Genomic DNA, 72,089 nt, shown 5'->3' with positions numbered 1-72,089 from the left:
AGCAATGCTATGAGTGGGATTATTTATGAGGATATATTTGAATTATTATGTTTTTTGGAAGGTAGAGAATATGAGAGGAGGAAAAATGATAGATGCTTCTTCATATTTAACTTTATAGGGAAATGAGCCAAACAATGAGGACTCAAAGTAGTTTATCTCAGCTTTCTTAGAGTTGGAAGTCGACACTTCAAAAAAATAGATTATAGGAGTTGTAGTAATAAGGGTCATATCTTTCCAAACCCTTTTGGATATGATTTGTTCAGGTTTGAATACACGACGATTTTTCTTTTGAGAAGTGTTAGAACGAGTATGAGGCATTTTGAAAGCCATGTTGATGAAACACAAAATTAAACAATGGAGTTGCCAAGGTGAGAAATTGTCAACCCATGCCCCCTTTTTCCCTCCTAGCCAAGGGGTGTAAAAGTATCGTACCCAAGGAAAATATTATGATTCGTCCCCAACAGCAACTTCAGAAGATGTGGTAGCTCCTAGAGACAACCCTCGGGTTGAGGAAGGGTTAGTGCGTATGACATCTTAGTGCCTCTTGAAGATAATTCATTACTTCTCAAGATATAATTGTAAATTGATTTGAAATATAGTTCAATTACCTTTCATATAGGTAGATTTAAATATACACATCAATAATATAGACCATTCCTGAGAATAAATGTTTAGGTCTTCTAGCCTACACATAGTAAATACAATTTAATAATTTGTTGCAGTAAAGATGGGAAGGAAAAATATATGGAAGGAACTCAGTACAAAGGTATGGAAAAACCCAAAATCCTATGTAGTAAATCCCAGTACATTCACGAAATAACAACGATTTTTTTTTTTTAAATTGTGGAGCACATTTTAAGGGTTCCAACTCAATATTTCACAGGTACTTTCTGCTACAATATAACATAGTAAATATGCAATATCATAGGTATTGTCTGCTACAACCTAACATAAGTAAATATATGATTTATGAGTCAATCAAGTGGCTACATATTACACAATTTCTGATGAAGAAAAACATATATGAAGTGGCATAAAAGGGATGGATACATACTACATGTTCCGATGCTTGGAATGACTAGAAAAATATTCATTGGTATTCAAGAATGAAATATATGTGACAAGTCCAAAGTAGTGAAATTTAAAAAACAATTACTACCTTAGGAAAAAGAATTTGAACCAAAACTTAGAGCCTCTATCTGAAAAAAGAATTCAAAATCACTAAAAAGACAGAATTATGAACCCCTGTAAATAGAATTTGGGAACCTTTGTAATGAGTTTTTCCTCCCTCTTTATAGGCAGAACCAAAATGTGAACGATTACAAATATCTTCGAATCCACACTTATTTGAACTACAAAACTGTCTGAGTGTGACATTAGCCTAGTTGACATAATGGTCTACATAACAAACTCAATTCTTTTCTTGAAAATGAAAAAATTAACAAAACATGAAAAATATGTGTCATGATTGACACAACAAAATATCTCAACTACTAATTCCTTTGTCGCTTTCTCTCTCTAACTATTTAATTTTCCCTTTTGGAGTTGGCCTTGATCAGGGGTGATGGCATTAAAGGTGCTTAGTAACTTAACTGTCATCCATACTCTTTGTATTTCGATATCAGAGCCTAATACATCTCTTAACATTACCATAGTGCAACTTTGGGGCCACAACATACTGTAACTTTACATTAAAATGACATCACGAACTCACAATTTTTTTATGCCTTTAGCCCCTTTTCTCTTAGTCTCCTTATCTCATTTCCGCCATAGAACCGGTTTCCATAACCAAAATCTTGGTGCTTAGGTGCCAAAGCCTTTGAGATATTTTTGGGGGCCTATCTCTTAGAGTTATCTGCTCTCACCCTTGGTTCTTTGGGTTTCCACAATCAAATACCAACAATGCATCAGAGCTCCTTTCCTCGGAAGTTTTCAAATTGCAATTAAAAAAAATTTATGATGTACCCTTCCTCTGATATTCTCCATAGCACTTAGGTGCTCGGCCTGCTCTGCGCCCTTGGTTCTTTTGAATCCCTATGACCAAGCTTCTCTCAATGTCAAATCTACATAGGCATCATAAATTTTTCAAAATTCCTTTGCACGGAGTTCCAATATCTCCTTCCTGATTAGCTATATAGCACTTGGGTGCTTGGCCCTACCCTACGCCCTTGGTCCTTTGGTTCCTCATGACAAAGTTCCAATCATACATCGAAAGCCCGATATATCAATTTTTTTTAATTTTCCAATACATAGGAGTTCTAAATATGTTCCTTCTCAAATGTCGACCTCTGAGATGAAATCATGCTATGGTCATCATCTTCATGTGGTGCCTCATTTGTGGTGACATGTCTCACACAAATTTTGCCCACTAGGCCACCTGAAAATGTTGAAATTAACATCCACATGTCCTCCATACTTCCACATCATGTTGATGTCATCTACCTCATCAGCTCGTGAGGGCCAATTATATGATGCCACGTGTCATGCCTTGAGGATAGAGAAAGGCTTCTTCGGTCTTTGGTTTTTCAACAAATTCCTTTGGAAATATCTTCTCCTCGAAAGCTCGGAATTTATGAAAGAATTCAATTGTTAAGAAGTTACAAAAATCTGAGGCTCCAAAACCACTAGGCCCCAAAATTAGATCACTTCGAAGTGATGATATCGAGTCCCCGTATACATTCCTTCCCACTTCCTGCTCCGGTATTCCATTTTGGGTCCATATTTTAAGACCATAGATGTCCCTTAGTTCTGAACTCCAATATCCCAATATGCCTTATGCTCCGAGGTTCCGATATCGGGTCCTGATGGTCACCCTTCCTTTCAGCTTTCAGACTTCATCTCTTCCTTTAGATTTCATACTTTAGCCCTCCCTTTTTGACTTTCCCTTTGTTTTTTAGATTTCGACTCTTCCTTTGGATAACCAAGGTTGCACTCATCTTCTTATGTACTAGGGATGAAAACTAAAATCATTTGAAAAAATTACGAGAGTGCATGACAGGTGAAACCATAATGGATGGAAGAAGATGGTAAGTTATGTCACCATAAATTAACATAAACTTCAAGGGTGAGTGTTGTTTGGAGTTCTTCTTGAAGGTGTACGAAAAGAGACCACTTTAGACTGTGTATGAAAAACAACGTCAATAGTAAAAATGGTTGTAAAACAGTGTGGATCTGCAACAAATGATAGAAACAAAACTTGCCAAAGTCTTGATCTATGTAACATAAATAGTTAAAAAACAAAATGGAATAAGAAAATAAGCGCAAATAACTCCAATAATCCAATGGAAACTATATAAAGAATATATTTTATTAGATGACACATGTGAAGGGAAAAAATAATGTTGTGAGTCCCCCTATGTGGGATGGGTTCTCTCTATCCTTAATGTCTTCAGCTCTATAGAGTCTCTCTACTCTATAATGTGTAAACCCAGTAAACAAAATGTTTGAGCTCAATGGGAATTCAAATGGAAAAGACAAATGGTGAGAGACAGTGATTATAATCAAAGATACAACAGTGAGTGCAACAATGAAAATGATCCAAAGTGAAGAATGGATGTAAAACTCTCCAATTTATAACAAAATATTAGGTTATTCTCTAATAGTGGAAAATAGTAAAATATTATTAACCAAATTCTAGAATTAACCATTTGGAATATTTTATTATATTTGGTTGGAGGGAAAATGTATTTAAATTGGTTAAATACTTTTATTTAGAAATAACAAATAAATAAATGATTTATTTATCATCTCAAGGAATGTGGTTAAGGAATAATAAACAAATAATGATTTGTTTAAGTATTCTTAAAGGATTTAGCCAAACTTGATAAGGAATAATAACTAAATAATGATTAATTAATTATTCCTAGAGAAAAATAAGAAAAATAATGATTTATCTAATTATTTCTCGTGATTGGGTCAAATATGACAATGAATATGAGTTAAACAATGGTTGAATTAGTTATTCTTGGAAGATAATTAAATTAATAATGATTTATTTAATTATTCTTCATCGGTTTAACCATAAATAACTTAACAAATGTGGTTTTTTAAGTAATTTGTCATAGTGAAAGCAATTTTGCAATGATAAAATTAGCCCTACACGGTGTACTTCGATCCATATAGTATGTTATGGATATATGATCAATTTTTGGTGATAATAGATTTCCCCCAATGTAGGAGTGTTACGAGAAAAATGTATGACTGAAGTATGTTGTAAGGACACAATCCCTAGACACCGAAGGGGAGTCAGAGAGACAGACCAATGGAGCTAAATCGAAAGAGGATTGTGACAGAGTGGGCGAGACTAACTAACTGATATAAGTCTCCTTCTATGTTGTGGTACCTGATATCAAATGAGGCGGGGGAGCCATACCCATACCCAACGAGATAACTAAGTACACATAATAATGGTGTACCCAGCAAAATGAAATTGAGCACTAAAGTACATGTTGAATGGTACATGACATGCTGACATAAATGAGCTAGGAAGTAATATAATGTATCTGATATACATAATGCACCTAGAAAAACATTAGTCATGGCTGAATACAATAACATCTGAGTACATGAGACATAATTGCCCTTCCCTCAAAAAAATGGTGTGAGGGAGGGTATAAAAACCAAAGAAGCCTTGTTGAATAGGAAAGGGCTATGCAAAACTAAAATGATCATCTGAAGGAGACATGCATGCTATGAGTGCTGCAAGCAGCAAGAACTAAACCCATCAAATCTAAATAACTACATTTGAGGCTATATAATAATATGAAGTTGTCCAGGGATGTGGGGGTGCTACCTGAAGGGCCACCCCCTCATGAGGTCTGAAACATCTCACACACACCCGGGAATAACTAGTACAAACTACTATATCATTGTACCATCAAGTGTATGAATCACGAGCATGAAACAATCAAGTCAAAGGGAAATGATGATTACCTTTGGTTGATCTGAGGCACCGAAAAAGAGTGGAAGTTGGGACCAACATACAACACCCTCTAGGTCATTCTTCTAGAATATATGTGTTGATGTCAACAGAATAGGGCCCGCCATAGGTGAGGAAATGAGGATCCTTAGCTAAGGCACAAGGGAAAATACTAATGTGACTAATGGATGGAGACTAGGGAAAATGGTGAAAATGGGATTGAGGGATAAACATATGACTTCCCTTGTCAGAGCATGAAGTGGATGGTTGGCATGGTAGCAACTGACTTGACTCTGAAGGGGATGGTGGATAGTATGAGTAAAGGCCAAACTGGGTAACATGGGATGAATGGTATGAAAATATGGATGGAATATTATGACATGATACAATGGGACACGAAACAGACTCCATGGATGCAAAGGTGACTCATCGCAGATGCTCTGAACAAGGGTGACATGATGATGCTTCCACACATAATAGGCCCAGTGGGGACCATGAAAGCATGAGGAAATAATGGTTTCTCTTGATGAAAATTGGCATGTTAGATGACAAGCGCCAAGGGAAGATGTTCCCCAAAGTACAAGTGTCGCATATGAATAAATTCAATTTTGAGAGGCGATGAAGTGGCCCTTCTTGGAAAATGGTTTCTGGGTGAAGTATCAAATCATCAAAAACCAAGAGAGACACATTATAGTTCTCGATGAGAGATTTACAATGGTGCTGATGGTTCATCAAATCGAGCAATAGTTTGGTCACAATGGGCCACAGAATAACTACAGGCATTCCTAGAAAAGGGCTTTTTTCCTCCAATTTAATTTGTTTTCTAATTGAGCTTTCGTGAATTTGGGGAGTAGGAAAAGGCCCTAAATCTTATGTAGATTGTAGTTGAAAAACCAACTATTGGAATTAGGATCAGTGACTTTCAAGTAGGTGGGTTTACTCATCTCTTCAATTTCAGATGTTTACTGTTGATTTTGGTGCCCCACAGCTCCCTGGGAGACCCCTGCTTCTCCTCACGGCCAGATCACACTTTTTTGGGCCTGAAGTGTGATCTGGGTTGCAGGAATTTGTCAAAAACCTATGAGCTCACCCTTTTTGGCCTAAAAATATTGAGCTAGACCTGAGAGGGAGGGTAATCTACTGGCCTCATGGGAGCTGGAGGCTGAACAGTTAAGACCAGTGTTTTCATCTCTGAACTAACAATACATGTGGTGTTTTTTAGGTATGACAAAACTAGTGTAAATGAGATGTGGATGCCCTTTGATCCAAGATTCAGGGGAATCAGATGCTTCAAGGGGCACTAGCTTGCTACGGGGTTCTCAAGCTATTAGAGAACCCATTGATGAGGGGAGGTGAGCCCTTGTTTTCGAGGATCCTGAGCTATTTAGATCCCTATGAGGAGGTGTTTATGGTGCAAGGGCACGGGATCGAGTACACTTTCTAGGAAATTTATTTCTTGACCGGACTGCCCACTTGGGGGTAATGGGTGATATACATCCAGTGTTGCCTCATGGGAGGAACATCTCAAGTTTGTGGATCACCATTTTCCATGGGGTGTTTGTATTAAGGGCATGAACATCCTGATTAGTGACCTAGAGAGGCTACATACACGGGTTGTTTCCACAACAGTGCTATATATTCTGGGAAGCCACACATTCCACCACATCATTGGTGGCCAGATGATGGTTGTTGAGAGTGTATTGGTAGGGACCTACTATCGATGGGCCCAAATGATGTTGTTGTCAGTGAAATGGAAACTGAGTCTATGTAGGAGATCAGTGAACCACGACTGTGCAGTTGGTATAGTGTTATGTGCGTTCTTCTTTGAGAAGATACACACCATCTACCCTCATGTATAGATTCAGGATGGGGGCCCACAAGAGCTGAGGTTGCCCCATTAGGGGCAGCTACTACAGAGAGGGGAAGGAAGGGGGTCGGGCATGTGTTCTGACCAAATTTTTTCACACACTGGGATCAGATGTCCCTATTGATAGATCATTATCCCTATAGTGGATGAACTACCAAGGTGATCCTTACCTACCACTTCCACCTTGACGAGCATGGGGACTATGTGGTACTTGTTAAGTTGCTATTTTTATTGTTCATTTCATATTTTTATCATATGTTTGTGGTATTGAGTTTAAAATATGTGGTATGCAGATATAACACTGATGAAACCGACATAATACTCAGGCCAAGCTTAAGTACCTGGGGCTATAGATCAGAGAGCATCATCATCATGCTAGGGTCCAGATGACAATGCTCTACTCACTGACATATGGCATAGATGTGATGTGCTCCTGGCTGGAGTTTCTAAGCATGAATGGTTTTAGTTAGAAGATCAGTACACAAATTACTGTATAGGGCTTCCCTTAGAGTGGAAAGGGATCATGCTGCACATGGTGATGGTCGATCAGGCAGTATGTTATCTACAGGTAGGCAGAGCAGAGCCTTTGGCGTGAGATCCGGTAGAAAGTGACTAGGGACAGGGACGTGTGGGTCCCTTTGTTTTGATTTTTGTAACATGCTATGGGCATGTTGGATGTATTTAGAGATATGGACTCCAAATACCTTTATGTTTTATGTGATACATAATGTGATTATGCATCTTGACGATGGTGGTTTTCCATGTGCTTTGTTAATGGCTGTCTTCTGTGGTATACATGTGATAAATGCTAATATAAAATGTTATTTTCAATGGTATCTACATAGTTATTTTTGGATCTAGGAACATCACTAAAAGTAATGGTTTCAAATTCATGTACCAACAGCTTAACTCGTAGATATTTTCTAAATTGGACTTGGATATGCACATGATAGATGTCATTCAATTGCATGACAAGAAGCAAGGAATCTAAATGAACATGAAGATGAAGGATGCAATGAGAAAGGGAATCGACTAACAAACCTATCATAGCATCATATTTGGCCTGGTTATTGGTGGTAGATCTGATGCAAACGTCGTTAGCATGGACTAATGTATCGAAGGGGGTGAAATTGGCCAATGCTGTCGAGGCTAGATTCCTGAAGAAGGGACTCACACCGTCAGCATAACCGATATATAGTGTGAATGATGGATCCATCTAGAAGGTGCAAAATAAAACAAATGAGATGATGCAACCTACCTAAATGCATGACAAAAACAAATACACGTAAATCATTAGGATATGTTATGGGTAAAATTTGTTAAGGTAGAGTGCATTGCGAGGTTTAGGAAGAAGTTTACCTTCCAAATCCTCTAAGAGATATGCCTGCTTACCCAAGTCCTTACGAATGATGTAAGGTATTAGCCATAATGATGAGTGAATAACTGATATATAGTGTGAATGATGGATCCATTTGAAAGGTGCAAACTACAACAAATGAGATGATGCAACCTACCTAAATACATGACAAAAATAAATACACATAAATCATTGGGATATGTTATGGGTAAAATTTCTTAAGGTAGATTGCATTGCGAGGATTAGGAAGAAGTTTACCTTCCAAATCCTCTAAGAGATATGCCTGCTTACCCAAGTCCTTACGAACGATACAATCAACACCCCGATGATAAATGCCATCATCAATGAGAATATAGTGAGGGGATTGGTATCAGATACGTCGTCGATCATCATGAGTAATATGGGGGGAAACTTCTCGTTTCACAAATATGTGATAAAGTATGCACAATGGTGCATATTGTCCCAAGGGTAATCACGGGTGGTCAAGGCTTCCATGATGTCCTCATTAGAATGGAAGATGGGTGGATGGGAGGGATATTGACTACATGGTGTGGTGGCAGTACTTGGTGCATCATCGTGGGAAAGAAGGTTCACATATGCATCATCTAAGGTGGTAGATGACTAGCCAATAGATGGAAGATCTATCAATGGTGAGACCTAGGTTTTCGATGAGGGAGATTTGATAGAAGCATGCACGGGAACCTCAGAGATGTTTTGCTATGAGGATCTCAAGTATGACAATAGGTAAAGGATATGGACTATGGAGTCCATCATCTCGACATCAGGGGGAGGGATCATGATGGTGGGACCAGAATCCCCCTGTTCTCGTGTACTAGTTATACTAGAATCCACAGGTAGAGGAGTAGATGATCTACTATGAGTGCCTTGAAGTCACAAAGCACATGGAGGAAATCGTGAAATTTACCAAGATGATGAAAATAATGGAAATAGTGTCAGTAATGATCGCACAAAGAACACGAGAAATTTGTACGCAAAAAATTAAGTTTTTTGGTTGAATCAGGTAAGGTAACTTGAACCTGACATATGTTAGATTAAGGAAATATATCGTTGACCAAGGGTTTGAGGTGAGGAAGTTCAGGACAATTATTGGTGGCATGCCCAATAACATCACATAAAGCACATGGAGGTGTTGACTTTGGAGGCTTTGGAGGTAGAGGTGCTTAGGAATCCTTGTCCTTAGGTTCCTTTTTCTTGGCTTTTCCCCCTTATGTGGATGCTTTTGCAACATGAGTCAGTTCCTGTTGAGTTTGCAGTGGCACTGGAGTAGAGATAGGGGTTATAGGGACTGGTTCAACTGGCTCCAAAGCCTAATATGGTTTGAGCCCACTAGGTGGAGTGATCGTTGGAGGATCAATTTACCAGAGTAGGATCCTTAAAGGCATATTGGGGAGACTCAACGAAGCCATGATAGTGACAGAAAAGATGTGAGCAGGAGGAAACAAGAAATGTATAAGTGCTATAGGATAATGTTCTGGCGGAATGATTCCTAGATGGTTAAGACCTGGAGGAAGGGTTCCTGGTGCGAACAAAGGAGAGGCACCCACAAAAGTAGGACGTCATGAAGGGGTAGATTTGGATGGCTCGGCTGAAGTCACAATAGAAAGTTGTTGTGGAATTGACTATTGAACAGGGGTACCAGACTACTTTTGAGTCGCCCGTAATGCTTGTAACATGCAAACACTTGATGAGTTGGGTTCAAAGATGGCAGGGGTAGGACCATGGTTAGCACCCAATAAGATGAAATATTTGTATACTCCAGGTGAAACACCGTTGAGAGGGGTCACAGACTGCTTGTCAGACATCAATGAGATAATGGAATCAGGAGAGGTCAAGAATGATGGCTTGTAGTACGTCAATTTATCGATAGTGGCGATCTTCTCTTCATAGGGGAATCACAACTTGCTAAAAACTACAAACGCGGAAAATGACATGGAATAAGTGTAAATACAACCAAATATAATGTTGTAATCTAGAAGGGAATCAATAACCTCAATTTCTACAAAAAGTGTCTTGCTCGCAAGAGTCACTGGACAATTGTGATACATGCCGAGAGGCTAGGAGGGGTGATCGTCCCAGGAATGCAAAGTGATAGTGGATGGGGATAGTTTAGGCGACTTGAGTTGCTTCCAAATGGCAACAAACATCATGTAGGTGGATGTACCTTCATCAATAATACATCAAGAGATGATGGCATTATAGACTCATACTAGTATCTGGAAAGAAATAGATGATGGTAATGGAGGACGTTCTGATGCATCAATAGGAAAGACAATCAAATGATTGTCTGAAGGATTTACTATGCCTGAAGTAGTTAGTAGAGCTCCCTTTTGAGATGGGCATGACTGGAGGACATTGAGCATTTACATGGAGGTAAGTGATTTCACCAAGTCATCTACTATACTATACATGTGGGTAGCTCGGTTAGAAGCTACATTGTGACGTAATGGCCCTTTGGGGATCTTCGGAGTTGACTCAAGCTTGGGCTAACGGATTTGTAAAGGAACATTTGATAATGTAAGAGACTCTATAGACTCTTTGGTATTGGGCTCAGTTGCGGATGAAGTCGATGGCTTGTCATATTGACATGACCGTGTTTGCAAGTTAACATTGGAGGTATTGATCCCGTCAAAATTCATCATGAAAGTTTGGTAGTCACCAGAACCAACAGGTTGGGGAGGGTGGGTTTCTTGACCTTGCTCAGGTTGAGCAGGATCAAATACTTGTTGAGGGAAAGGATTCGCAAGCACATCCTATTGAGATGGCGTAGGATTCTGAGTTACTTTCAACATAGGCATTTGACCTCTAGAAGTTGCTTGGGCTTCCCACATTTGGTGCATCTGAGGTAAGAGGGGACACTCATGAGTATAATGACCATGTACACCACAACATGCATGAGGTTTATTCATACAAATAGGATTATTCTTCTTTGGATGGTTGGACAATTACTGGTTGTTGGTGTTAGGCTGGTTCCCCTCGGGTTGATTAGGTTTATTACCCTGGTTACCCTGATTACCCTGGCTACCCTTCCCTTTATTATTTTTCTTCGAATATAGGGATTGGTTGCATCGAGGAAGATACAGTGTTCGAAGGAAGGAGCACGACACATGCTCCTCCCTCTACGCCATTCCTGGACATGGTCGGAAAGACGAGTGGCAGAGGACTAATGAAATGTGGTCAAGAGCTTCGTACTGGTGTCATATCAGAAAGGTAACTAAATATATGAAAGGAACAATTTGGAAAGCATCACAAAAGTGGAATCAGAAGTGGAGGGCTGGTCAATGTACCACTTCGCATAATCTACATTAAGAGTGCATTGGAACAACTGAAAACAAATGAAGTCATCGGTGATGAAATTAGACAAACACCATATATGGAAGGAGAGGATGTGATTAGTGGGGTCCTCTCGAAAATTACACTCAAACTTGGGAATGTATGATGGAAGTTTAGTCAGCATAGTTGGCCAACTAGCATTGTGGTGTATGGGGTCATTAATCAACGTGCTAAAAGCCATGAGACTTAGCCCAGCAATGAAATGTAACAAAGGAGCTCTCGGGCTGGTTCCCATAATGGTTCTACTAGATGTGACTACTGACATAGGACTGGAGCCACCACTAGGTTTGTTTCCTTCACCTACTGTGGGTCCTAACATGATGACACTATACAGTGAAGGAGGCTAAGAATCAAATGAGGAATCTGATAAACCAGAATAAGATCTGGTATGGGGACTCCGGAGAGGACTAACTCAAGCCTTGTGAGGATGTGTAATATTTCTAAGCGAAAACTGGAGATGAAGACTTGAAATTCTCCCTAACAAACATCTTGGTGGCACAATGGTTATAAGATACAAGTGACATGGAAATGGTGAAGGGAGATAAACAAAATGTCTCTGTCTCTGTTGAGGAGATAAATTAATTTAGTTAAGTCTTGGCCTGGCGGTGTTAACCAAGCGCACTTCGCTTAACGTGTGCTTGTGTGTGAAGATATGCATGTTTATTGATTAAGCCTAGATCATGTTTGAAAAAGGAAAAGAAAAATATGTTGAAATACTGTAAATAAATTAAAAACAAAAAATGAACAACAAGTGAACTATCTAAACCCCACCCAAACTGGGTTTGCAAACACTTCACTGGTTGGTGGCGAAATCAACTGAAAACAAACTAAAATGGCCAAGATATCTAAACATCGATGTGACTGGTATCAAATGACACAATGCTACTGGAAAGTGGTGCAGTGAAAACAAAGATCCAGTGAGGAAAATCCCTACAAAGGACAGGTCGATGGGTGTGGAAACTAGGACAAACAGTGGCATCCTAAGGAAAATGACCAAACAAGTTTCAACAAGGAACTTTGGATGGCAACAACCTATCTTTAATGATTTGAAAAAGAAAGGTACATATCTAAAATGTATGGCTAAAATCTCTGCAAAAACGCAGACTTTTTACTCAGCTGAACCCCTCCTACAAAGCTAGAAGTGTACTAGAAGCCCTAGGGAGTAAATTCCACTTCAATGAAAAAAAATATTATATAAAGTCCTAAGCGAGCTAACAGAATGGTCAACCAACCTAGCAGAGTGCTCTTAGCAAAACCCAAAAAATAATCAGAAAAAATCTCAGAAAACCCTAAAATCATAGGTAGTGACCCATTTTAGGGGAAAACACACTTTTTGGGCCAGGAAATGCACTCTGGACCTCTAGATCACAGGTTTAGGGCTGAAAAGTGTGATTTTTTCTCCTCAGTTCTCGTATGGCAAGTCGCAAAAATAGTTTTCGTCTCTGATGCGGCTAGTTCTTTTCACCTACAGAAATAACTAGAAAATTTTTAGAAGTTATAAATTTGACTGATCTAGGGTTAGAAAGCTAGTAAAGAACATTAAGATACTGGAAAAAAAAAACCCTAAGCTGAAAACTGAAAATCAACCATGTTTCTGAATCAGAATTAAAAACCCAGTCGAGTCTCCATCTATTGTGTGGAGTTCTTCCCGAAGGTGTATGAAAAGAGATCACTTTAGACTTTGGATGACAAACAACCTCAATAGTAGAAATTGTTGTAAAACAGTGTGGATCTGAAGAAAATGATAGAAAGAAAACCTACCAAAGTCCTGATCTACACAACAGAAGTAGTTAAACAACAAAATGGAATAAGAAAATATGCATAAATAACTCTAGTAATCCAATCAAAACTAGATATACAAAATATATTTTATTAGATGATGCCTGTGAATGCAAAAAATAATGTTACTAGCCCCCCTCTATGGGATGTGTTCTTGGTTATCCTCAATATCTTCAACTCTGTAGAGTCTTTGTCCTCTATAATGTATAAAATGTTTGAGCTCAATGGGAACTCAAATGAAAAAGACAAATGGTGAGTGAAAGTGATTATAATGAAAGTTACAATAGTAAGTGCAATGATGAAAATGATAAAAATTGAAGAATGGATGTAAAACCATCCAATTTATAACAAAACATTAGTTATTATCCAATAATGGAAAATAATAAAATATTATTAAACAGAGTCTAGATTTAACCCTTTAGAATATTTTATTATAATTGGTTGGAGGGAAAAAGTATTTAAATTGGATAAATACTTTTATTTAGAAATAATAAATAAATAAATGATTTATTTATCATCTCAATGAATGTGGTTAAGGAATAATAAACAAATAATGATTTATTCAAGTATTCCTAGAGGATTTAGTCAAATTTGACAAGGAATAATAACTAAATAATGATTAATTAATTATTCCTTGAGAAAAATAAGAAAAATAATTATTTATCTAATTATTTCTCATTATTGGGTCAAATATGACAAGGAATATTAGTTAAACAATGGTTAACTTAATTATTCCTAGAAGATAATTAAATAAATAACGATTTATTTAATTATTCTTCATGGGTTTAACTAGAAATAACTTATCAAATATGGTTTATTACATAATTTCTTATAGTGAAAGAAATTTCACTATGGTAAAATTGGTCCTCCATGGTGTACTTCGATCCATCTAGTAGGTTATGGCTAAATGATCAATTTTTGGTGATAACAGTGAGGAAGAAATCCACATAAGCAAAATATTCATCATTGATTTCGTAATATTCACATAATTTATGAAAAATTGAAATATGTTGAGTTATGGATGTTCCATCTTCACCATCAAACTTCAATTGCGACAAGTGATAAATACGCTCATCGGGGATTAAAGGTTTACTAGGAGATAGGTTAAAAAAACACCCCAAGAGTATGGTTTATGGATGATCCATTTAAGGTAAGAGATTTAGAATAGAATCAATGGCCACAACTTGTCATCTAGCCCTCCTTCTAGCACCATTTGTTGATGGTGCTAGAAATTCGTCAACCAAGGGGGCCTCCACAATGTGAAGTCCCAATTAGAACTCATGTCACTTATAGTAGGAGCCCCATCCACAGTATCAACCAACCGTCATGTATCCTTTTATAATTTGTCAGCTACAATTTTTAGCACAAGAGAGTAATACAAAGGTATTTTTAAATCAGCAAGTGAGTATGCCTCGTGAAATGTTTAGCTATAGAAAGTATCATGGTATGTCTGCCGAAATGGAAGAGGAAAGTGGGCCCCTTAAAGACAAGTAATAGTATTAATCTAGAAAATGAGCACGAGGATATGCATATGAATGAATCATTTATCAAACAACGAAATAGTTCACAAGGAGGCAATGATTGTTAAAGAAAATACAACACACCCTCAACAAGATAAGTATCAAATCCACTGAAATAGTTCAATTTCCTTAGTACAGAAGAAAACAACATACATCGTGAACCTTCAAAAAATATTCTTACAATATTCACGACATATGAATGAAAGCATGTTGGATCAACGAGCTTCTGAAATAAGTAAAAGTTCCAAGATACATCCAGACAATAGACACAACAAGCCCTAATAGTGGAGCGTTAGAGTAGTCACTCGCTCCTCCAAAACAACTATCTTCATCTCCAATGGTTGGTAGGAGGAGGGAAGGTGAAAATTCCCTTACATGAGTAGTGAGGGTGTATATATAACAAATGGGGTGACCATTCATCTCCCTTGTTGTTACACAATATTTTTCACACCTCATGTTCACTTCATATTCCACATCCCAAAGTACCAAAATATTCACAACTGCGAAGTGTACTCATCATGAAACACATACTGAAACATCCCCGAAGAATGGAAGAAAAGCTGCCCTGAGTCAACTCTGGAGAAGGTTGAAAAAAAACCTAAATTTCAGGATGAACACACTTTGCTCCACTGCTTTCGCGTGCCAATGGCAGGATGAAGTTCTTTGACCTAGCACTTCAAGCGCACCTTTTGATATGAAAACTTACATTGAACCTCTTCTGGAAGGTTTTCTAAGAAATGAGAAGAAGTTTTGTGTGCTAGAAACATCGAGAAACAATGAGCTGGATCTTATTGGGTAGAGATATGGTCGAGCTCTCTCATTTGGATCTCTTCATCCTACCTTTAAGGGCCTCCCTGTTCATATCTGGACCTTCCTCCCTCTTTTCTAGATCCCTAAATCCCCCTCCCCTCCTATAAATAAAATCCCCCCTATTCCCAAATGGTTGGTCATTGATTTCCTACATTCCTATGTTGATATTATGTGTAAATGCTGCCCATCTAATTTGGAAAAGGAGTTCTTGAGGAGTCTTGTCTAGGACTTGGACATCTATCAAAAGGAGGTTTCGAATATCAAGGCAATGGTTGTATGCTTCCCCTTTTTATTCATTAATATATACATCTAATGCTCACTTTCCATAAATGTCTAATTATTTATGCATTTATCTTGATACTCCTTGATCTATCAAGTATTTTATGTTTGATATATGCTATGCATGATCTTGTATCTTGTATTTTCTTTTGATCTTTTTTGCAGGTACTCAGATGTAAGGAACAAGAAAAGAGTGAGCCTGGAATATAAGGGATCAAAGCCATCACCAAAGGATTGAGAAATTGGCATCAGATCGAGGTAGGTTTCTCTCTCTCTCTCTCTCTCTCTCTCTCTCTCTACATTTTTAAACATAAGCTAGGAAAGTCTGCATTAGTTTGCTCAGTCCATTGCTAGACCCATTCGTTGGGCTAGAGAGATCACCTTTGTCCACTGAGGGAATTTATCTTCACAAAACTTATGACTCTTGGACTACCCTCATGATTGTTTGACATCTCAATGACCTCCCAACTTCCTACATGGCTTCTTGGATTACATGGATGAATATTTGACTTCCACTTTACATTACATTTCTCCAATATTGAATTTACATAATCCACAAATGATGTGGAAAATAATGAATCGTGACTAGACATGACATGACACCAATGACATAGACTTTATGATGATGTGGAATTGCCAAGTTTTCATTCTTGCTACTTTGTCTTCAATAAAATATGTATCGAATATTTTGTCTTCCTGAGAGATATGTTTTGTTCTTCATATATTCCCTCTGAATGGTTGTGAATGAGATGGAGTCTTCATGTGGACCTAATCTTTGGTCTTCTTTGTAATCATGTGTTCCTTCATCTTCTTACCTGATGGTCATCTTATCTCCTTATCTCCGTAGGTGTCTCCTAGCATGGTCTCCTCCACCATCTCCTTCATCATAATCCTCTCATGTTATAATAGAATACCCACAACTCCAATCCACTCAAGACAAGATGGCATCAAGCTGATAAACCCCTAGTCTAAGATGTTTCAAAATCACTTTTCATGGCTAAAAATAGTGGCTAGTTGAATGTATGACTCGGGAATTACATTGTTGTAGAGGCCAAGGTCTGGGAATGAGGCCTAAGACTGTGAAATGCGCAATTTTGGATGGCCAGGGTCAAAGGATTATGCATTTGAGGGACTCAAGATCTCAAGCTAGAGGTTTTAGCATTAAGACTACACAATGCATGGTTTTAGAGGCTTGGGTAGGGGGACTACATAGTTGAGGGAGTCAATGGATCAAGATGGAGGATTAAGGCTTCAGACTGAGCAGTGCACAGTTCTGAAGGTCTGGGTTGAGTCACTGTGTAGTTGAGGAACTCAAGAGGTCAACCTTGAGGCTTGAAGTTTCCCAATGCATAGTTTAGACATGAGAACAAGCTAGGATATTACAAAATTGAGGGGTTCATGGCCTCAAGCTGAGGCTTAAGGCTTGAAGTTTCCCAATGTGCAGTTTTGGAGGGAGATAGGCCAAGTGATTTTGCAGTTGCGTAGTTCAAGAGCTCAAGGTTGAGGCTTCATGCTTGAGACTGCATAATACATAGAGAAGGTTGGCTGGAGGAAAGGATTTCATAGGTTCAGAGCTCAAGGATGGGGAATAAGCACTAATATTGTGAAGTGAATATTTCCAAGAGGCAAGGTTAGGACTTGAGGATTGAGGTTGCATAATGTGTAGTTTAGGAAGGCTGACTGAAGTCAAGTTTCCTTGGAATAAAATTTTCCATATAAGGCTACGTGTGGGATCCGTGAGGCTTATGTGAGCAAAGAAAAAACTAGATCATGATCACACACATAAAACAGTTGACGACATAACATTGATCACTCAAAAAACATGAACAACATGATGCCCTCAATGCAACAACAATGAAACATACCTCTCCAAGTGCGAAAAAAAAAGATACACTTTGCGATGAAATTAATGACACTTGTGCAACAATGGATGAAACTTTGGGAATGAGTGTAAAACATGTCTACATGACTAGTAGGACTCATCGACCCCAAATTTACCCCTTGAAACAAGCCAAAACTCTAGTACATGATAAGTAACACTTCCCACGTCAAAGTTGACATTTTCTATATAAAGAGAAAAGTGCAAATGACACTTTCCATATGCAAATGATAATGAAAACAACACATGCTAGAGCCAAGATAACTTTAAAACAACACTAACTAAAATGAAATCAAGTGAAGGTGACATTCAAGAACATGAAAGTGAAATTAACAAAAGTGAAGGGGTGCAGAAGAGACAATTTCAAAAACTCACCAAAACAAAAGCACAATCATAGCCAAAAGTGAGAGACTGTCAATGAAAGCATGCAATGACCATTAACGTGAGCTGATCATTGCACATGTAAAGTCTTGATGGACTGTGCTATGCCTATATAAGCTTGCATCAAAGAATGCACTCACGAACTTGTTGTAGGCTTAACATGTGTGAGCAAGTGACTTCGACACTTATAATCCAAGAGGGAGCTCAAATACTTAACAAGGCATTGTTTGACCAAGAAGTGACTATGGAATGACTGATCACGAGATCGTTAATAGGCTCCAAACTTCAAGTATAGGAAAATTTTTGGAGGGTGTTTGTCATAGCGACAACAAGACCACACAAATATGAATGAATTGTTGGCATTGTGGTGTTGGCATCGATGTCATCAGGGTCATGGTCATGATCATATATGTATGGATGTGACTTGGTGGTCTTATTGGTTGGTATGGATGTATTGACAGTGAGATGGTTGTGTTGGCGTTGATGTCAACCTAGTAGAATTGGCTTTGGCATATCTACTAGCATGGGTATGTCCATATGGATCGGTGATTTGTAGGTGTTGCATACATAGTGTGAGCAGAGGATGGCATTGTCCTCATGATCATGTTGTTGCATAAAGTTGGATGTGGTGAAGTGTTTGGCTATACATTGGTTATTCATATGATTATTTGGTTATACATTTTTACCAAGGATGGTTCCCATGGTATTTGGTATGGCAGTTAAATGGTTTACCTTGGTATTTGATTGAGCATGAATATAGTATTACCATGGTAGAAGTATTCTTAGTATTGGGATAACCATGGTATTTGCCATATGTATTGATCATTGAGAATAATTTGACTTAACCATTTCATAAAATTAAATAATAGATGAAGAGAAGAAAAGTTATGTTGTTTCTCTTACGTGAGGAAATTGTTCAAACATGTCAACTCAAAAATACGTTGGATAAAGAATATATAGTTTTTTAAGATGATTTTACAGAAAAACGAGGATGGATCTCAAAATTATGTGACATGGGTTTTGTGTAGAATAGACCAAAGTAGTTTTCTACTTAGAAATTTTTCGAAAATCAATCTATATTGAGAAAAACAAAAGGTTCTTTGAATGAAATTTTCACATTTTTTCTCTTGTTCAAATATGCCAACTCAAAAATTTGCTGGATAAAGAAGTGACGATTTTTCGGACGATTTTCTGGGTAAATGACAATGGATATCAAAATTCTGAGACATGGGTTTTGTGCCAAACAGACCAGATTAGTTTTCTCAAGTGCAGGTTTTCAAAACTAGGTATAGATTGAGAGAAAGAAAATTTTCTTTGAAGGAATTTTTTTACAGATTTTCTGTTGTGGTCGTTTTCCAAATTTCCCCAATTACAATTCTAGATTCAATTTGCTTCGAGAAAGAAAATTAAGTTTGAACTTATCAAAAAAGGCTAGTGGAGCTAGTGGTTGATTGATTCAATGAGATTATCCCAGATTGAAATCAAGCATATGAATAGGATTGTTGAGCTTAGTAGTTGTGATTAATTATTCAGTTGAACACTTTAGGTCATCTATATATTGGAGATAGCTCATTATGAGATTTTTGATTGTCTAGTTGAGTTGTGTGTGAGAGAGCTTGGAGAGTGAGTGAAGATAGCTCATTGTGAGATGGTTGATTGTGAGTTAGTTGGAGTATGTGTATGTGAGTGAGAAACTTGTACAGAAGAAGGGTATGCTTCAGATCTAGTGGAAACCCTGGATGCTTTAGTCTATGACTAAATAATGAGTAGATTTGAAGCATGATTCATTATTGTTCAGATTTAGAGTTGCAAATGTAATGTTTGAGTTGGGAGAATTTGGCATGCTTCTTGAGTATATATTGGTGATCCTTACATTTGTTTTTCAGGAGATGCTATTATATTTGGTGCGTAGCCTTAGTGTTGTATGTTGTTAATTGTTTTATGTAGCATTATATTTTTGTGAGGGTTTGTTGTATTCAGATATATGTGGCCACAATTTTGATATTGGACAGCAAATGTTTTTTTCATTTGTTTTTATACTTTGATTTGATGATCATAACTTACTGCTAAGAGCATGTATGCGCAGCTAATTTCTAGTTGGCCATAGTGTCTTCAGATCTAGTTTGAAAATACATGAAAGGATATCCACATGGTGCTGAGGAGAGGTGACTTCATGGAGGTGGAGTAGTGATGGTAAAGCTTCAGTGAAAGGGAGAAGTTTCTCAATACAATGGTGGTTGGATAGTCCAATGGTAGTTTGGCGAGGATCAATTGATCGTGGTGGCCTTCTGCAGATGGTAGTAGTATTGAGTCTTCTAGTCGATCGGTGTTAGCATTTGTATATGAGGTCGAGTCTCCATGTTGAGGGGAGTTATCACAGTATGTAAAAGTTCAATTTCTCGACATAATAGAAATTTAGAGCAGAGCAGCAACTACAAGTGTGGTTTTTATCCCGGAAGGGTTTCTACCATAAATACTATGTTTCATATCCGATGATGATTTGTGTCGATGTGCTTTAATGATTTTCTTTAGTATATGCTCCTTATATGTCTACATGTTTATTGTTTACTTATATGTTGCTAAGATATTTTTGAGTTTCTGCAATAATAAGTGTGCGATTCAGTAAATTAATAAAAGGAAAAAATTGTATATAGATAACACTATTAATTCACACCCGCCCCCTTCTTAGTAGTAAATATATTTTCAAAAATTGGTATTAGAGCGAGGCTCTTGGTTGTAGCTTGATTGCTGGAGAGTAGATTTGGGGTTTGCTGGCAGAATTTTAATTTTTTATTTATTTAATTTTTTATTAATTTTTATTTTATTTATTTATTATTTATTTTTTGTTTTATTTATTTATTTAATTTTATTTTATTTTTTAATTTTTTTTTTCTATTTTTTCAGAATGGTTCTCCTCATTGCTGCAAATTACAAGGTATGGCACAAAAATGTAAAATATCAAATTTTATCTTTTGGATCTAACATTTGGAAAGTAGTGTGTGAAGTTTCTAGCAAAGATCTAATTCCAAATGAAGTTTTACAGCAGGATGCACAAGCACGATGTATAATCTATGAGAATATTCATAATGATGATATGAAGAGACTAGTGGGTTTGAAACTTGCCAAAGAGATGTGGGACAAGCTAGAATGCCTATTTGGAGATGGTATCAGCAAAAATTTTGAAAATGACAAGAATAGAAATAAGAAGAAGAACAAAAAGAAGAACAAGAAGAAGAGCCTCCAAAAGAAAGAATCTCAATCACGAGAGTCTCATTCTTCATGTGCATATGCTTCAACAAATGATGAGAAGACATAAGAAAATATTGCACCTAAAGGTATAAACATTAATGATTTTATGTTGAGTTATAATTTTGATTAATCGGATTTAGATCATGTTGATGTGAACAGTGAAGATGAGAATGATGTTAAGATTCTTAGAGCTAAGATTTCTAGACTAAAACATAGTTATCAAGCAAACGAAAAAATTATCTAGTACCTATTTTTCTTAGGTAGAAAAAAATCACCCAATTTTGAAAAGTGGTGATTTAGAATACACCTTTTTCTTTGGAGCATACTTTTGGCACTTGAAATTTTCTTATGTATTAATTATGAACATTTTTTAAACAATGTTAATGATTTTCATGTTGATTTTGATAAGTGTTGATGCAACATCAACCCTTTTTGTTTAGAGGGTTTGCTTTTTACACTTTAAGTTTTCTAAAGTATTAAGTGTGGATATTTTTGTTAAATGTTGGTGATTTTCATGTTGGTAATAAAACATAAAAATAAATAAATAAACATGACAAAAAAACTCAAATATAACAAATATATATAAAAAGAAGAAAAAGAAAAAAGAAAACCATAAAAATGTAAAAAAAAAAAAGAAGCAAAATTAACTTTTAGAAATAAAAAATTTAAACAAAAAAAAAAATAAAAAAAAAAATATAAAATATAAAATAAATAAAAAATGGGGAAATGATTTCAGAAAAGCACATAATTTAAAGAAAAACAATAAAACACTAACCAAAAATAAAAATGGGCATAGCTCCCCACCCACCTAGGGGCTAGGCGCTACGACCACCTAGACAAGGAGTCGATTCCTAGAATTGGATCCCTGCCCAGGTGGCCGTAGTGCCTGGCCCCTAGGCGAGCGGGGAGCTGGGTGCCAACTCCACTCCCACCCAAGGGAGAGGCCCTGCAGTCACCTTGGCAGGGAGTCTATTCCGGGAATCGACTCCCCGCCCAAGTGGCCAAGGGGCCTGGCCCGTAAGTGGCTACGAAGCTGTGCCCATCTCCCTACCCGCCAAGGGGCCAAGCCCCACAACCACCTGAACAGGGAAGCAGATTCCCAAATCGACCTCCCCGCTTAGGTGACCACAGGACGAGCCGATTTCATTTTTCATTTTTTATTTTTATTTTTATATTTATTTTTGTGTTATTTAATTTTTTGTTTATTTTTTTGTTTTAAGTTTCTAAATTATTTTGTTTTTAATTTTTATTTTTTAATAAATTATTATTATTATTATTATTATTATCATTATATATATATATATATATATATATATATATATATATATATATATATATATATATATATATATATATATATATATATAGATATACATATATATTTTAAATGTTGTTTTTTAAGATGAATTTGTTTTTTAAATTTTATCTTTATTTTTTTAATTATTATTTTTAATTTTTTTAATAGATTTTAATTTTTTTTTCCTTCAATATTTCTTAGTTTTTAATTTTTTCAAATTTTGTCTTTTTTATTTTTTTGTGTTATTTAAAAAAAAATCATTTTAATGTTTTTTTTTTTTTTTTTTTCAGTTTTTTAATTTTTAATGCGTTTAATTATTATTTTCAATGATTTTAATTATTATTCTTTTGTAATTCTTGGTAGGACCATCCATTTTCTGTTATATATATATAAGGAAAATTTACACCACACAGTTTTACCAGGAGGCCTCAACTCGCCTCGAGGGGAAACAAAGTCTGTTGGCCACCGGCCAGCATTATATGCCATCCAAAAAAAAATTCTTTAGTCTTTCTAACAAGTCTAGGTATGTCTTAGTCTCATGTCCAAATAACATATAACATCTGACATAAAAAATAGAAAATTCAAATGTTATCCGCATAAACAAAAAATTAGCAAAGAGGAACTAATCCTTCTTGACATTCTGCTCCTTAGAGTCTGAGGAAACAGGGGCGGGATCTTCAACAGTTTCCCCTAACATTCCATACAGCTCCACTATGCAAGGGATGAAATGGTCGATATAATCCATCTCGATATCCTGTTTGTGCAACTGAGATAGTATTTTCTCCATGTCTTTCTTGTAGTTGGGTAGGCCCTACAGTGTGACTTCCATCCCCACAGGAATTTGTTCCATCGCTTTTCCAAGAAGAATTTTCATCAAGAAGTATAGGTAAAGGGTGTGTTTTAATTGCATAATTCTACCTCGAGTATTCACTGGGTCAGGAACCATCGTCCTCCAGACTTCTATCTCATTATCTGGTTCCCTTTCCTATTTTATGTGGGCTTCCCAGTCATCAATTAGCTTATGGATACCTTCATCGATTTCATCCCTATATGTCGCGGCTGCCTCTGCAATGAGGTGCTCCGCAGGCTTATGGCCCCTATAGCCATCCATCAGGCTGCGTCTCTTGGTTGTCCGGGGATTCCGGCCCTTAGTTCCATGACCACATCCTTGTTTTGCTGGATCCATGCCATGTTTGTTGATGCCCTGTAGACATTCAAACACCGTTAGATTCATCATTCTGTTCTCATCATCCCATTGCGACTAGTCATGCCTTGCTTCTCTACCCTGCCTGACCTATGGCGGGTTAAGTTATCCATGTGCCCACAAGTGGCCAGGGGAATTGGGTTCGAAGGGTGGTTCCCCAATATCTTCACCGTGCCTCTCCCCCTTGCCATGGTACAGTTGTTGGTCACCCCCTGTAGTTGGAGCCAAGCCTCTAGGCCCATCTAGAACCGAATTTTGCAATTGTTGTCAAACCTGCATGCCCCTAACTTAGCCAACAGTTTCTTGCCAATGTTGTGTGTGCCCCTCTTTCACCTATGCCACTAGGGGTCCCTAGCTACGCTCGTGTTGCCATGCATTTGCAAATGCGAGGGTTTTCTCAGTGAATTGCAGGCATTGTTAATGTCCTGCCCCCCTTCCTGCGGCTCTTTCTTACCTCTCTCGGCATCTCTCAGCCCCTGAAACATGACTTTCCCGCTATACCTAATGGCCCTGGTCTGAGCCAACAGGTAGGGGCCTGTATCTGAGCTTGACCCCATATTATCCGTGTTGTTGCAAAAACTTTGGCTTAAAAGAAAAATGAATGACACGTAGTGCGAGTCCATGGCCCTCGCTTTCCTCCCCTAGTTTCTCCCTAACTGTACTAAACCCCATTGGGACGTGCACTTGCCTCTCCATTCCCCCCAGAGAAACCCCCACCAGTGCATGTAATTTCCACAGGAGCCCGACCCGAACATAGAAATTAAACAGGAGTGAGACCAGACTACATACCAATGAGTCATCGCTAGCTCGCAAACAAAGTTACTCCGCCTCTCTTCTGCTCTGAATTACCTTCCTTCTTGTCTGTGAAATTTACTTGCCTGGCACGTCGAATACCCTTCCTGTCTCTGCCACCATTCCTTATTCCTCCCTCTGCCGCCTTGCAAGCCCACATCCCATGCATTCATGGCCAAGGACACGGCACCCCCTGCCTTAAGCATGTGGGGGTTGGTTGTAATAAACGCCATGGTACTAACCATGTCACCTCAAGGCCTGTCGCCCCTGACACCCTCTCTCATCTCGATTGGGAGTCAATGATTTTAACTATTATCTTCAATATTTTTAATTATTATTTTTTAATTTTTTATTTTTTTTAAAAATAATTTTTAGTTTATTTGTTTATTTCTTCATTTTCTCTTTCAATTTTTTTTTTTATAAGTTTAATTTTTCTAAATGTTTTATTTTGTTTTTATTTTTTAATTTTTTAATTGTTTTTATGGTGTTTTCTTATGTTTTTTTAAATTCTTTTATGTTTAATTCATCTCATCAATATTACATATTTATTTTAGATTCTGTTTTGCTTCTCTTTTTTGTCTATTTTTAAAATTTTCTCTTATTTTTTTATGTTTATTTATTTCTAATTTATTTTTCTTTTTTTGTTGGTTTTTTTTTTGTAATTTTGATATTTTATAAGTTAATTTTTATTTTTATTTTTACATTTTTTATGTTTGATATATATATATATATATATATATATATATATATATATATATATATATATATATGTATGTATATTGGGTCATGTTTTTTACTTTTATTTTTTATGTTAAAATATATACTTTTATTTACATCTTATTATTTTTTATGATTTTCATTGTTTATTTTTTTAGTGTTTTCATTTTATCAATATATTTGATTGAATATATATGTCAAATTAAAAAATATGTGGAAGTAATAAGTCCAACAGAATAATTTTTCGTTGATGGTGTACTTCCTTAACAATCGATAGGATTCTGGAAATGATAATTTTTTTGAATAATCTTTAATAGGTTTATTAGTTTCGATTTATTAAATTCAAAAGAAATTTATTATTATTATTATTATTATTATTATTATAAAATTAAAATATATATATTTCTCAATAATGAAATATAGTTTTTAAAAAACAATTTGCAAATTTCAAAATCTTAAAATTATTTAAAAATAAAATATTGACATAAATTTCCAAAAAAACAAATGTTTTAATGCGAAGAGTATGAAAACTCCAAAATCACATATAAATTCATTTGTTTTATAAAGTTGTTCATTCATCATAACTGAAGTGTTTCCTATCCAGTGACTTCAATACATTATATAAAAGACATTATATTTAATAAATTGTTATTAATATGATAAAATTAAAACAAAAATAAATTAATATAAATTAAATGGTAATAATTTTTTAAAATAATATTAACACCATGGCAAAAATTGCTGGAATTTTAAGGCTTTTCAGATACATGATATTTTATCTTTAATAGCATGCCTAAAAATCATTGGAATTTTAAGACTCTTGATATTTTGTCTTTAATGTCATATCTACCATTGAAATTTTAAGGATTTTCAGAGTCATGATATTTTATCTTTAATGTCATTATTAAAATATGCTCACAATTCACCCCGAAAAAAAAAGACATTATTCCAGCATCAATAGTTTTCGTTTTCAAAGTGCTTTTTGCACATAGAAAATTGGTTTTTACTTCCATTTCTAAAAAGCATTGAAAATTTACCCTGGAAAAAAAGGTTATTCCAACATCAACACTTTTTGTTTTGAGGCTGGTTTTTCATGTTTTTTGGTGGGTTTTGGGTTAGAGTACTCATTTTGAGGTAATAGTTCCTGTTTGATCAGTAACTAAGTTCTAATAGCTACTTGCAAGGATCAAGAAAAATTATTGCAGATCTGTGATGATAAGGAGGTCGAGCTCAAAGAAGACATAGTGAGCTTAAAAGTTAAAATGACAAAATTTGAAAGAGTTGAGGAAGGAATGAGGAAACAATATCAAGTAAAGGTGGAAGAGGTTGAGAAATTAGAAGTTGAAATTGTTTCCTTTTAAAGTAATGGAAGATGAAGAAGAGTACCATGGCCTTCCATAATTTGCTTGGAATCCAAAGATTACCATTCGATAAATCCAGTCTTGGATTTCAAAAGGGTGAATCTAGTTTGCATGCAGATAAGAACATCAAATAAGAACCTAAGAAGCCTGTTGCAAACAATACTAGCAACAACAATGAGATCCAAGGTAATAAGAAGGAGGTCTAGTAGCTAGTTAGCAAAAAAAGAACCAGCAATGGAAAATCGAGCAGAACCACCAGCTGATCAAGCAATAAAACCAACAGTAGAGAAGAAATTCTCAACGAGCACCTATGTTCAGAAAACCTTTTTCTCCTACAAATAATTGTGACAGATCTGTATGATTTTAAAGGAATGAAAGCCCTTTTGTTCCTTAGGTGTGAAATGTAGAATGTTACAACTATCACAAATTTGGGCATGTTGCACCAAATTGTTGGAGCATAACATATAGGCCATATCAGCAAAAATTCCAACAATATCAATAGCCATGGAGAATGGCTAACTATTATAGACATATTTGGGCACTGCAACCCCAATCACATATGTCCATAAACCAAGGGCTTCTAAGTCCCTAAAAGTGTTGTTTCATACCCTAAAGGAGCAAGGTCAGCCGATTACATCATCTCCCAGAATTTTTCCATGAAAAACCACTCAGAACTGGTCAAAGCAGGACCATACAGACTGCCCAGTGCAAAGGGTGCGATGCATCTCACCTACCACATGCAAAAAGTGCGATGCATACTTGAAATCCCTTCTGTAGGATGCGATGAGTGAGAGAAAACAAATGGCACAAGCAGTTTGCTAGCTAGAGACCCTGTGAATCCTCTAGAAGCTGCTCATTTGACACTTGTCTCCTTGAATTCTCCCAAGGATGAGTAAGAGATCATGAAATCTCCAAGTGGAACCAAGAACTATCAGAGAGATGTCACTAATCAAAATCCCAGAAGCTGACTCACCCCCTGCAAATATCTATAAATGGATCCCTCATCCTAGAGATCCAAAGGTTGGAATTGGGTAATTTGCAAAGAGGTGTTGTTGGTTTCTCTTTGAAGACATTGTTGGGTGATCTTGCTTTGTATGAGGTGAAGAGGGCTTTCAAGTTGGGAGGATGGCACTGGGTCAGACCAAGTGGTTGTAATCCTCTCATCTACTACTTTTACTAATAAAGTTATTTGATTTTTCCTCCATATTATTGTGTATCTCTAAATATTGTGCTAATATATGCATTTGTATGGTCAATATATATCTGATCCTATATTGTTTACAATGATAGACCTCTATGCTTTGATGGTATTATGCTGCTGTGAATCTACAGGTGCTCTTTGAAGCAAGACAAGTAAGGAAGCAGTGGCAAGATTCTATTAAAGGAGAAAGGAAACAAGCAAGGAGCCAAGCGGAAGACTAAGGTTGGTACTCTCTGCTTCTTTCTCATCTATCTCTCGTAAAGGAAAAACAAGTGACTTTAATCTGTTTGTTTCTAAGCTAGCTACCCGTCTTAGTGGGACTAGCAGCTCCCAATAGACACTAGATTTCCCAATAACACTAACATGTATACTTGTTCTTTCTATGGTTATTGTAACTCATGTCACTTGTTTGGCCATAAGGCAATGGATTACATATCTAACCAATGGATGAGACATACATTGCATGCACAGTTCAGATCTCACATGAGAAGTGGCATAGTTGATCCTCATACATCATCTCTTGGCCATGTGGAGTGCTTTACATGCCATAGATTTGGCCATATGGAAAGATATTGTTTGCTACCCCGTTAATCAAGTCAAAACCATCAGAAGCAGTAGAAACAAAGAGGATCTATCTTGAAAGCAATGAAGAAAGGAATAAAGTAAGAGAAGTAAGATGAGAAGCATATCAAACAAGACAAGAAGCAACCGAATACCATGTGGAAGAATAAATAGCTTCATCTCTTCAACTAGTGAAGAGAAGTCCCTCCTATAGTACATGGTTATTTCAGCATACTTATAAAGCACTAAAAATTATAAGAGGTGCACAACCTTAGGGGCAACATTGGTCGCTTGATGGGTATGATGGAGTTTGGAGTAGCATATGATGAGTTTTTTTCATTCTCATGCACATTCAGATCCAAAGGATCAATCTATCTATTGGAGGTATATTGAGCTCAGGGGGAGCTATTCATGGTATTAGGTTTCATAATTTATCTTATCTCTTTCATTCCTTGTTGGCATTATGATTCAAGTGTTGTCCTTGATGGCAACTCACTCAGAGGATGGTACAGGTGCTCAGAGGTTGGTACAGGTGATGGCAACTTAATCAGAAGACAGATCTCAGTACAGCATACCAAGGAAGCTCATACACGCCGTTTCGTTAAGCCCAAGTCGCGTGTACACGCAAGTTCGATTCATAAAAAGCGCGTGTATGTGGAAAGGTTCCTTTGGTCCATGGTGGTTAGTCCTTGGAAGTTGTGCCTACGATTTCGGACCATTGTGTCTCGACGGGCGTGTCGATCCCTAGTTTTGAAGTTGATGGTATTGTGTTACTATGGTTTTGGCTCTTGGTATTGAGTTAGGCCTAAGACTATATAAGGAGAAGAAGATCATTAGGCAAGATCATCATTTTTTCGACAAAGCTTGAATATCTAAGAGAGAAAGAGATCTGATATGCAGGTTCTGGGTTGCTTGATCTAAGCCAAGGAGAGATCACATCGGTTGATGGAAGACTAGATCTAAGGATAGATCGGGATCTAATGGTTTGAAATGCACTATCATGATATGGTTGATTATGCGTATTTCTAGATCTGCATATTGTCGCAATGTTACGTTTTGGATCTAACTAATGTCTGGTACAGCTGCAAATTGAGAAAGTTTATTTTTAGATCTGTACGCAGGTTGGCTTCGGTAAAAGAGCGTGTATACGCGGGTTTTGCTCATTGAAGTAGCGTATATCTTTTGAAGCTTGATTTTGGGTTTACAGTGGGGTCTGACTGTTATTGCAGAGTTCTGTAGTCTGCTCTGTGTTCTGGTAACTGGTGATTGACAGGGTTCAGTGGTTCAGTGATTCAAAGTTTGGTTGTTTTATGCTTCAATGATCTGTTGTGGAAATTGAATGATTTGTGGTCTTCAGATTGTAATGTTGTGCTTCAGGAATATCCAAGTCTGAAAATGTATGAAAAGTGATATCTGAAAGAAGGAAGATTGTAGGTCAGCACCTACGTACTAGTATCTTGGCTAGTACAAGAGCAAAGGGGGTTGGAGCTCCCTTCCAAGGAAGTTTGGAGAACGAGAGAAGGTTGAAGCCTTCTGCAGGTTGTAGCCTGCGTACTGGTATAAGGCTGCACCAGTACAAAAGATTGTAAATTGAAGTTTCATATTAAAGAAAGATAGAGACAACTTGCAGCAGGTGGTTTTCACCCACATTGGGTTTCCACCTTATATCTTGGTGTTCATGTGTGTGGCTTTTTATCTGTTCTGTTTTACTGCACATGTTTACTGTTAATGTGATGAATAATGTCCTGATGCACTTAATTGAAGAAAAAGCTAACTAAATTGTGAGTTTTCTTCCTATACGCTGTTTTACTTCGTCACAGTAGCGTGTACACGCTGGTTCACTTAACTGAAGTAGCGTATATGTTTCTGAGCATTTAAAAAGTTTGATTAATCAGATAATATTGATTCACCCCCCTCTCAGTATTATTTCCAACAATTGGTATCAGAGCAGGTCCTTCAAAGAAGCTTGATCGCTTGAAGGAAGATCATTCATCATGAGCAACTACGAGAAAGAAGCATCAATCAGGCCACCGGTTTTTGATGGAACAAATTTCAATTATTGGAAGGTAAGAGTTACTGCATATCTTCAATCTCTTGGTACAGAAGTTTGGGACATTGTAGAAACAGGCTATGCTTTTCCTTCAGCTACTCCTACAGATCCAGCTGAGAAAAAGGCATATGAAACAAATGCAAAAGCAGTCAGTACTCTATTAGGAAGTATATCTCAAACAGAATTCATGAAGGTCATGCACTTCAAATCAGCAAAAGAGATATGGGACAAAATGATCACTAGCTATGAAGGAGATGAACAGGTAAAGCAAGCTAAACTTCAAACTCTCAGGATTCAATATGAGACCCTCAAGATGTATAATGATGAAAGTGTGGCTAATTATTTTCTTCGGGTAGATGAGATTGTTAATTGTATGAAAAATCTGGGTGAAGAAATAAAAGAGACTATAGTAGTTCAAAAGATTCTAAGATCATTATCCCCCAAGTTTGAATCTAAAGTATCTGCAATAGAAGAAAAGGAAAATCTCAAAGTTCTCACTATGTCTCAGCTACATGGAATTCTAACTGCTTATGAAATGAGAAAGGGAGGTCCATCAGACAGAAGGGAAGCTGCTTTTAAGGCATCAAGAAAAGAAGATTACTATGAAGCAGGCCATGTTCCAGAAGAAGAGGAAGAAGAATCAAACTTTGTCAGAAATCTTCAAAGGGGTGCTGGAAGGTTCAGAGGTAAGCTACCTTTCAAATGCTTTGCTTGTGGAAGAGTAGGTCATTATGCTGCAAAATGTCCTAATAAGGATAAAGGAAAAGAACCTGCTAGATGGAATAAGAAACAAAGTGCAAATAAGAAAAGCTACTACACCCATGAAGATAGTGATGGCTTATCAAACAGTGATGAAGATGAACAAGGTAATAAATATAAGCTATTAATGGCATTTGAAGATGATGATTATGAGGATGCTGTAGATGTGGATAATCTCTATAATGAAATTACTAGACTCAAGAGATGCATAGAAGAAAAGAGTGTGATCATTGATACTTTGCAATTTCAAATTGATGAAAAGGAAAAACATCTTGAAAAACTAGAAGGTGAAATTGTTGGTCTCAGAAAAGAAATTGAGAAAACAAAAACTATTAATCTTAAGTTTGTCAAAGGATCTGAAACTTTGGATGAGATTATCAATGTGCAGCGGTCTCCTCTAAACAAGACAGGTTTGGGCTATAATGGAGAAACCTCTCAAGCATCCACCTCAAAAAGTTATCTTGATGCAGCAAGAAGAAATGAGCAGAAGAACAATGAAGATAATCAGGTAAAGCAGGGACGAATTACAAACAGAAACTATCAGGGACAATCCTTCTTAAGGGTGAACAAAAGCTACAACCAACCACAGGTAAAATCTTCTCAGTTTGGCACAAGAATAGATGAAAATAGAAATTACAATCAGTTGGCTGGTAGATTCAATAACCGCAGAAGCTTCTTCAATGGACAATGCTTTTCTTGCCATAACTTTGGTCACAAAGCAGCTCAATGTGTTGCATATAAAACAATCATGACTAGGGAAGCTCAAAAACAAAGAAGTATGACAGGGATTACAAAGAGGACCTATAACAACTTTTCAGTTCTTGAAAATGAAGTTGAATGTTCTATTTGCAATAATTTTGGTCATAAAGAGTCTGAATGCAGGAGCAGGTTTCAGGAGAAAAAGGAACAAGCCACGAGCACCAAAAAATGGAGAATAAAAGAACCTCAGACAGAAAGATGTGGGATAGCGTTTTATGCAGAAGGACAGGAAAATCTATGGTACATTGACAGTGGATGTTCGAAACATATGACAGGTGATAAAGAAAAACTCGAATCTTATTCTACTTTAGAAAAGGGAAAGAAAGTTTCTTTTGGAAATGATACTCCTGCAACTATAAAAGGAAAAGGTATTGCTCCTTTGAAAGAAAAGGTTAAGGCTGGAAATGTTTTGTATGTTGATGGATTGAAGCATAATCTTCTAAGTGTCAGCCAGATGTGTGATCAAAAAACCGAGGTTATTTTCAGATCGAATGGATGTCTTGTTCGTGATCTTGATACAGGTAAAACAGTTCTCAAAGGCAAAAGAACTCCAAATAATCTGTACATATTTGAAGAAGGACAACAACAATGCTATCTTAGCAAGGATGAAGAGCACTGGTTATGGCATCGAAGGTTGGGACATCTAAGCTTCTCACAAATAAGGAAAACATGCAAATATCAGGCAGTTCGCGATCTTCCAGATATCAAAATTCCAGACAACACCATATGCAAATCTTGTCAGTTTGGAAAGCAAACCAGAACTAACTTTCCAGAGAAGGAAGGATCAGCTAGCTTGCCTCTTGAGCTAGTCCATACAGATGTATGTGGTCCATTTAGGAAAAGGACACCTCGAGGAGAAGAATATCTGATATTATTCATTGATGATTTCTCAAGGTTTGTTTGGTTAGGGCTTATGAAGCACAAAGATGAAGCATTCGAAAAATTCAAATCCTTCAAAGCATTGGCTGAAAATGAATCAGGACACAAAATTAAGTGCCTCAGATCTGACAGAGGTGGGGAGTTCACATCAAATGAATTTTTCGATTTCTGCGATGAACATGGGATAAGAAGAGAATTCTCTACAGCTAGAACTCCTCAGCAAAATGGGGTTGTGGAAAGAATGAACAGAACTATCCAACAAATGGCTCGTGCTATGCTCGATGAATCAGGTACTCCTGCAACCTTCTGGGGTGAAGCTGCACATGCTGCTGTTATCATTCTTAACAAAACAAATGTCCGAGTAAACAGCACTCAAACACCTCATGAGCTTTGGAGTGGTAAAACTCCTTTCGTGAAGCATTTCAAAATCTTTGGGAGCAAATGTTATATTAAGAACACTGATGAGCAACTTGGCAAACTTGAACCTAGAGCAGATGAGGGCATTCTTCTTGGTTATTCTCCACATAGCAAAGCATACAAGTGCTACAATAAAAGACTTGGCAGAATTGTTGACAGTATTGATATAGTGGTTGATGAGAAGGGATATATTCCTAGGCAAGTTCATCATGAAGACATTGAAGAAGATGAAGGTTACTCTCAAAGGCGAAATGATGAAGAAGAAGAACCTCAAGAAGAAGAAGAATCTCAAGAAGAACCAGTGGAGCAGACAAGAATAGAAGAGAAGACTCCATCCAGATATGTCCAAAAGAATCATCCAGAAACTCAGATTGTGGGGCAGAAAGAAGCAGGAGTACAAACAAGAAGGACACTTGCAGAAGCTTCAAGCTACTTGGCTCTACTCTCCTCCATTGAACCACAAAATGTGAAAGAAGCATGCAAAGATGAATGTTGGGTCAAAGCAATGGATGAAGAACTTGAGCAAATCGAAAGGAACAACACTTGGGAATTAGTTCCTAGACCAAAAGATAAGAATGTAATAGGAACAAAATGGGTCTTCAAGAATAAGTTAAATGAAAATGGAGAAGTAATTAGAAACAAGGCCAGACTTGTTTGTAAAGGGTATGCACAGCAAGAAGGAATAGATTTTGAAGAGACCTTTGCTCCTGTGGCAAGACTAGAGGCCATCCGAATGTTCCTTGCTCTCTCAAGCTTTCAAAACTTCAAGGTATTTCAAATGGACGTGAAATCAGCCTTCCTGAATGGAGACTTAGAAGAAGAAGTATATATTGAGCAGCCAGATGGGTTCATTCTTGGAAATGATCCAAACCTTGTATGCAGATTGAAAAAGGCACTCTATGGGCTCAAACAAGCTCCAAGGGCTTGGTACTATCGGTTGGACAAATATCTTCACCAACAAGGCTTTTCAAAAGGATCAGCAGATAGCAATCTCTATATAAAAGTTGAAAATAACAAATTGCTAATTCTTGTTGTTTATGTAGATGATATTATTTTTGGCAGCAATGAAGAGACCATGAGTCAAAACTTTGCCTTGGTTATGCAGAAAGAATTCGAAATGTCACTTCTTGGAGAATTGACATATTTTCTTGGATTGCAAATCCAACAAAGTGAAGGAGGTATCTTCTTGTCTCAAACCAAATACCTCAAGCAGATCTTGAAGAAGTATGGCATGGAAGAGTCAAAGCCAGTATGTACACCCATGGTTACAGGATGCAGCCTCAGTGCAAATGATGAATCAGCAGCAGTCCACCAACCCACTTATAGATCCATGATTGGGAGTTTGCTTTATTTGACAGGTACTCGACCAGATATTACACATGCAGTAGGAATGGTTGGAAGATTTCAAGCCAACCCAAAGGAAACTCATCTTCAGGCAGTCAAAAGAATCTTCAAATATCTTCAAGGGACCCAAAACTATGGCTTATGGTATCCTAGAAATACTGATCTCACTCTTCATGCTTACACAGATGCAGATTGGGCTGGAAGTGTGGATGATAGGAAAAGCACAAGTGGAGGTGCTTTCTTCATGGGTTCCAGATTAGTATCTTGGTTCAGCAAGAAACAAAGTTCGATTGCCTTATCTACAGCTGAAGCAGAATATGTGGCTGCAGCATCTTGTTGCACACAACTTCTTTGGATGATGCAGACCTTGCAGGACTTTCAAATCACTTGCACTCCACCTGTCTCTATCTTATGTGATAATACAAGTGCAATCAGCATTTCAAAGAATCCTGTCATGCACTCAAAGACCAAGCACATACCAATCAAGTACCATTTTCTTCGGGAACAAGTGCTTGAGCAGAAGGTCAAGTTGGAGTATGTTCCTTCTAAAGAGCAAGTTGCTGATATTCTCACAAAACCACTGCCCAGGGAAACTTTTGAATATCTCAGACAAAAGCTGGGAGTAGTTGATGCTTCATCCTGTTGTTGAAGTTTGTTTGTTCTACAGAAAAGTTGGTATACGCAGGTTACGGAAGGGATATGAGCGTATACACGCGGATTCATGCTGGGTAAGTCGCGTGTATGCTGGACGCTTGTTGCAGAAAGAATATCCGCGTACATACGCTGTTTTGTACAGGATAAAACGCGTATATGAAGTTCTGAACAGCAAGGGAAAACTCTGAAGTTCTGAACAGCAATAGGAATGTCAGAATTCTTCAGGCACAGTTTCAGGGAGTGCAACAGGCACAGGTTCAGGGGGAGCAGCTCAAAAGTCTCATAAAGCATTGTTGGCATTCAGATGTTTTGGTTGTTGGTTTCAGGAGAAGGAGCTCAGAAAGAAATTCTGGTTGCTGATCTAACAAGATGTTTATCAGATGCTGCTGGTGTCTTTCCTAAGTCTTGGTCTAGATCTGTTGTCTCTATGTCATGTATCTCTCTTGTCATATCTCTTTTATGGTATCAAGGTCATGTAACGGCCTTTGTTGGTTTCCCCACTATGCCTGGGATGAATGCTATAATATAATTGGTTGTTTCTGTTATGTCCCCTCTTGGTAGGGAGTATGGATGTATGTATTGAGTCTTTTGGTGATAGGAAGGTCCCTTATGGTGTATAAGTCTTGGTTCTTGTTGAAGAACATCTTTTGCAGATCTGGCCTTCGGTCAGGGGGAGCACAAGTCAGCACAGCCAAACAGAGATATCAGCATGTCCTCAGGGGGAGCACAGCCCTTTGCCCTTGATGTCAAAGGGGGAGAGTGACTTGGTGTGATGGTTGCCATCAAGTCCAAAGGGGGAGATTGTTGGCATTATGATTCAAGTGTTGTCCTTGATGGCAACTCACTCAGAGGATGGTACAGGTGCTCAGAGGTTGGTACAGGTGATGGCAACTTAATCAGAAGACAGATCTCAGTACAGCATACCAAGGAAGCTCATACACGCCGTTTCGTTAAGCCCAAGTCGCGTGTACACGCAAGTTCGATTCATAAAAAGCGCGTGTATGTGGAAAGGTTCCTTTGGTCCATGGTGGTTAGTCCTTGGAAGTTGTGCCTACGATTTCGGACCATTGTGTCTCGACGGGCGTGTCGATCCCTAGTTTTGAAGTTGATGGTATTGTGTTACTATGGTTTTGGCTCTTGGTATTGAGTTAGGCCTAAGACTATATAAGGAGAAGAAGATCATTAGGCAAGATCATCTTTTTTTCGACAAAGCTTGAATATCTAAGAGAGAAAGAGATCTGATATGCAGGTTCTGGGTTGCTTGATCTAAGCCAAGGAGAGATCACATCGGTTGATGGAAGACTAGATCTAAGGATAGATCGGGATCTAATGGTTTGAAATGCACTATCATGATATGGTTGATTATGCGTATTTCTAGATCTGCATATTGTCGCAATGTTACGTTTTGGATCTAACTAATGTCTGGTACAGCTGCAAATTGAGAAAGTTTATTTTTAGATCTGTACGCAGGTTGGCTTCGGTAAAAGAGCGTGTATACGTGGGTTTTGCTCATTGAAGTAGCGTATATCTTTTGAAGCTTGATTTTGGGTTTACAGTGGGGTCTGACTGTTATTGCAGAGTTCTGTAGTCTGCTCTGTGTTCTGGTAACTGGTGATTGACAGGGTTCAGTGGTTCAGTGATTCAAAGTTTGGTTGTTTTATGCTTCAATGATCTGTTGTGGAAATTGAATGATTTGTGGTCTTCAGATTGTAATGTTGTGCTTCAGGAATATCCAAGTCTGAAAATGTATGAAAAGTGATATCTGAAAGAAGGAAGATTGTAGGTCAGCACCTACGTACTAGTATCTTGGCTAGTACAAGAGCAAAGGGGGTTGGAGCTCCCTTCCAAGGAAGTTTGGAGAACGAGAGAAGGTTGAAGCCTTCTGCAGGTTGTAGCCTGCGTACTGGTATAAGGCTGCACCAGTACAAAAGATTGTAAACTGAAGTTTCATATTAAAGAAAGATAGAGACAACTTGCAGCAGGTGGTTTTCACCCACATTGGGTTTCCACCTTATATCTTGGTGTTCATGTGTGTGGCTTTTTATCTGTTCTGTTTTACTGCACATGTTTACTGTTAATGTGATGAATAATGTCCTGATGCACTTAATTGAAGAAAAAGCTAACTAAATTGTGAGTTTTCTTCCTATACGCTGTTTTACTTCATCACAGTAGCGTGTACACGCTGGTTCACTTAACTGAAGTAGCGTATATGTTTCTGAGCATTTAAAAAGTTTGATTAATCAGATAATACTGATTCACCCCCCTCTCAGTATTATTTCCAACATTCCTTTCCCCTCATGTGTTTATAGCAGCTTTATATGTCTTTCATGAATAGAAATAAGAGCACATTTTTCAGCCATGTATATGATTTTTTTCCACTGACAGCTGGTTGAAAAGATATGTAGCCATGCATAGATTGTGATCATCATTTCAGGATGTATTGTGATGACTTGTGACATGGACCAACCATGTATACGTTTTTATGTGCAGTTTATTACAACCATGTATTTACTATTTTTTCATCATTTTATGATGGTATTGAGTCTAGTCAATAGTTGTTAATTCATCATGGTGATAGGCTTGTTTTGGAGGAATCTTATGGCGTGATATTGTAGCCACTTGTATGGGCTAATGATGATTTAATAGTCTTGATATTTCATGTTTTTGAGTCATTTGTCCATAGGAGACGATCATAGCAGCCATTTATGCATTCATATATCATGGAAAATTCTCATGGAGCTATGTACTTATATTATAGTATCACTAGGTCATATACCCATGAATCATGAGGTCATGTTATGGTCACTTGAGAGTATGTATGAGATGATGTATCACTATCAAATCCATGTATGTATCATTTTATATGTCACTTGAGTCATGGTAACGTGATGCAGGAAAGTGTTCCCTCCACGGACAGAGGCAACCCCTCTAGCCCTAGAGTGGGTCTAGTCACAAACAAGGACAGATCAACAATAGCTTTCCTTAAACAGTCATAGTTGGAGGCCTACCTCAATCAGTGGTCGATGGAGTTCCATTGCACTACTCCAGCTTCCGCTTCCTTCTCCTAATGAGTGATCAACCTGAAATAATGCAAAGGAAATACAACAAAGCACGTCACTGGAAAATAACAATGATCTATTTACTCACAATGTCAAGAAGTCATGAGCTATCAAGTAAATTACATACAAGACATAGGAAAACATTATTTATTGTATTAATAATGAAATAAGAGCAAGCTTACAACCAAAGTCTTGACGTCAAAAGCCTTCTGAGAGGGATCGAGCTAGCATGTTCCTCAAGCGTTTACTCTTTGAAGATGGATCTCCCAACATACAAGATTCTCTCTCACCCATAAGTTTTACACAATTTTAAGGGCACTTCACAACCTTCCACAAACTATCAACAATCCCACACTTGTCACACTCACACCAGCTATCTAGCAAACTCACAAACACTAACAACATTGCTCAACTAGCCAACTATCCAAAACTAGCAGTGCATAGCAATGGTGAGAGTTTAAATAGGAGAAGAAGTCTCCATGAAAGGTGGAAGAGTGAGCTTATCTCCAAGGAAGGTAACACAATTGATGGAATTTCCATGCCATAGAAAGGAGGGCGATACAAACTATGCCAAAAACTAGGTCTGGAGTCATCCAGAAGGTCGATTGTTAGAACAAATTCACCCAATCTGGATCATCCCGGGGTGAACAATTGAGCTTTAGCGCTGACATCGCTAGTGAGCAATGTAGCTAGTCAAATCATCGGTAAAGATAATACATAACCTCCTGTTGGAGCATGAAATCAGACCATCATGGGAATCAGATGTATTTCTGCACTGGCAGCGCAGCTGGATTGTTTATGAGCACCCTTCATTGCGTATATTTAGTCCACAGTCATGATGACGCAGATAACTTAGTAAAAGTGGATCATTTGGTAGCACAAGAGAGAATTTGTTCAATATGAGCATGTTTGACTTGGACACATGACACAATATAAGGACTGGAGTGAACGCAGTGACAAATTACTGTGTCACAGATGCCCCCTAAAGCATGAAGCGTGAGAGAGTAGGAGGGGTGAAATGCTTTACGAAACCAACTGAGCTGGAACACCATCTGGAAGAACCTACACACAAGTACAACTGATATCTCTGATGATGAAATACATGTAGTCTAGGCATGGGCGTAGCCATCCAAAATACATACGAACTAGGTCTGTCATATGGACACAACCATCCAGCTAATAAGACCATGATAGTGATAAAGGTATGGTCGCAGCCATCCATGAAGACTCAGGTATGGTCGCAGCCATCCATCAATGAGTTATGTAATCACAAACCAATCCACGCAGCCAGAACATATGTAATCTGAGTTCGGGGTCTTGAACCCATCCGATCATAGTACAAGTTCTAGCATGCGAATAGATGTGTGGAGGTCGAGCATGATAGAAAGTCACTTGATTACTGGTCAATGAGTAAAACCATTAACAAGTGCAAGAGAAACCACCAATGATGCCAATGGTTCTCAAGGTACTGTCTAGCACAATCCACGAAGTGTGAAGAAGGAGCTGAAGTTGAACACTCATGGAATCACCCAATCAACGACCAATGATGAAAGTCGACTGTCAGGTGCAAAGAACTTGCCATTGAGGGATGCAAGCTCTAAGGTACCAAAGGGGATCTCTAGATCAATATCCTGGATAATGAGGTGATTTCGACATGAGGTGATTTGTCGCAAGAGGGCCATAATGTTTCCCCCATCAACGACACGAGATAAGGAACAAGTGGCAGATGGAGAAATAAAGCCTCGGAGGAGGAGGCAAGGGTGTAAACTGTAGAAGGATTATACTCTTGAACATGTCAGCGACATGACTCCAGAGGGTGGCAGCATTCAAGTACCAAGGGATCAGAGGCTCGATGGAGACAGTGTGAATTGGATGGAATGAGGCTAAATGGCAACCCAAACCCTTGGAAGGCCAAACGACGATGTATGGATGTCCCAACCCGACAAGAAGCAAAAGTGTTGATGTTCAAGAGTGACTAGTTACCAATGATTATTTATGAATTTTCCCCATCATTGCTAGCAAGTACCCCTATTATTTTTGAAAACAAGCTTGAGGGGGATAGCATATGCTTGCAAATTTAGTTCAACTATCGGTCGAATCCAACCTAGTAATAGTTTAACGAGCCCTAGGGAGGAGAAGCTCAAGTCTCGTCATGGTGATGAGTCCAATGTCGTTAGAGTTTAATGAGTCCAACATAGGTAAAACTCAAAGTCTTTTTCCTATTTAGACAGTTTGAAAAAGACACGAAAAAGAAAACTCCATGGGGGTCCTTTTTTGTAAATTTGTGTCTCTCGAGCCCGAAAAAGTATAAAACGATACTCGAAAGAACCGCCTAACCATTACGATCGAGGAGTACTTTTCATAACTAGTGACTTTGACCCGAAAAAGTAGAAAAGCGATTGAAATCACGTCGTTTCGTAACCAATAACGAGCTTTAAATGAAAGAGGCCTGGCAATCTTTTCGCGTTTACACGGTCGAAAAAGAGCTTAAAGGCAACTGGCTCTTATTTATTTTAACGATTCAAGGGGAACAACTCGGCTATCTTTTCATATTTTACGAGTCAGGAAAGAGCTTAAAGGTGACTCATCCTAGAGCAACGAGTGGTATAAAGGATAGCAATTGGTTCCGATAATGGTGGAACTGCTCAAAACATGTAATGGTCAAGAGGCTGGCTAATAAAACCACTCATCACTGCGGTTCCTTAGGAAAGGAAAAAAAACCAAGTGAAATCATATGATCGACCAAAGAGACAGTGGCAATGGAATGAAACGAGCGAGGCTCATCTAGCAGAATTTAGTGGATAACAACGACAATCACGAGGTGTAAATCAACTATGAGTTCATTTTTACACAAGCTTGAACCATGGAGAACTCTGCTTGGATTCGGTTTCATGTGTACACAAGCTTGAAACGAAAAAATATGGTTTTATAAGTTCGCATGCCCCCAGCATAATGACGCAAATCGAGGTACATGCCCCCCAAGCTTCATTGTATTCAACGAGGTGGATGGAATAAAGGTTCACGTTCGAGATCTTAGAAAGACTCGACTCGGATTTTACGAGATCTTAATTGAAGACTCGATTTGGAAAGGGAGTTGTTTCATTTTTTAATGAGGTTGACACAGTGAAAATGAACTATCCTCATAACCCTTGTTTCATTTTTTAACAAGGTTGACATAAGATCAAGAACTTTCCTCAAGACTCCTTGTTTCATTTTTTAATGAGCTTGACACAAGGTCAGGAACTATTCTCATGACTCCTTGTTTCATTTTTTAATGAGGTTGACATAGGAACAAACTATCCTCGTGATACTTGCTCATGGGCCATACGAAAACATGGCTCCCAAGAGGTCTTCACAGGATGGAAGAAACGCACTTTGGGAGGAATACATGTTATGAGGCACTAATAATAGATTAGGTTCTAAAGCCCCCAGTACATGATGTATGAGACCATCTGCATGATCATCAGACGAGGTGGAGATAGAACGGATAGCCACATAATTGACCTGTGGCAAGGAAGGCACTGCTTGCGAGGAAGAACCGATAGGGGACAATCGCTGCACAGGAGGCACCAGGGGACTAAAGAATAATAATTGATTTACAGTCACCATTCTTCCGTCATGTAGAAAACAAACCACATGGAAAAGTGAAGAGACAAGGGCCCCCATGGCATAAACATAGTCACGGCCAAGGAGAAGACTGAAATCTAAAGCACCTTGGACAACCATGATGTCTATATAAACGGTTTTGCCCCCCAAATTAACAGGAAGCTTCAGGAGGATCTCTAAAGGTTGATTGGTTCCCCCATCAAATGCCAATAGATTCTACACGACTGGCACAAGCTGTGGGGAGCCCAAAGCTTGCCAAGTAGTGGAAGGCATAAGACTGAAAGACGCACCCTCATCCAAGATAGTGCCAAGTACTGCCTTATCATAGGCATGTACTGTAATATGGAAAGGCACATAGGATGGAAGGCGGAATGTAGTCAAATGACTCCAGTCGAAGGATATGACCGAACTACTTGGTGGGGGAATCGTATGGTTGCCCCCTTGCTCTATAGGAACCAAAGGAGGACCCCCTTGATTAGAGAGGATATGAAGGTCATTTTTGGACTCAGGAGAATCTAATGAGACGAGAAGAACATGAGCATGACGCTCTTCCGAAGCAGAGTGATCAACAGGTGGCAAACCCAAGTTGACACTCTTTCCAACCAATGGTTAGTCTAGAATAGACTGAGCACAGCCAGGCTCGAAAGGAGGAGGATACACAAGAGAAGAATATAGGTCAATCTCTTTGTCAACGGGGAGAGGGTCTGAAGAGAGCCTCTGATAACCAACAGGAAGTTGGGGTGAAGAAGCTGTAAGACAAAGGTGAAGGGGATGGTTGCCTTCGCATAGCCTACAGGGGAATCGAATCTTCCCTTTCTTCTTATCATTTCCAATTGATAGGGTAGCAGCGCCATGAGCTTCAGAGGATGATGAGGGGTGAGCCGGATTGTGAGACCATACTTCCAAGATCCTAGGGATGCCATGACAATCACGAAGAAGATGGTCACCCTTGCACAATTTACAAGGAAACTTAACCTTCTGTGGAGGAGAAGAAGGTGGTCTGACATGAGATGTACTTGGAGCAGTAGCTGCATAGGTAGCCTCAGATTTATCGAACTTCTTCTTCTTCTTCATCTTCATCTTCTTCTTCTTCTTAGTCTCCTGGTTACTATATGTGAAACTTTCACCAAGCGAAGGAGGAGAGGAGGAGGAAGTGTTATAGACATTTTTGTGCCTTACAGCATTGAGCATGAAATGTCCATAATCCAAGGGATCCAAAGTCCCTAAACATGTTGTTCCTACCCCTAGAGGAACAAGGCTAACAAACCACAGCAATTCACAGAAGTTCTCCACCAGAAACTTCTCAGAAACAAGTCAATTCAGGATCAATTTAGAGGCTCCACTAGCTGTCTGCGCTGAAATGCAGAGATTACACTAGCTAGGTGCACTGCAACGCAGGTAGAAGCACTACCAGGGTGCGCTGAGTGGGAAGTGACAAATGGCAAGTTCATTCAACGAGGTGGAAAGACCCTGGAAGCTTCCAGAATCTTCTCCAATGACACTTGCCTCAATGAATTCAACTAGTGATGAGTAAGAGGATCTTAGTCTCCAAGTGGAAGCAAGAACTGACAGAGGGAGAGGACACTAGTCAGATCTCAAGCTGACTCATCCTCTCTCCAAACATCTATATATGGATCTCTCCTCCATGAGATCCAAGGAGGCTGGAATTTTGTTATTGCAAAGAATTGTTGTTGGTTTGAGATTGGAATCATTGGGTGCTTAATGATTTGAAGGAAGGTGAAGATAGGAATTTCATTTGTTGGGAAGGAGATGCTAAATTGGAACCCTCTTGGTTGTATCTCCTCCTGAACCTTGTTATTCATAAATAAAACTATCTTGGTTTCTCCTATATACTGATGTATCTTTGATGTATGATTGCATTAGTATGTTTAGTTTATTTCTAATCCTGAACTAGTTATGAATATGAATCTATGTCTTTGTGTAGTGTTCTCTTCTTGTGATCTTGCAGGAACCTGTTGAAGTTGGGCGAGCGAGAAGGCAAGTAGCTGGGAACTCTGAAAGAGAAGAGAAACCGGATCAAGGGACAAACAGAAGACACCGGTTAGTCCATCCATCTCTCTTCATTCTTAATTCATAAAGGAAGAATACTAGAATAGTTGTTTCTGTTTGTTGCTAAGGCACTATCACACCTTAGGTGGATAGGATCGTCCTGCATAGGCATTTTTCCCCACAACAAATTGGCGACTCCGCTGGGGAGATCTGTTTAGTCATTTTATTTGTGTCTCTATCATTGTTTGTTTCATAGACTCAACAACAACAATCGAACTGCATCTGCTATTCTCAGATGCAAAGTAGACAGCTGCTGCTTTGATCCAATCACTGGATTTGTCTATGATCTGAACACTGGACTCAAAAATGATTTGATGATCCTTTGTGATAGATCTTAGCCCTCCCTCAAAGCATCCCTTTGATTGTACCTTGCTTGTTGCTTTGATTTGGCCTAAAACTGTAGATTAAATAGCAAACTGTGACCCAGAACCCAGTGAGGAACCCTCGTTTCTCCTTCAGCGCAGACTCTGTGAAGAGGTTCTGCATTTCAACGTAGGTCCCGTGAAGGCTACCTGCGGTGAAAATCAAAACCTCTGTGTTGGGGGTGCGTTGATCCAGTTAGGCCTTGTGCAGCTGTGGTTCTCTACTCTGTTTTTCCTTGTTTTGATCTCTGATTTTTGCAGCCTGTAACTAGCATAGGTACCTGTCTGATAACCCCTTTTCTCTGCTTAAATTCTACCTCCTTTTGTACAAAAAGACTGTGAGTGTTTTTATGTGTTTGTGGCGTCATTTACAGTTTTCCTTTGCAAGAGTGAAATAGTCATCCTGTAGCCCTTGATTCAGATCTGTTGATTGTGATCTTAGGAGAGAGTTCATTGGCTCTTTACAGTTGATTATACATTTACTTTTGCTTTTGGTTTGAATTTGTCTCTTTTAAGTGTCGAAACAAGTGTTCATTTCGAAAGTCGTAAAGTGTTGTATTCTCTTCTACCCTTTCTGATTTCGAAAAAGTAAACCTGTTTGTATTTGTCATTTAAAAGCAAATTCAAAGTTGTACTAAAAGCTTTCTTTTTAGGCATCAATATTAAGAGAGCGGAAAACAAACACCTGCATTGTGCATTTAAATTTTGATGGTTTGCATGCTTGATTTAGGAAAAGTGCATTAGAGTGTGCTGATTGCTCTTTGAGAAAAGATGGTGTATTTCTTTTCCCTTTGTAGCTAGGATTTTCATTGTTGAAAAAGAGATAAAGCTTGCTTATCATCTTTAGACTGCATTTAGGAATTGTATCATACATCTCGTGGTGATCCAAAAAGGCAAACTTCTAAGAAAGATCAACCTAAAATAAATTGAATGAACTTAACAACGCTTTGTAACTTAACGCACAACATAGAGGTCTAGGCTAGAGACGTGTTCCGGCGTCGTAAAGCCTGGTGACTATCGATCTCGCTGATGGTGGGTGATTCCTCCTGAGGGACGATAGCACCAGTACGGATTGTGCTCCCACGTACCGTCGAGTATATATTGGGAGACCCCTATAGGCATAAAACCTTTATCCTTAGGAAGCCGTGTCTGCCGTCCTACTGATCGCAATGCACTGAACACAGCATTCAGGAAGATTGACCACCCGTACCTTAAAAAGTATTCTGCGGTTTTGCGGAAAGTTTGGCACACCCTCTACCTAGAACTCCAGAGCAGTTCCTTTTGGCCTTTTTCAGACTCTATAATGGAAAAAGTCCATCCGAACATTTGTCACTTTGGGCTCGTTAAAACATCGAAGGAGACTAGAGTCATCTTTAGCTTTTTCTCGACTCTTTAAAATTGAAAAAGCAAGTTGTGTCTAAAGCGTCGTTAAAATTTATTTTAAACGGAACAATCACCCCTTTTTCTTGCGTTGATCTTTAGGTTGAGAAAATGGAGCACACCAACCAAGGAATTCCCCTTGCTGGAAATCCTAGTCCCTTCTCCTCTTGGGGAGATGTTGGTGCGCCCCATATGGCCACATTGTCGCTTCCAGGACTGACAATTGGCTTGTCGGTCTGGCTCTTCTCAACCAATGTCGTTCAGAACACAACTATTCCTGAACAGTGGAATCAACAGTTAGACCAGACCAGAGTTACCCACCAGCCTTCTACTTCATCTAATTCTTCCTCTCCTCCTTCCTCTTCGCTTGACAGAACTGGTAAAACAAAAATCCAAGTTCCTTAGGAGAAGAAGGAAAAGAAGAAGAAAGAGAAGAAGAAGAAGGAGCCAAAAGCGACTCGGGGTAAACAAGTGTCGTCTGACAAAAATCCACAGACAGCACTGACTAGGCCTAAATCGCCATGTGCCATATGCAAGGGAGACCACTTCCATAGAGATTGTCCCTGCATCCCTCGAATACTAAGGGACTGGTCTCCCCGTTTGCAGAATTCGGTGACGTCAACCTCTGATAGCCATGTTGACAGCACACCGTCAACTAGTGAAAGTGAAGCCACAGGACAGAGAGGGAAAACTAGATTTCCCTGCAAACTGTGTGAAGGCGACCATGCCATCCACCGTTGTCCCTTCTTAGACGAGGCTAAAAGAGTTTTGGAAGATCGCCCGGTTTCACCAGTGCAACTTCCTCCTGGATATCAAAAACTCCTCCCAAGTCCTTCACCAGTTGAGAACCCGGTTGGCCCGCTCAGGTGGTCAGCCGAAGCACCTATCATTGAGGATGAACCGTCTGAATCCATACCTGACGAAAGTCAAAAGGTCGAGGCGGCAGTTGACCTGGTCTTTCCTTCAGAGGTTCTATCTTCGAATGATACCATCACAGAAGAGAATAAAGACGACACCGTCCAAATTCTCTTCATCAACACAGACTCCGACAAACAAGGGGGCAATTTTCCCATTCCTTTATCGCAGGAAGGAACTTCGTCAGAGTCATACCCGGCCGTCTATTCGGTCCCACCACCAAGCAACCTAGTTGTATCCTTCGACTGGAACCAACTAGGCAGACCCCGGTTGCCAGCAAGCATACCATTCAGAATTATCGTTCAAATATACAGAATGGTAATGGCTGGCACCATCATTGATGAGGGGGCATCTGTGAGTATCCTTTCCTCTATTGCTTGGAAAGTGCTAGGTTCGCCAGCGCTTTTGCCTGAAATGAGAAATCTGACAGGCTTCGATAAAGGAACCAGTCGACCTTTAGGGATCCTCCCCAATGTGCCTATCACATTGAAAGGGAAGACCGTTCAAATGAACGTGATGGTCATTCAAGGACCCTTGGATTATAACCTACTCCTTGGACGAGACTATATATATTGCATGGGAGCCATCGTCTCCTCACTCTTTAGAGTAATGTGTTTTCCGCATGAAGGAAGAGTGGTCAAGCTCGTGGACCAGCTTTCATTTCCCGGATCACGCATCGCAAATAGTCATATACCATCCCTAAATGGTCTCTTCACACAAGAAATGTCTCAACCCATGGTCCGTCCTCCCGATGAGCGCGAGTGATTCGGAAGGATATGACTGGAACCCAGGGGGCATGCGTCCTGGTCTGCTTCGGCAGGAAAACTTTGGGTATAAGGTAGGTTTCCGTGGGAGAATATGACTAGTCCGTACCCCATCCGTGGTTGGAAGTGGGGTTGTTCTGGAATAAGATTCTTTTGTCAAAGTTATGTGAGTTGACAGACGGAGTCTCTCACCTTTGTCTATTTCGGTAGATATCGCCGAAGAAGTGTTTTGTTTGAAAGATTAACGAGACAATCTTTGGGTAACCTGAAAGAGGTAGGCCTCTCCCAGTAAAACAAATGTTTTATTGGACTAAGAAGGGGTAACCTTGAAATCGTACTTTATGCCTGGGGGCATGCAAACCTTTTGGAGTGCAAGCAAGGGGCGGCTATTTATTTTTTAAATTTTTAGGTCCTCCCTTTAAACTTGTAGGTCTAACCCTTTAAACTCGTAGGATTAGTCGTTTCCGAACTTGCATAACGAAAGGATCCGGAGCAAAGCTTTGTAAGATCTAAGCTCCATAAAAAATTGCATCTTCAATGAGACATTCTTATCATATGACTGGATTATCGAGCAGTTTTAGCACACAGTTCATGCTCGTTAAAAAATAAACGCAAGATCCGAGCAGTTTTAGCACATAGTTCATGCTCGTTAAAAAATAAACATAAGACTGAGCAGTGTTTTTCCACGTTTAAGCTCGTTAAAAAATGAACTATCTTCCGGTAAATAACCACTATGAATGTAACATTATCAGCCATTAAAGCCTTGGTCGTGTTTGCACCGTCACCTCCACTTTTCCATTAGCCGATCATTCACCTCCATATGATTGTTTACCCATTTTGAGGAACAGCTGCGAAGAGTGATTTCACTAGCCATCCTTGTGACACTGCCGTGATTGGAAAATTCCAACCCGTACCTGGAATCAACTGCTAACCCGTTTTATCACTCGTTCCTCAAAAGATGAGTCTTCTTTAAGATCTTTTCATCTGACTCGTAAACTATGAAAAGATTGCCGAGTTTTGGCCTTCCAGCTCGTTAAAGCGACCGGAAGTGCTATCCCTCCTCTAGATTTTAATCTTTTTGGACCTGAGGGATTATTGCACAAAAAGATCGAGCGCTTGTTTTATTCGGCTCATTAAAGCTATCGAAAACTCATCCCTTCTGTATTGTTTTATACTTTTTCGGACTTAAGGGATTAGATGACGAAAAAGGACTTTCGGAGTTGACTTTACGTACCTTTTCAGACTCTCTAAAAATGAAAAGGAACGAGTTATCTTTGTCGTTAGACTCGTTAAAAGCATTAAATAGCGACAAACTTGTCTTTAGACGAGAACAAGTTTCACTATCGCTAGGCTCGTTAAAACATAGCGATGGGCTTGCCCGAAGGGAAAGTTATAGAACAAGCATATGTTATCCTCCTCAAGCTTGACAAAAACAAAGAGGTACTGGTCAGCAATGACTGGGGAAAAATTGGGAGAAACTCAAGAAAACTTCGATGGTAGCAAGTCGCTCTTGAACATGACACTTTTCTTCCGTACCACAATCGGGTTGGGTTGTTTCATTCACCGGTCACATCACCATGGTCTCGCCATACCATCCATATTTGGGGTAATGCTACCGATCCATCGCATAAGTGTCGCCATATGTTCAAGAGAAGTCGTTCAGAGAAGTCACCCGTGTCCCATCCACTACCATACATTATCCTTCATTATTTTCATGACCGCCACCCTGAATCATATATCATCAGATCGTTTTCACCTCCATCAAAATCATTTGCTCCATTCCGTGTCATTGATGTGGGATACATTAAGGCCCTCCTTTGACGGATCGCTTCTTGTCGACATCAGCTCATTATCCAAGAAGTTGATCTAGGAACACCCCCTTCAGTACTTTGAAGCTTGCATGCCTCAATGGCAAGTTTCTCACTTCCGGCAACAGGTATACATCAATGACCTTCGACCGAAAGATTTTGCGTGGTGTTCGATGCCAAGTCCTTTATTCACACCACGTGAATTGTACTGTAGTACCTTGAGGGTCATTACCATTATCGGTGATTCCTCTCGCGGTTGTTAACGGTTTACCTCATTTACCGGTAATCAAGCGATGTCTTTCCATGTTCGACTTCAGAACATTTCTCACATGGATCGACTTGTACTTAGAGTGAAGATCGAACGAGTTTGAAGACCCCGGATCTAGTTTCATCCATCCGGGCTGCGATATATATTCAGGAAAGATAAAGACATTGACATGTACATAATTGCAGCAGATAATCATCCTACCCAAAGGATGATAATTTCATCAAAATTATCAGTCTACCATCAGACGATTGTCTGTTCTATGTACAGAAAAATGAATTTATAAAGTTGAGCATGGGAATGCCCGCCTCAGCTAGATCATGAAAGCAATATGAAAAATAATGTATTGTATTGTATCTTATTACAGGTCTCCTCCCAGCATTGGATGAACTTCGGATCCTCCTAATAAAGCATTTCACCCGATAAACGGCCTCATACTTTAGGGGGCAACTGTTATAGACATTTTTGTGCCTTACAGCATTGAGCATGAAATGTCCATAATCCAAGGGATCCAAAGTCCCTAAACATGTTGTTCCTACCCCTAGAGGAACAAGGCTAACAAACCAGAGCAATTCACAGAAGTTCTCCACCAGAAACTGCTCGGAAACAAGTCAATTCAGGAACAATTCAGAGGATCCACTAGCTGTCTACGCTGAAATGCTGAGATTACACTGGCTAGGTGCACTGCAATGCAGGTAGAAGCACTACCAGGGTGCGCTAAGCGGGAAGTGACAAATGGCAAGCTCATTCAACGAGGTGGAAAGACCCTGGAAGCTTCCAGAATCTTCTCCAATGACACTTGCCTCAATGAATTCGACTAGTGATGAGTAAGAGGCTCTTAGTCTCCAAGTGGAAGCAAGAACTGACAGAGGGAGAGGACACTAGTCAGATCTCAAGTTGACTCATCCTCTCTCCAAACATCTATATATGGATCTCTCCTCCATGAGATCCAAGGAGGCTGGAATTTTGTTATTGCAAAGAATTGTTGTTGGTTTGAGATTGGAATCATTGGGTGCTTAATGCTTTGAAGGAAGGTGAAGATAGGAATTTCATTTGCTGGGAAGGAGATGCTGGATTGGAACCCTCTTGGTTGTATCTCCTCCTGAACCTTGTTATTGATCAATAAAGCTATCTTGGTTTCTCCTATATACTGATGTATCTTGGATGTATGATTGCATTAGTATGTTTAGTTTATTTCTAATCCTGAACTAGTTATGAATATGAATCTATGTCTTTGTGTAGTGTTCTCTTCTTGTGATCTTGAAGGAACCTGTTGAAGCTGGGCGAGCAAGAAGACAAGTAGCTGGGAACTCTCAAAGAGAAGAGAAACCGGATTGAGGGACAAATGGAAGACACCGGTTAGTCCATCCATCTCTCTTCATTCTTAATTCATAAAGGAAGAATACTAGAATAGCTGTTTCTGTTTGTTGCTAAGGCACTGTCACACGTTAGGTGGATAGGATCGTCCTGCATAGGCATTTTTCCCCACAACAGGAAGAAACATGGGAAGAAAGCGTAGGCTCAATCTTGGAATCATCGTGTCGTGGTTCAGACGAGGAAGACGCTAGAACAGGTGTCATGACACTCGGGACCATCGAGGTTGAAAACAACCAAACAGGTAAACCGGTGGTTAACCCAGGCAAGGACAGTGTTGCCATATAAAGAGCACCGACATTTCCAAAAGGTGGAAACAAACTAGGATTCCCATCTGGGGAAAGACCTTGGCCGGTAGACTTGGGGAATGCTGCCATTGGGAACAAGCCTGAAAAAAGTCGAACTGTAATGAAGAACTCTAACTGCTACCAGGAATATTTCGTGGGCAGTAAATTTTATGACACAGGAACAAAAATTGACCTTTTCATGTTTCAAGAGTCGAGAAAAGGATGAAAAGTTGACTCTATCTCTTTTGAGGTTTAATGAGCCTAAAAGGACAAGTGCTCAGATGGACCTTTTCTTTTAGGGAGTCTAAAAAGGAACGAAAGTGACTACTCTGGAGAACTAGACAAAAGGTTTACCAAACAACCCGTAAAACTGCATATACACCTTGGCAGTCATATGAAAACCAAGAACTTTCTGTATGGTAGTCAATCTCCCCGAATGCGTTGTTCGGTGCGTTACGATTTGCAAGGCGGCAGACATGACTTTCTAAGGATAAAGGATGATAAACTAGTTGGGTCTTCCAACATATACTCGACGGTACTGGGAGCACAATTCCGTACTAGACCGCTATTGAGTCACAGAAGGGGGAATCACCCAACCTTGAGTGAAAACAATAGTGACTAGGTTTAGCGACACTAGAGCATGTCTCTATCCTAGACCTCTAAATAGTGTGCATTGTGTTCCAATGCGTTGTTAGGTTTATTCAGTTCATTTTAGAGTTGATCTTGAATTATGTTTCAGTTTTCAGGCCTTACCGTATGTATACAACAAATCCTAGGATGTAGCTAGAATGAATGAAATATCCTTTTTCTTCAATGAACGCCTACCTACGGGAGGGTAGAGAGGTCATTCCCAAACCAAGAAAACCAAGATAAACAAAGACAGTCACTCAATGCATATAGACATCAATTCCTAAAGTGCATGGATACTACTAATGAGATATTTTATCATTTGCTTTCCAATATGCAAACTTGAAATGAAAATTCTCTTTCACTTTCGTATACTATATGGATGCAATCCTTTTGATTTTGATGTCTTTAAATCTAGAAGCAACAAATAAGCAACAAGCAAGTGTGGAGAAAACCAGTTGATCCAAACAATTGTGATCTACGTTCGGTAGTGAAAATAAATCGAATCAATACCAAATATTGGTTCAATAACAGTCACTAAACAATCAACAAATACCAAGCAAAGGTGTAGGCTTAATAAAACTAACAGAAAGCTGCAAATGAACCTTGAACAAACCAGCAACCAAGCCAACTGATTTCAAGAAACTTAAAATAATGAACTAGGTCACACAGGAAAAAAAGTAAGATTCATTCAACAAAGTTGACGAAAGAGTGCCTTAACCATAAACAGTGAAAAACAAGCTACTAAGCAAGCGAGAAAAGCAAGGGACCAGCAGGACTGCTGGACTCAGGAGGCAGAATTGAGAAAATCAATTCTACAGCAATCAGTGCGGGTAATACACAAGCAACTAGCGCTGATAAAGAACTAACCGTTGCAACAGAGCGATGTCAACACAAAAGTACATGACTTTTCTGCAATGGTCAGGTTTTCAGAACCGTCGTGACTGTGAGACGTAATTACGCAATGCACGGGATATTACAAAAGGATGAGTGTGATGATAGCACGACTGTTAAACTTAAATACGCGATGATGTTAAAAACAATGACAGGCAAATAAAAACTCCGAAATCAAATACAGTAAATCATTCAATCAAATAGAGGTACTTCCCAGATCAAGCCAGGGAACTCAAAAGGCTGACAATCCCCAAAATTCAAAAGCGACCAAATCAAAAATCAAAACAAGAGCAAACAAGGGAAGAACAAAGGCCAAACTCCCCAGCGGAGTCAGCAATTTGTGATGCAGGAAAGTGTTCCCTCTGCGGACAGAGGCAACCCCTCTAGCCCTAGAGTGGGTCTAGTCACAAACAAGGACAGATTAGCAATAGCTTTCCTTAAACAGTCATAGTTTCAGGCCTACCTCAACCGGTGGTCGATGGAGTTCCATTGCACCGCTCCAGCTTCCGCTTCCTTCTCCTAATGAGTGATCAACTTGAAACAATGCAAAGGAAATACAACAAAGCACGTAACTGGAAAACAACAATGATCTATTTACTCACAAAGTCAAGAAGTCATGAGCTATCAAGTAAATTACATACAAGACATAGGAAAACATCATTGATTATATTAATAATGAAATAAGAGCAAGCTTACAACCAAAGTCTTGACGTCGCAAGTCTTCTCATAGGGATCCAGCCAACATGTTCCTCAAGCATTTACTCTTTGAAGATGGATCTCCCAACATACAAGATTCTCTCTCACTCATAAGTTTTACCCAATGTTAAGGGAACTTCACAACCTTCCACAAACTATCAACAATCCCACACTTGTCACACTCACACCAGCTATCTAGGAAACTCACAAACACTAACAGCACTTCTCAACTAGCCAACTATCCAAAACTAGCAGTGCATAGCAATGGTGAGAGTTAAAATAGGAGAAGGAGTCTCCATGATAGGTGGAAGAGTGAGCTTATCTCCAAGGAAGGTAGCACAATTGATGGAACTGCCATGCCAGAGAAAGGAGGGTGATACAAACAATGCCAACAACTAGGTTTGGAGTCATCCAGAAGGCCAACTGTTGGAACAAATTCACCCAATCTAGATCATCGCAGGTGAACAACTGAGCTTTAGTACTGACATCACTAGTGAGCAATGTAGCTAGTCAAATCATCGCTAAAGATAATACATAACCTCACACTGGAGAATGAAATCAGACCATTGCGGGAATCAGATGTACTTCCACGCTAGCAAAACAGCTGGACTGTTTATGAGCACCCTTCAGTGTGTATATTTAGTCCACAGTCGCGATGAGGCAGATAACTTAGGAAAAGTGGGTCATTTGGCAGCACAAGAGAGCATTTGTTCAATATGAGCATGTTTGACTTGGACACATGACACAGTAGAAGGACTAGAGTGAAGGCAGTGACAAATTACTGTGTAACAGGTAATGTGGAGTATTAGTCCATATGGTGCTTCTATTTCTCATAGGAACCATTTGTAGTAGAAGAGTTCATTTCAGCCCACCAGTTGGTATCTCTATAGCATGTAGATGGCATGTGTTGAGGGGGAGAATTATTTGTTCCTATTTTCTTTAGCCATACATTGTTGACATTATGATATGCTTGGATGTGTTTATGCTATGCCTCATATTATGCTATGACAGTGGGGTTTTTTGCCTCATGTGATCAAATGTTATTGTGGTTGCTTCTATGTAGTCATGGGGGAGATTGTGTGTCACTTCCTCATGTAGTAATTTCTCTATGGAGGAGTGATGTATTCATGCTAATGCGCATGTCGATGCTATACTTGATGTTGCCAACAATTGAATATTATGATGATGTTGCATATGATGCTTACGATTTCCTTATGTTGGTGTGTTGGTATGTTGTTGCTTTCTTCTTGTAGTTGATAGTTGGTATTCAACTCTGAATGGTGATTGGTTCTATTATTCTGCTTGTTGCTATGATAATTGGAGGCATGGTTGATCGTTGATGCTTTATATTTTGTCCATGTGATTCATGCTCCAATATGTCCTTCATTTCGTGTTCCCTAATCATATGGAGTTGACCCTTTTCCATTGATGTCAAAGGTGGAGAGAATTTAGATGGAGATCAACCTCATATGTTGATGAGGTTGACATCAATGCTAAAGGGGGAGTCTATTTGCATTGTTGTGTTGGCATTGATGTCAACCTAGTAGCATTGGCTTTGGCATATCTACTAGCATGGAGATGTGCATATGGATATGTGATTTGTTGGTGTTGCACACATATTGTGAGAAGAGGATGTCATTTTTGTAGTGTTTTCTTCTCAATGATGTACGAAAAGAATCTACTTAAGATTGTGGATGAAAAACAATCTGAACAATAGAAATGATTGCTAAACATTGTAGATCTGCAACTATTGATAGAGACAAAACCTGCCAAAATTCTGATCTATGCTGCAATCATAGTTAAATAGTTAAAGAAAGAATAATAAACCTAAACATCCAATGGAAACCAGATATGTAAAGAATAATTTTATGATAACACATGTGAAGAGAATAGATAAATGTTTTTAGTCCCCCTCTATGGGATGGGTTCTTGGCTATCCTCAAACATTTTCAGCTTTTGTAGAGTCTCTCTCCTCTATAATGCATAAACCCAACAAAAATATGGTGTGCGGCAATCAATATAATCAAAGTGAATAATCAATGGAAAACCCTCCTATTTATAACAAAATATTTAGTTATCCTCAAATAATGAGCAATAATAAAATATTATTGATCTCATTCTTGGAATTACCACTTGGAATATTTTATTATATTTGTTTAGGAGGGAAAAACTATTTAAACTTTTATTTAGAAATAATAAATAAATAAATGATTTATTTAATATCTCAACGAATTAGTTATGGAATAATAAACAAATAAGGATTTATTTAATTATGCCTAAGGTATTTAGTCCAATTTGACAAATAATAATAATTAATTAATTATTCTTAGAGAAAAATAAGAAAAATAATGATTTATCTATTTATTTTTCATGATTGGACCAAATTTGACAAGGAATAATAATAAAATAGTGGTTAAATTAATTACTCCTAAAAGAAAATCAAATAAACAATTATTTATTTAATTATTGTTCATGGGTTTAACTATAAATTACTTATTAAAGGTGGTTTATTAGGTAACTTCTCACAGTGAAAACAATTTTACTATGGTAAAATTGGTTTTACATGGTGTACTTCAATCCATATAGTAAATTAGGCTAGATGATCAATTTTTTGGTGATAACAGATTTCCCTCGAACATACGAGTGTTAGGAGAAAAACGTATAACTGAAGTACGTTGTAAAGACACAATCACTTAGACAACCTAGGGGAGTCAAGGGGAGAGAGAGAGAGAGAGAGAGAGAGAGAGAGAGAGAGAGAGAGAGAGAGAGAGAGAGAGACCAATGAAGCTAAAGCTGAGAGAGGATAGTGACAGAGGGGGCGAGATTAATGCAAGTCTCACAATAAACCTCAATGAGGCTGGGGAGGCATACCCATACCCGCCAAGATAAGTTATTACAAAAATAATGGTTCACCCAAAAACATGAAACTGAACAATAAAGTACATGCTAAATGGTACATGACACGTTGGCATAATAGAGCTAGAAAATAATACAATGTGTCCCATATACATAATGCAGCTGGTAAAAACATCAGCCAGGACTGAGTAAAATAATATCTTAGTACATGAGATACAAAGTCCCTTCCCTTAAAAAATGGGTGGGAGGGAGGGAAGAACAACCAAGGAAGCCCTCTTGAACAAGGAAGGGCGCTACAAAACTGAATGGATCATTTGGAGGAGATGTGCATGCTATGAAAACTGCGATCGGTAGGAACCGAACCCATCAACTCTACGGAACTACATCTAAGGCTATAGCATAGTAAGTATGCACCCGGTCATGTGGGGGGATACCTGAAGGGCGATGCCCTCATGAGGTCTGAAACATCTCACACACACCCAGGAATCATTGGGAAAATCTATTGCATCACCAGACCATCAAGTGTATGGATCACGAACATGAAATGATCAAGTCAAAGGGAAATAATGAGACCCTCTGATCAATCCATGGTGTCGAACAAGAATGGAAGCTGGAACCAAGATACACTGCCCTCTAGGCCATTATTCTAGAATAAATTAGCTGATGTCAACAAAATAGGGCCCGCGATAGATGAGGAAATGAGGATCCTCAACTAAAGCATGAAGGAAAATAGTAATGTGACTGATGGACTAACACCAGGGATAATGGGGAAAAGAGGAATAAAGGAAAAACAAAGGACTTCCCTTGTTAGAGCATAAAGTGCATGGTTGACCTGGCAGAAACTAACTCAACTCGGGAGGGGATGGGGATAGTATGAGTGGAGGCCAAAATGGGAAACACAGGATGAACGATATGCAAATATGGATTGAATGTTGTGACATGTTATGATGGGACATGAAATAGACTCTTGTGGTGAAGTAAAATTATAAGTGTGGACACAAACAAATTCCTCTAGCCTGATAATGAGTCTAGCCACAACAGATACATTTTATGGAAGATTTCCTTAGGTTAGAACCAATTAAGAGGGCCTACCTATTAGTACGCTTATCTCATTTTATGATTTCCTTGATTTCTCACTCCAGATATCTCTCGCTTCCTTCTTCAAGAACCTGAAACAAGTAAAAAACATTAGAGAACAAATGTGATAATAGACAAATTGTAATTAAACCTACTTAACAAGTCAAGAAACATTAAGCCATCAATATGAGAGATGAAAAATCATATAGGAAATCAATCAATAGTTGCATATATTAATATCAAAGAGAGATTACAACCATTTTCTTGATGTTGTAGTTCTCCTTTGACAAGACCAAGTTCCCACACACTTCTGCTAGCATTCCATGATGGCGTCAATCCACAGTAGTTTTAAGGCTCTTCCCTTTTGGCTTCACCCCAACCCAAATCACACTTCTCCCTCACACAACTAGATAGATAAAACTATGAATAGCTTGTTGTTTACTCCAAACCAAATTAACACTAGCACACCAACATTAACACTAGCTCTAACACTAACACTAGCTTGTGCTTGGGAAGGAGGGAGGTTTATATAGGATGAATGGATGGGAGATGGATCCTCTTCTCATGGGAGAAGGTATTATCCCTTGAGGTAGTCCCATCATTGTAGGGGAAAGGATTCCAAACTAACATCCTCAACCCCATCCAGCCAAACCATTTACTAGACTTTTGTTACGAAGCTTCTAGAGCTGGAAGATTCAGCTCCTAATTTAAAAAAAAAATCCATAATAGGATAGGCATGACTGGAACACTGCTCAGTCACTCTGATTTGCACTAGTGATAGTGCTCATATCTACACATCAACGCAGGGAGACAAGGATCATTAGCTCCAGTCTTGTAAATCGGGCAAAACAAAAGTTTCAGGCGAAATGGTGCAAAAGGTAATTGATCTGCTCATGAAGAGGGACACAAGGGGTGTTTCTTCATGAAGGGAGAGCATGTCAGGTTCACTATAGAGGTCCTCCAGGATCAAGGAAAGGGGAGTAGAGGGACAGTGACAAAAGCGTGAAGGCCGAGCTAGAGTGAGGGATGAAATGCTTTATGAATCAGCATGGGGAACCGTAGTCTGCCATCAGAAAACCTGCAAGCAAGTATAGATACATATACATAATTGAGAACTCTGTGAAATGATACATGAATCATGCAATGGATGCAACCATATAGAGAATTATTATGTGAATGGATCTAGGTATGGGTGCAACCATCCATCAAAGAGGATGATAATGAAACCAAGGTATGGTCATATCCATCCGATAATGAGAAGGATCACATATGATAACTCATGGTATGGTCGTAGCCATCCATCTGAAAGAGACATGTATATCAACACAACCATGTCACATCACTTCACAACCTGGAATTTTGTGATCTGAGTCCAGGGTCTTGCGCTCCAACACAACCCAACCAAAGTAAAAATTCTAACACGTGAATAGATGTGTTGATGTCGAACATGCTAGAAAGTCTCTTGATTACCAGTCAATGATGTAAACTGTTAACAAGAGCGAGAGAAACCACCAATAATGGAAATGGTTCTCAAGGTACTATCAGCACAATCCACAAAATGTGAATAGAGGAACTCAAGTTTAACACCCATGAGATCACTCGATTGAAAGTCAATATTGTGAACTTGTCGTCGAGTTAGAAGAACTTGCCGTTAGAGCATGCAAGCTCTAACATACTGGAAGGGAGTCTCTCGGTCAACTTCCTGAATAATGAGTTGAAGTCGACAAGAAGCGATCATGTCGAAGGAGGGCCATAATCTATCCCACATCATCGGCATGATATGAAAGGATGTAAAATGATTTTGGGTGATACAGAGAATCAGAGGTAAGTGTAACTATAGATGGACAACTCTTGAACATGTTGATGACATAACTAGAAGTTTGGAAGCTTTTGGATCCATGGGATCGGTGGTCATGATGACGTGGCATAGATCAAACATAAGGAAAAAACGAATAGCCTAAACCCAAGAAGGTCAACGATACAAAGGAGGATATCCCAACCCGACACGAAGAAAAAGTGTCTTGTTCAAGAGTGAGCTACCAACACAACTGATAGATTTGCAAATTGTCCACCACCATTTCTGGTAGGTACCCAAATTATTTTCAATCGTAAGCTTGAAGTGGATAGCATATGCTTGCACTGTAAGTTCATCCTTTGGACGAATCCGACCTAGTAAGTTTAACAAGCCCTAGGAAGGAGAATCTCATGTTCATCATGGTGACAAATTTGATGATGTTTAATAGTTTAACAAGTCTGAAAAAGGTGTAACTCGTTATCTTTTTCATGTTTAGAGAGTTTGAAAGAGACATGCAAAAGAAAAATCCACATGGTCCCTTTTCGTACATTTGTGTCTCTCGAGTCCAAAAAGGTAGAAAATGATACTTGAGAGAACCGCTTGACCATTTCAGTCAAGGAGTACATAGTGCCTCCCAACCTGAAAAAGGGATAAACTTATACTAGGCACATGATGTTTCTCATCCATTAACAAGTTCAAAACGACAAAGTGCTTAGCCATCTTTTTGCTTTTAAAGTGTCGGAAAAGAGCTTGAAAGCGGACCCCCCATTTTATTTTCTCTTATGAGTCAAAAGGGAAAAAGACTTAGTAATATTTCCATATGAGCTTAACGAGTCCAGAAAAGAGCTTAAACGTGACTCTTCTTAGAGGAATGAGTGGTAAAATGGGTGGAAACTACTTCTGGCAATGGTGGAACTACTCAAAACATGCAATGGTCAAGAGGCTAGCTAATAAAACCATTTTTCATTGCAGTCCCTTGGGAAAGGAGAAAAAACCAAGTGAAAGCATATGATCGGCCAAAGAGATGGTGGCGATGGAATGAAACAACCAATGCACATCTAGCAAAAATTAGTTGATATGAATAGAAATCAAGAGATGTAAATTGGGCATGGGTTAATTTTTGTACAAGCTTGAACCATGGAGAACTCTACTTGGATTCAGTTTCATGTTTACACAAGCTTGAAATGAAAAAATATGCTTGCTATAAGTTTTCATGCCCCCGGCATAATGACTCAATTTGAGGTACATGGCCCTCAAGCTTTATTTCAGTCAACTAGGTAGATGGAATGAAGCTTCACTTTCGAGATCCTTGAAAGACTCGACTGGCATTTTACGAGATCTTAATCAGAGTCTCAATTTGGAAAAGGGAGTTGCTTAATTTTTTAATGAGGTTGACACAGTAAAAGAATTATCCTCAGAACATCTGTTTCTTTTTTGAACGAGTTAGATACAGGAATAAACTATCCTTGGACCCCTTGATTCATTTTTTAACGAGCTTGACACAAGACAAGGAACTATGCTCACACTTCTTGTTTCATTTTTTAATGAGGTTGTCACAAGACAAGGAACCATCCCCATGACCCTCGTTTCATTTTTTAACGAGGTTGACACAAGACCAAGAACTATCCTCACACATTGTTTCATTTTTTAGTGATATTGACACAAGAAAAAGAACCATCCTCATTAATCTGATCATCAACCATACGATAACATGGCTCCCAAGAGGTCTTCACTATATGGAAGAACCATTCTTTTGGACGAATACATGTCATTTGGTACCATAGACAGATCAGGTTCCAAGGCCCCCAGTACATAATGTACTATACCGTCTATGTGATCATCAGCAAATGTGGAGACGGAACAGGTATCCACATAATTGACCTATGGCAGGGAAGGTATGACTTGCAAACAAGAGCCGATAGGGGACGATGGTTGCAAAGGAGGCGCCCGGTGACCAGTGAATGGCAATTGATTAATGGTCACTATTCTCCCTTTGTGCGGAAAACAAACCACATGAAAAAGTGAAGAAACAGGAGCTTCCATGATATAAACATAGTCACATCCAAAGAGAAGATTGAAATATAAGGGTCCTTGGACTACCATCACATCTATATAAATGGTCTTTCCTTCCAAAGTAATAGGAAAATTTGGAAGGATCCCTAAGGGTTGACTAGCTCCTTCGTTGAAAGTCAATAGAGTCTGGGTGACAGGCACAAGTTGTGGGGGACCCAAAGCTTGCCAAGTATTAGAAGGCATGATGCTAACAAACGCACCTTCATCTAATATAGTGCCAGGTACTACCATATTATAGGTTTTTATTGTGATCTAGAAATGGACATAAGATGGGAGGTGGAAAGTAGTCAAGTGACTCCAATCGACAAAAAAGACAGAACTACTTGGTGGGGGTATCATATGATTGCCCCCTGCTATATAAGAATAGGAGGACTATCCTGAACAACTAGGATGGGATGGTCACTCTTCGATTCATGAGAATCTGAGGAGACGAGAAGAACATGAGCTGTATGATCATTGTTCTCTCCCGGAATAGAGTGAGCAACTGGAGGCGGGGCCAAGTCAACAATCGTTATGACCAATGGTTGGTTGGGGATAGACGCAAGAGAGTCTCGCTCAAGAAAAGCAAGATGGGCAAGAGATGAACCTAAGTGAATCTCTTGACCAACTGGGACAGGGTCAAAAGAAAGCCTCTGATAACCAACAGGAAGTTTGGGTTGAGGAGCTGCCTGGTTTTCCAAAAGTTTGGAAGCTTTATCCATAAGAGGATAAAGGTGAAGAACATGCTCTCCTTCACATAACATACAAGGGAATCTAATATTTCCCTTCTTATTACCATCATTAGCTAAAGGTGTAGCATTGACATGATCTCCAGAGGTTGATGGGGATGGTCGATTCAAGTCTTTATAACATACCTCTAAGACTCTAGAAATTCTAGAACACTTGAAGGAGGTGGTCACCCTGACATAACTAGAAATGGAATTTTACCTTTCACGAAGAATCAGAAGTTTTTTTGATAGGGGGTGCATTTGGGGTAATAGCTGCACAGTTGGCCTCTTGCTTATTTGACTTCTTCTTCTTCTTCTTAGCCTCCTGGTTACTGAATTTCAAAATTTCACGAGGTGAAGTAGAAGAGGAAGATGAAGAAAAAGGGGAAGAAGGGGAGAGGTCAACCTTAGAATCAGTGTGATGTGATTCAAATGAAGGAGATGGTGGGGCAAGAGTTGGGATAATTAGGATCACCGAGGTCGAAAATAACTAGACAGTTAAACCAATGGTTAACCCAAGGAGGGACAATGTTGCGATATAAGGAGCACCAACATTTCCAAAATAAGGAAAAGAACCATGATTTCCATTAGCAGGGAATCCTTGACTAGTAGACTCTATAAATGTTTCCATTGGAATCGACCCTAAAGAACTACTAAGGAATATAGCTTTTAACAAGAATATTGTGTGGGGAGTTAATTTTACAACACTAAAACAAAAATTTTCCTTTTCATATTTTAAGAGTCGAGAAAAGGATGAAATGTGACTCTAGTCACTTTTAGAATTAACGAGCTTGAAAGGACAAGTGCTCGATGATATTCTAATTTTAAAGAGTCAAAAAGAACAAAATTACTGCTCTGGATAATAAAGGTAAAAGGATTACCAAGTAATCATGAACTGAAAAATACCTCTTAGCGAACCAAGAAGTACGGGCAAGCAATCTCCCCAAATGTTGTGTTCGGTGTATCACGTTTACAGGGTGGCACACTCAGCTTCCTATGGATGAAGGACTACAACCTAGTGGGGTCTCTCGTTATATACGTGATGGTACGGTGAGCACAAGTGCATTCTAGCATTGTTTAGTGCCGAAGCTAATGACAGCTGCTAGGTTTAATGATGCGAGAACACGTCGCTAGCCTAGACCTTCTAAATGTGAGAGTGAAGTTTCAATGATTCCTTAGGTTGATTCAATAAATTTTAAGGGGTTGTCTTGAATTAGGTTTCAATTACAAGGCCCTACCACTATCATCTGAAAAAACTCCTACATGCAGCTATATCAGAAAATAGATCTTTGTCTTCGATGAAAGTTAACACTAATTGAGAGATAGAGAGCACACAATCAATGCATAACCAAAGAATGAAATGTTTCACTAATACATGTCCTAAATGCACTCAATCTTTTCTTAACAACAAAAAAGGTTCCATTCCATTTCCATGCCTATGATGATGCAATTATAGCTTCTTAATGATGCTACTAATGAAATATTTTCACTTAAGTAAACTAGAATGATGTTATTCTTTTCATAAAATGCAAAATGAATCTTTCACATAAAGCACTTTAATGAAAATTTCACAGTTCCAAAAAAACAAGCATCATTCAAATCTAAAGCATGATAAATGAAACTAAAAGAAACTTCTTCCCAGAATCAAACAAACCAATCACATAAAAGCTTCAATCAACAAACCAAGCAATGTAATCTATCCTCAGAATGAGAAAAGAGACACTTGAAATAAGAGAACAAACGAGACTCTTTCACTCATTCAATTGAAAATGAAGAATTCTAGTCACTTCTAGGTGGAAGAACAGAGTTTGAGGGTCAAGGCACATTAGCCCTAGAATGGGAGAAATTTTGATTTTTCTTAACTTAGAGACTGGAGCGACTTTTGGGCCAAAAGTAGCGCTGATCGGAATGACTGATAGGACTTTCAAGCTAAAACTAGCACTGATAAGCCTGATCGACACGACTGTTTGGCCAAAAATAGCGTTGATCGAGGGATTCAAAGAAAAACTAAGAAAGAACTTCACACAGGGCCAGACTTAACACTTCATAGGGTGGGCTAAACCAAGCAAGCACAAAAAGCAAGCTAAATGAAGCTCTCTAGTAAGGGAGAATATGATCTAAAATGCCTACGAGGTTGAAATCATGAGAGAAAAACACATGGCTAAGATTGGGGATAAACCATAAGCTTCACTTACACGCATCAATGCGACTACTTAACTGACAACAAGCACCAGAGGTTGGTCAGCACGACTGTTTCTCAGCAACTCACATTGGTCAGCACGACTATCAGCGGATTAAGTGCGTTGATCAAGGGAGACAAGAAAACAATAAAACAAAATTGAAACAGGGACCAGATATGTTACTGTGAATTTCAGACTCAAGCTAGTAAGCAGGAGGAAAGACACAAAACCAAAGCGAAAAAGTGGAACTAGGAACTTTCACACAAAGTCATCAGATCCAAGACAAACAAAAGGATAGGCTCCCCAGCGGAGTCACCAATTTGTGGTGAAGTAAAATTATAAGTGTGGACACAAAAAAATTCCTCTAGCCTGATAATGGGTCTAGCCACAACAGATACATTCTATGTAATATTTCCTTAGGTTAGAACCAATTAAAAGGGCGTACCTCTTAGTACACTTATACCGTTTGATGATGTCCTTACTTGCTCGCTCCATCCATCTCTCGCTTCCTTCTTCAAGCACCTGAAACAAGTAAACAACAGCAGCCAACAAACATGACAATAGACAAATTGTAATTCAACCTACTTAACAAGTCAAAAAACATTAAGCCGTGAATATATATGATGACAAGACATGTAGGAAATCAATTGATAGTTGCATATTTTAATATCAAAGAGAGATTAACCACTATCTTGACATTACAGTTCTCCTTAGACAAGGCCAGGTTCCCACACACTTTTGCTAGCATTACATGATGGCCTCAATCCACAATAGTTTTAAGGCTCTTCGGTTTGGGATTCACTCCAAAGCAAATCACTCTTCTACCTCACACAACTAGATAGCTACAACTATGAATAGCTTGTTGTTTACTCCAAACCAAAATAACACTAGCACACCAACATTAACACTAGCTCTAACACTAACACTAGCTTGTGCTTGGGAAAAAGGGAGGTTTATATAGGATGAATGGATGGAAGATGGATCCTCTTCTCATGGGATAAGGTCTTACCCCTTGAGGTAGTTCCATCATTATAGGGGAAAGGATTCCAAACTTACATCCTTGACCCCATCCAGCTAAACCATTTACCAAACTTCTGTTACGAAGCTTCTAGAGCTGGAAGCTTCGGCTCCTAATTTAAAAAACTTTCCGTAATAGGAATGGCATGATTGGAACACAAACCACTCACTCCAGTTGGTGCTAGGGATAGTTCTAATCTCTGCACATCAACGTGAGGGAGATAAAGGTCATTAGCGTCGGTCTTGTAAACTGGGAAAAGTAGAAGATTCAGGGGAAACGGTGCAAAAGGGAATTGATTTTCTCATGAAGAGGGAAACAATGGGGGTTTCTTCATGAAGGGAAAGCATGTGGGGTTCACTGTAGAGGTCCTCCAGGATCAAGGAACAGGGAGTATAGGGATAGTGACAAAATTTTGCCTAACAACTCCAAGAATGCAAGGGTGACTCATTGCAGATGCTCTGAACAAGGGTGACTCGATGACGCTACCACACAGACTAGGCCTAACGGGGACCATGAATACATGAGTAAATGATGGTTGCTTATGACAAAGATCGACAAATGGTACGAAAAGTATCAAGAGGTGGTAGACCTCAAAGTACAACTGTCACTTTATGACGAAATTTGATTTTAAGATGCGATGAAGTGACTGTTCTTGGAAAAATGGTTTCTGGGTGAAGTGTCAAATCATCAAATAAATTCATGCAACCTGTCTAAATGCATGACCAAAACAAATACACATAAATCAATGGGAAATGCTATGGGAAAAATTTCTTAAGGTAGAGTTCATTGTGAGGATTGGGAAGGAGTTGGCCTTCGAAATCCTCTAGGAGAAATGCCCTCTTACCTAATTCCTTATGAATGATGTAAGGTATTAGCCATAATGATTCAAACATCCCATGCCTGAGGGTATCATGGGCCTATTTATACACTAGAACAAGATCGCCTTCATGAAAGGCACGAGGGGTGTATTTTCGGTCATATTGATCTTTGGCATGCTTTTTGCCCACTTCAATGGTTGGAAAAGCAACATGACAGTCTTCATAGGCACGTTCAAGCATGAAAAGTCTCTGTTCTAATGGTTGGGTGTCAGGGACAAGTTCAATAGCTATCTGGAGGGAAGGGATCTCACACTCAATTGCTAAGACTGCCTCCTTGCCAAAGACAAGGTGGAAAGGAGTAAACTTGGTGGTGGTTTTGACAGAAGTTGTATAGGCCCACAAAGCTGAGAAGAGCATAAGGTGATAGTTGGTCTTGTGCTTATTCACCATCTGTTGAAGCATTGCCTTGAAAATATTGTTGAATGCTTCAACTTGTCCATTACCCAGGGGGTAATAAGATGATGAATACTAGTTTTGGAAGCCCAATAGTGAGGATAGTTCATGTCATACCGCATCTTCCAAATGTTGGCCATGGTCAAAGACCAATTGTTTCAGAACCCCAAATCAAGCGATAACATGGTTAAAGAAGAAAAGGGCTGTAGTAGCTGCCGTGTTATTGAACGTTGACATGGCCTCAGCCCATTGCTAAAATAATCAACTACCATGATAATATACTTATGGTCATTAATATATGGTGGTTGAAACTCCATAAAGTCAGAAAGGACCAACAGCGATGACATGATGGAGGGGAGTCGGTCAGGCTCTTGCCTTTGGGGAAAAATGTTCGCAATTAGGGTAGTGTTTGACTACCTTAATGCAATCACTAAAGAGAGAAGGCCAAAAGTACCTAATGCGCATGACATTCTGGGTAGTGGCCATACTGGAGAGGTGACCACAATAAGCACCACTGTGACAGGAATTTCACACTTTCTCTGCTTCAGGATGAGTGAGACAACGACGGAGGTTAGTGTCCACATCACGACGATAGAGGTTGTCACTGGTGAGGAGGTAGTGAGGGGCCTGGTATCGAATCCGTCATTGATCATCTTGGGAAATATGTGGAGCAAACTTTTGGGTTCACAAATATGTGATAATATCTCTATACCACGGATCGTCTGAAGTGATGAAAAACAAATGTTCATCCAGGAGCTCGTCATTAACAGCGGATCACGTGCATCAGTGGGTAATTCATAAATGAGTTCGGTGAGGGCCAACCCTTTCTTACTCTTAGACGTAACAAACATGAGATTGAATTCTTGGAGGATGACGATCCAACATCCATACTTCCTTGATGATCCCCCGACTCAATAAGAAGGTCATGGTGTTGGAGTTTGTTATGACCCTTGTGGTAGATGTGAGGATATAGTGACAAAGATTTTGGATGGAAAACATGACAGCTAGTGCCAACTTCTCTTCATGGGAGTATTTCACAATGGGACCTACTAAGTTCTTGCTGAAATAATAGATAACATGCTCAATCCAATCTTCATATTCTAGAATAAGGACCCCAGTGACTGAATGGGTAGAAGCTGAGATGTATAATATGAATTACTTGGTGAAGTCTGGGGGACTAATCAAGGGTGTGGAGGTAAGAGCATGTTTTAGGGGATCAAAAGAATGTGGAGCATGGTCATCACAAACAAATGGAATGGTGGAGCGAAGGAGTCTGAGAAGCCCATGCACGGTGGTTGCATAGTCAAGCACGAACATATGAAGGAAGTTGTCTTTTCCTTGAAGGATTGTAACTGGTGCAAGGTACGGGGAGATGGTAGTTCGAGAATGCCTTGAACTTTCAAGGGGTCAAGAGTGATATCATCTATCGACACAGTGAAGCCTAATATATGGTCGACAGGAACACAAAAGAAACATTTCAACAACTTAAGACGAATGTTATACTTGGAACATCAGAGAAAAATGGTGCGCAAATCGTGAATATGGTGCACCCAAGACTTCGAACGAGTGGTGAGATCATTGAGGTAAGCAAGGATAAGGTGCACCAAGTCATGAACGTAGTATGACATGGCCCATTGAAATGGGTTTCCAGTATTTTTGAAACCGAATGGCATGACCTGATATGCAAAGGTTCCCTGTGAACTAATGAAGGTTGTCTTTAACTAATTGGCACGACGGATATTGATCTAGTTGTATCTAGAGAATCCATCCATAAAGGATAGAACCTCCTGCCCTGCACACTCATTAATGATTTTGTCAATGAAGGGTGTGGGAAAGTTTTCTTTGGGACAAGCTTTGTTTAAGTCGCAAAAATCCATGTAGACACGAATGGTGCCTTGTTTCTTAAGAAAAGGAACTGGGTTGGATACCCATCTGGTATATTCAATGTGATAGATGAAATCAACCTTCTTGAGCTCATCGATTTTGACTTTTCTGGCCTCACGTCGAGAAGGGTGGATAGGTGTCAACTTCTGTAGGACTGGAGTGGCATCGAGCCATGTGTTGATGTGGTGTTCAACAATGGCGAGATCAGGTCTGGGCATCTCGAAATAGGACCAAGAGAAAACATCACGGGATTGTTTGAAGAACTTGGTGTAAGCTTCAATTTCTTTCAGGGTGCACTGTTCCCCCAAGGTAATGTTTTCTTCAAGCCCTAGTTGATATGAAATGTTGATTTTGATAGTAGGAGAGTTGTTGTCCATATTCCCTTATTCAAAATCATCTAGGGTAGGAATGGTATTTTGAAACCAATTGACTTCAACATAGATGAAGTCTTTTGATTCCAAAACATAGTGGTGATGGGACTATTGTGATAGGAAGTATGCATGGTGGTGCATATCATCGCAAGGGTAGTTAGGAGTAGACATGGTTTCGATGATGTCCTCATCGGAATGGAATATGTGCAGGCTGGAGGAAGACTAGCTACATGATGTGGTAGCATTACCTGGTGCATCAACTTGAGAAAGAAGGTTCTTATTTACATCATCTTGAATGGTAGACAACGGGCTGGAAGACGGATGATCTACTGATGTTGATACCTAGGATTGTGTTTAAAGATTTTCAACAGAAGCATGCACGAAACCTTTGAGAGGTTGACCTGTGAGGAACTCAAGGGTGATACCTGCAAAATCTCATAAAATTAATCTCTGAGATGGGAGGGGGAGAACCAATGAAAGCACCAAATAATGATGAGTCTTTATAGAATCTGGGTGAGATACTGGTGCAAGGAGATGATGACTGTTTATCGGATATCGACAAGATGATGGAATCAGGGGAGGTCACAGATGCCGACTTGTAGTAATTCAACTGATCAATGGTAATGATCTTACTTGCATGGGGGAAGCACATCTTACAGAACACCGCAGACATGATAGCTGACATGGCGTATGTGTAAGTACGACCTAAGAGAATATTGTAAAATAAAGGCCCATCGATGACTTCGATATTGACATAGACAGTCCTACCTGCAAGGGTCACTGGAAAGTTACGATACCCACCAAGGGGTTGGGAGGAGTTTCCATCCCATGTACACAATGTGTTGTGGAGGGGGACAACTCGGGTGACTTGAGTTGTTTCTAAACAACAGTGGACATCACACAGGTGGATGCGCCTTCGTCAGTAATTCATTTGGAGATGATGGCGTTATGGGCTCTAACTAGTATCTGGAAAGCAACAGATGAAGGTAATGTGGGTTTCTCTAATGTATCCATGGGGAAGATAATCAAACGATCATCAGAAGGATTCAATGCACCCAAGGCAGTTAGTAGAGCCCTGTTTTGGGAAGAGCACAACTGGAGGACTTCTAGTGTCAACATGGCGGTAGGTGATTGCGCCAAGTCATCATTATATTGTATATATGGGCAACTGTGTTAGAAGCCACACTATGGTGTAATGGTCCCTTTGGGATCTTGGGAATAGCCTCAAATTTGGGTTGAGCGATCTGTAAAGGACCATTTAGTGTCGTAAGAGGGTCAGTGGACACTTTGGTTTTGGACTCGGCAGTTGACGAAGTGAAGGGCTTGTCATATTGACACAACCAAGTTTGTAGGTTGATATTGGAGGGGTTAACCTCATCATATTTTATCATCATGATCAGGTAGTCACTAGGACCATAACTTTGTGGGAGGTGGTCTACTTAACCTGGCTGAGGTTGAGAAATAATGAATTCTTGCTGAGGGAAAGGATTTCTGAGCATGGCCGGTTGAGGTGGCACAATATTATGAGGCAATTGTTGACCTCGAGAAGCTGCTTGAGCTTCCCATAATTGGTGTATCTGGGGTAAAAGGGGGCACACATGTGTGTAGTGGCCATGTACACCACAGCATGCACAAAGCTTATTCACATGAATAGCCTTGTTTTTCTTGGGTTGATTGCCATGTTGCTAGTTTTTCATGTTAGATTGGTTACCCTGGGGTTCACTAGGTTAGCTACCCTAGGTACCCTTGTTACCCTTCCCCTTATTCTTTTTCTTCGAATTCTGGGGATTGGTAGCACTTTGCTACACAAATACCTTACTCTCAGGGGGTGGTGGCTGCTAGGGCTGAGGATGCATGGGAGTTTTTGGTGCTAATGCTTGAGGGGATGGAGTGCTAGGTTGTGCATAAGAAGGAACAATAGTTTGATAAATAGGTTGGGGCCCCAGAAACATGTTTCTAACAGGAGGGGCATAAATGATGGAGGAAATGGTGCCCCCTCGTAACCATAACTCATCTAAGAATATGGTGAAGAGTGTGAAATGGATCCAATGATACTGTCAGCGGCGTGAGGTACCCCTCGTGCATTAAGATTACCAGGTCGAGGGAGCTCTGGAATAATGGTATAGACATAACCTGATTGAGCATAAATTAGATCTTATCTCAAAGCGGTCTGGAGAGCTTCTTCCTCAGTCTGAGGAAAATGGGACACGACATCTTTTCTGATGGAGGATAAAATGCTCTTGACAAACCAATCTATATAGACAAGGTCTTCGAAAGGCGGGGCACGACATGTGCGCTTCCTTTGACGCCACTCTTGAACCTGGTCAGAGAGGTGAGTAGTGGAGGATTGGCGGAATGTGGTCAAAAGCTTAACTTACAAATGTCATACTGGAGAGGTAACTGGAAATATGATAACAATGCTTTAGAAAGCATCATGAAAATGGAATGAGAGGCGATGGGTTGGTCTACATACCATTTTGCAGCGTCTCTAATGAGCGTGCATTGGAGGAGCCGAAGATGAATGGAGTCATCGGTTAGGGATTCGGATGAATACCACATGTGGAAGGATCAGATATGGTTGGTAGGATCATCTCCAGTCATACCCTCAAACTTTGGGATGTCTGAGGGAAGCTTGGTTGGCATAGAGGATCAACTAGCATCATGGTGTATGTGGTCATTTATCAACTGGTTAAGATCTGGTAGACTTAACCCAACCATAAAAGGGAACATGGGGGCCACTGGAATGGTTCCTGAATGTGACCATCGGTATATTACCAGAGCCGACACCAGATTGGGGTCCTACACCTACTGTGGGTCCTGAAATGGTGACAATCTACGGTGAAGGAGGTTCGGAATCATATGAGGAATCAAGAGAAGAGTCAAAATGGGGACTCAGAGGGCTATGAACTTGAACCGGTAGGGAGGAGTAATAATCCCAAGTGGAAACTAAGGTTGAAGACCTAATAGTTTTTGTGACTCATGCCTTGGTCGTGCAGTGATGGAAGGACACACAGAACACGGAAATGGTGAAGGGAGATCAACAATATATCTTCTGTCTCTAATGTGGTGAGATAAATTTATTATGTTAAGTATTGGCTTGGTTGTGTAAACCAAGCACCATTCTCTTAATGTGTGCTCAATGTGTGTGCAAGTGTATTAATTGATTAAGCCCAGATTGTGTTTGTAAAAAATAAAAAAGCTTGCTACAAATTAATTGAAATAAATAATAGAAAATAAACGGCAAAACAATTTACTGAACCCCACCCAAACTGATTTGTAAACACTGTACTTCTAGGTGGCTAAATGATGGAAACTACACTAAAACGGTCAAGAGATCTGAATGTCATTGTAATTGGGATCAAGTG

Source organism: Pinus tabuliformis, chromosome 7 (assembly GCF_031772625.1).
Source record: "Pinus tabuliformis cultivar Carrire ecotype Pingquan chromosome 7, CPIR1, whole genome shotgun sequence".
NCBI lineage: Eukaryota > Viridiplantae > Streptophyta > Pinopsida > Pinales > Pinaceae > Pinus > Pinus tabuliformis.
Note: the sequence above shows the minus strand (reverse complement) of the source record.